Source organism: Crinia signifera, chromosome 9 (genome assembly GCF_055691185.1).
Source record: "Crinia signifera chromosome 9, ASM5569118v1, whole genome shotgun sequence".
Taxonomy (NCBI): Eukaryota; Metazoa; Chordata; class Amphibia; order Anura; family Myobatrachidae; genus Crinia; species Crinia signifera.
Window position 1 is genome coordinate 58812271 of NC_139225.1, and position 67524 is coordinate 58879794.

At 42.8% G+C, this 67524-nt stretch overlaps 1 pseudogene; it reads right to left on the reverse strand.

The window, feature by feature from the left end:
• Nucleotides 1-38377: 38377 nt before the first annotated feature.
• On the reverse strand, nucleotides 38378-38496 carry LOC146039881 (5S ribosomal RNA; annotated as a pseudogene).
• Nucleotides 38497-67524: the final 29028 nt, after the last annotated feature.

Genomic DNA, 67524 nt, shown 5'->3' on the forward strand with positions numbered 1-67524 from the left:
TAGGAATTTTGGGGCCCGGGACTCATTTCCAGTCCGGGCCCCGGGCCCCCTTCTCCTAACTTGACTTACCATGCTCCTGCTCCCCCATCTCCTCTTCCGATGAGCCGCAGCCCAGAGGTCCTGGAGCGCAGGACTCAGAACAACTCAGAATGCCGGCCGCCAATTAAAATGCAGCACTGGCTGGTAAACCAATCAGAGCTCGCGTACCGGTAGCCGCTCTGATTGGCTGCCGGTACGCGAGCTCTGATTGGCTCAAAAGCCAGTGCAGCATTTTAATTTCCCGCCGGGGTCCTGGGTTGAATAAGCCTGTGCTCCGGAACCTGCTTTGTTCAGGGCACTGAGCACAGCGCAGTGGAGGCAGTTGGGGGTTGCGTTGGGCAAAATGAGCTGCCCATGCCCTTCCAGAGGCCGGGGCCTGGGACAGCTGTACCCACAGCACCCCCCTATTGGCGGCCCTGACCGCACAATTTCCATATGCTGAACACTAATTACTGGCCCTGTGTGTTTTGCATATAACTTTATTGAGAATATTTAGTTTGAACTGTGAGTAGTATCAGCAGCATTCAAAGACTAGTTCAGTGGTTCCCAAACTGTGTGCCTAGGCACCCTAGGGTGCCTCAGGACACTTGCAGGGATGCCTTGGGTTGGTGGACCAGGATCAATTCATATTATTTATGGTCAATGTACCAGGCAAAACCAGTGCTGGTGGCTGCCAATCATTATATATGTGGACAAACAGAAGCAAATCCTGTCCCTCACCACATAACTGTGACATACAGTATACAAACAATGCACTTAATATATTTTTTTCTGAGTTTCTCGATAAGAAGCATTTGGCCTAGGGGTACCTTGAAAATATTTTGATGCACTAGGGTGCCGTGATTCAAAAAAGTTTGGGAACCACTGCACTACTATAGTTCATTCCATTCCTTGTGTTTGCATAAGACAAAGAAATAACCGCAATTGCTGAATAGACTTATATCAATGAATCGGTAAGGAAGGAAATATCAAAGATTCATCATGGAAGGTTATGAAGGTAAAGCTACCAATTTAATTGCAATTTAATAAGATATATATTAGAATTAAATGACCACTGCCTTGCCTAAGGGTAGGGTCACACGGAATTTTAGAAGTGTGTCAAAAGGATAATGTTTCACATTTTCACATTATAATGACTCTGAGAGTCTGTGTCATCAGGAAATTGTGTCTTTCCACATAGAGTAGTCTCTGTAAACCTGCCCGAGGGGAATGACACATCCAGAACATTACAATAAATTCAGGTACGTAGGCTTGCAGTAATTTTATGAATTTGTATTACAATCAAATGAACTCATAACATTTATAACAGCCTTACTCAGAAAATATTTCAAGTAATAATAAAAAAAAAAACATTCTAAAATAAAAAAAACATGTGAATAGTCAAAATAAAGCTTCTTAAATAAGGTTCTTTCTTGACAATAGTAAGTGACTCATTGCCAATTTAGAATGGCAGTTGGTGTGGATGCCCTATTTGATTTTTGAACTGTGCTGCAGCCCCCCTCTGGAGCCTCTCCTGGGTAATACCTGGGGAAGATTGGTCAAAACACGTTTATTGGTAAACTGGGGGCCTCCTGGGGCAGTCTTAATACTGCTCTTGATTTCAAAGTAAGGCCTGTGGAATCTATAGTTTCTGTGCACAGTCTCTGCCTCCTTGATTGTCCCTTTCTTTTCATACACAATCACTCTTTTATCCTCACTCCATCTTAGCGGTGCAATTTTTTATTATTATTATTTTTATAATGTGGGTAGATTTCAACATTTCGCTTTAATATTTTTACATTATATGAAAAACATTTTTACAAGACTTTTCTTTATTGAGACAAAGTTAGCCATCCCTTAAGAAATCTCAAATAAATTTCAACTGATTCAGTTTACCAGTCAAGCCATAACTTGACCATGGTCATCTAATTATACTAAAGCCAGTATCCTGAAGTAGGGAGTCCTGACAGGGGTCAGGTAAGTATACTTTCTTTCTCCCTGCCCTCCGTACTCTCTCCCTGTAGCTTAACCCTACCCCCCCCCCCCACACACACACACACACACACAGCCTTATTCTAACCCTCCCTGCTAGTGACTAACCCAAACCCCCATACTCCACCTAAACCCCTGGCCCACCATGTTGCCTAACCCTACCCCTCCCCCCTTCAAATGCCTAACCCTCTTTTCCCCCTCCCTACTCTTACCCTTCCCCTGGAGCCTAACTGTAGGTCCCTCCTAGTGCCTTAATATAACTGCCCCTTTCCCAGCCTGACCAAAACACATCCCGGCAGTTGGGATTATGGTGCCAGCATCCCAATTCATGTCAAGATTCCAGTGCTTGTCTCCCAGCAGTAGTCGGGATGACAGGGTTGGTATAATGAATGCCGGTACCCCCACCACTGGGAAGCTAAACGCTTCCTGTATAAATTGTATTTATAAGGACAAATACTCTGGGAACACATTTACAGAATCAAGTACACTAACATAATTCAGTATTATGTAAAAGGGGTCAAGCTGGACTACACACCCTCATTATATAAAAGAGGTGCTACAGTGCTGAGACTTGTAGTGCCACACAGAAAATTAAAATACAGGTGCACAGTATATGCACTAAGAACACTGGTAATCAGAACAATTCCAATAAACTCTACAATTAAACATGTGAAATTGGGCATGTTGAAGCCTTTAAAAGCCCCAGGGCCGGATGGCTTCTCGGGGGAATTTTATAAGATCCTGGCCCCAAGAATTGGGGAAACATTGAGAAATGTATTTAACACCATCGTGAAGGGTACGCGGGTGCCATTGTATTTTAATTCTGCTATTGTCAAGGTGTTACCTAAGCCGGGGAAAGATAGGGAAGATCCGGGAGCCTACAGACCGATCTCCCTATTAAATATAGATTACAAGTTACTAACTAAAATTATAGCGGAAAGGCTGAAATTCATCTTACCATGGGTAGTAGACCCGGACCAAACGGGATTCATCTGTGGCAGACATTCAGTAGTAAACGTTCGTAAGGTGTTAGCGGTGATTCAACATGTGGGAGGGGAAGGAAGCCCAGGTGGCCAGGCAATTATGTCTATGGATGCGGAGAAGGCTTTTGACCTGGTCACCTGGGATCACTTATTTGAATGCCTATCTAGATACGGATTTCCGGCCCCTTTTGTAGACCTGATTAGGAATTTGTACTGGCACCCGCGGACTCAAGTAGCCTGTAACGGGTATGTCTCTGAACCATTTGAGATACAGAGGGGCACCAGACAGGGATGCCCCCTGTCCCCCCTACTGTTTGCTCTGGCCCTGGAGCCACTGGCGGTTGCACTGCGCGACAGCCAGGGTTACAGGGGAATAGAGGTGGGAGCCACGACAATGAAGATATGTCTTTTTGCCGACGACATGCTTTTGTTTGCCTCAGACCTGAGAAACTCATTGCCAGCCATTTTAGATTTGATCACAGCATTTGGGTCGTTTGCGGGCTATAGGGTTAATGTAGGCAAGTCCGAGATCCTGAGGGTGGGGGGACTAGACTCGATGTGGGGGGGATCCCCGACAGTAGATAGATTTAAGGTCACGAGAGATTCAATTAAATATTTGGGCATTAACATACCAGGGGACCTAACTAAATTATATCAACTAAACTTCACCCCTATTGTGGACAGAGTTGTGGCCATGCTGGAGAACTGGAAGAATTTACCATTATCTATGATGGGCAGGGCAGCAGCATTGCAATCTATAATATTCCCGAAGCTGTCCTATTGCATCCAAATGTTACCAATAAAACTAACAAAAAAAGATATAGCTAAATTAAATACAAGCTTTTTCAAGTTTCTATAGCAGGGAAAGAAACCACGCATGGCTAGACATAAGACATTCATGAAAAGGGCAGAGGGAGGGTTGGGAGTCCCAAATATTTTGGCATTTACTCAGGCGGTATTCTTAAGATATGCTCTAGATTGGCTGCTCAACGGTCAATCTTATACACATAAGACTTTAGAGGAGGAATTGGTAGAGCCGTACTCGTTGGCGGCACTGCTGCATTTACCGCGAAAGGATATCCCTGCGGCGGTTCTGCAAAATATATTATTTGCTGACACCTTCTGGATGTGGGTTCATGTAAATAAAAAACTGGGTAGAAGGCATACTGTTACCAAGTTTATACCATTAATGGGCAACCCAGCATTCCCTGCGGGAATGACCACCGCAGGATACCACAGATGGAAGGAAAAGGGAATACTGACTATAAAAGATGTGTTTGATCCAGGAGGCAGGGTAATGTCATTTCAGGACATTAAAGATAAATACTCAATTCCAAATAGGGATATGTTCTTATATTTTCAGGTTAGGCACTACATCTAATCGCTGCCACCTCCCATGGTAAACCCTGAACTACCAGATGTTTTAAAATCGGTATTTGTACTAAGTTCCACTGGGCCTTTCAGACTCAGATATATATATATACAGACCTTCTCCCGGTACAACCGGAGAAGATCTGGACTGATGCCATTGTGCCCTGGCAACGAGATATACCAGGGGTGACGGAGACTGGGATCTTTTTAAAACCTATGGAAAAAACTTTGAAATTGCTCCGATCAGCCCAGATGCAAGAAGTCCATATTAAGACTTTACATAGGGCATACATATCTCAAGCACAGAGGAGGCATTTTGTCCCCGGGGAAACAGGGAGATGCCTGAAATGCAATGGCTTAGGAGCTGATTTTTACCACAGTATGTGGGATTGTGGCCGCATAAGAAAATTCTGGGACAAAGTGATGGGATTCATAAACGAAATATGCCATTTAAAATTGACCAAAGATCCCCTGGCTATGTTATGTGTAAACTTTGCTAATTGGAACTTACAAGGCCGCAAAACGGCCCTTATTCCTTTTCTAACAATAGTAGTGACAGTGGCTAGGAAGACCATATTAAGGAGCTGGACAGTGTCTTCTCCCCCATTCCTTCACTCGGTCAAAACGTCCCTACTACACCTTCTTCATTTAGATAGGCGAGCCACAATCCCACATGTAGAACAAGGGGTTAAGAAGTTCATGCACAAATGGGGAGTATACATAGACTCACTAGATGGCGAATCCCAACAGCGCATTTACTCTCTGTATGAAGGTACCACTTGGTACCTCACCAGATCGCTAAGCAATACTTAGTTTGCACCCAAGACCTGACTGGAGGGAGGGGGGGGGAAGGGTTAGAGGGAGGTAGAGTTTGTTTTATGGTTTATTATATATGTAATTATAATGCAAGAAAGAAAACAATAACACTTCAATTAATTTAAGGCATAAAGCTTTATTGATATGTTTAGGTTGATTTGACATGGCAATGTATGTGAAAATGGGCCTTATTTTGGTTCACTCTTTCTGACAAAATACTTCTTAGATGGACAAAACCATGTGCACTGCAGGGGGGCAGATTTAACATGTGCAGATTCAATTAGATTTGGGTGAGTAATTTTGTTTCTGTGCAGGGAAAATACTGGCTGCTTTATTTTTACACTTCAATATAAATCTCACTTTGAAGTAAAACCCCACCCAAATCTAACTCTCCCTGCACATTTTGCATATGCTCTCCTGCAGTGCACATGGTTTTGTCCATCTAAGAAGGATTTTGTCAGAAAGAGTGAACCAAAATAAGGCCCAATATGCTGTACACACAAATTTCTTGCTGTTACTTGATTACCTCTTAAAAATAAAGGAAAAATGTTTTGGAAAAAAAAAAAAAAACATGTTAAATTGAGGTTTTTGGCAAAGTTTGGTCCACCTACAACATCAAGGTGATCTCATAATCTGAGTCCCTAGCACTGACATATTATATACATTTATACACACAAACTCAATTTCACTCCATGTTAAATCGAGTTTATTGTAATTGTTCTGATTATTCGTTTTTATATTGGAAAGTAAGCATTGACACAGTCCCATTTGTGGGCCCTTCTGGACACAAGGGCCCTATGCATTGCATGCCTTGCACTCATTATAGTTACACCCATGCCCCTATGACAATACAGAGGTGAAAAATTAGTCAATTACTTTTATTTCTTTAAAATCCACCAGGATGTTTGTAACCTCACCTGTCAGAGTTACAGTACGTCCAATCTTCCCTTATTTCCTGCAATATGATCATCTTGGTGAAAGGCATAGAAATGGGCAAGTATTAAAAACATATCCCTGTCGACTTAAGCCATGTAGACCTTTTTACTGTGTCGACCTAAAATATTCTCGAACATTGACTGAGTTGCATTGTTGCAGGTGCTGAATTAGTAATCCATTATGGTAAGTATTAACCCAGAAGGATCATCTGTTCCCAAAACACACTGCCAGTGTTCCCGAATATATAGTTATTACGATAAGGGAGGAGAATTGATAAGGGAGGAGAAGTGATAAAGTGCCTGGTACTTTATCACCGGCCAATCAGCACCTGACTGTTAAGTTACAGGCTGGGTTTAAAAAAAGACAGTTATGAGCTGATTGGGCGGTGATAAAGTACCAGGCACTTTATCACTTCTCATCCTTTATAACTTCTTATCACTGCTTCATACAGATACCCCTATATCTCTTTTCTTGTGTACAAAACCCTTTGAAAACCCCAGATGATAAATAATTAGCACGTGTCACATAAATATTTAAAAAAAAAACAAAGAAATACTGCAGGTGCTAAGATATCACCTCCTGACACTGCATTGCTTGTGACATTACCGCTAGCACTAACATTTCTACTTTCATTCTAAATTGCCTCAATATTGGATTGTGTGGACATATTTGTTCTACTTTGCCAATACTAGATTTTGTTGGTTTGATTGTAAATTTCCATTGTAATTTTTTATCAGAGCGAATGACCATCTACAGTACACCACCTCTCCTTATATGATTGTGACAATGGCAGTACTACTCCTCCCACTACTGAGAGCCTCTGACAGATGTAATATTAGATTTCTTCATTTTCACCACTTTTAAGGCTTTAGAAATATATGAGTAAATAAAGGAAGCTCTATGTTACAATTTCAGCAAGTGTTCACCAGCACCAACACTGATGTGTTTGACTCATATCTACAAAATATGTACTTTTTGTTTTGAATATTTTTATTCAGGCAAGTTTATTTTTTCTGTGAAGATAACAGGCATGACAATGTAAAGGTACTCAATGACAGAGTATTATGGTTGACTACAATGACCAGTAATTCCAAAAAGTTTTTTCCCCAGTTAGCACTTTATTAAAAAAAAAGCTTTGATGAAATTGCTTGTGTATTTATTGTGTGATTTAAAACAAGTAGTAGCCAACACTAATACCCTTTTCCACTAGCAAAAATAATCCGGGATTTTGTGCCGAGACTCCATCCCGAGTAGTTACCTGGGTTGGACCCGGGATGCTCCCGGGTCCCGTTCACTGATGTAAAAAATGCTGCTGGAAGATTCTCTCATCTCCCAGCACCGCCTCCTGATGATGTCACCTGCCCCGCATTATCCAGGTTGGGAGACTATTGGATAATGCAGGGGTCGCACTCGGGTACAAAATCCCAGGTGCGACCCTTTTTGTCCAGTGGAGAAGGGGTATGAAGCTTTGGAGACGCCCCCACAATATACATCTGCAAGCCTATAGCAAGAAGAGTTTATAAAACAATAATGGGGGAACTGACAATGGCTGCTCATCTAGATATATAGAATAAATAACAGAATCATACAGTTATCATTAGTTAAAATATCATCATATGATTAAAATAGCAATACAACATTCAGATCACACAGCACAGTCTAAACCAATCTAGAGAATTTTTAAATAGTATCTTGTGGCCAGAGATAGACTGAAACCACTATCACCCGCTGTGTACACGCAGGGTGATTCTGCCTAGCGTTCTAGGCAATTTTGATGATGTAGTCAAAATCGCCTGGAAGAATTGCCCCGTGTGTATATACGCCTTAACATTAATAAATGTCTTACAATGTTTATGAGCCTGAAACTATTTAAGGACAAATTGAATAATGTCTGTTATGCTATGCTTGGAATTGCTGTACAATATAAAGCGGGTTCTCACACATCAGAGCTGAGTATTCAGTTCTATGGCCATGTGTTACATAGAGGCTTGTAATCCATTTTACTCAACATGAGATAATCTTTTTATTTCTGGTATGTTATACAAGTAAGAATTAATGACAATGGGGTCTTTGTATAAAGATATTTTCCAGAAAATGATGTAGAAACTAAAGTTTCTGCACAATGTTATAGTAGTTATAATGCAGGAGATTTCATCTGTGTACATTTGTTGACTATATAGCCTTTTGATGATGTGAATAATGCTGATTAGTAAATTAACTAACAAGGGAAATAAAAAAGGCTGGTGGGATGACAGGCACTGGTGGAATGTAGTGTAATCACCAGGAAACAGCAAGAATTTAGCTGCTGTGGGAAATTCCTATGTCATCACAGAATGTGTCACATTGGCAGAGGAAAGGAAAATACGCAAGAAAATAGGAACAGCAATTTGCAATAGCTGGGTACATGACACTGAAGGTCTATTATTAGAACAGTGAGTATGCAAACTACTATTTATGTTTGCAAAGGTACTATCAGTATCATACTGTATATGTAGGGTCAGAGGCTTTCTTCATAAAAATGTAGCAACTGTATAGTTGCCTACCCTCCTGCATTCTGCAGGAGACTCCCTGGGCGAAATGTAATAGGGTGCGATTTTTGGACGAGTTCCAAACTCGCCAGAAATCGCACCTTTAAAAATCGCGTTTTTTGACGCTAAATCGCATATGTAATGAGATGCGAATTAGCGGCAAAAAATGCGATTTGCCGCGATTTCGGGCGATTTTAAGTCCTGAAAATGCGTGCGGTCCCCCCCCCCTAAGCATAACCAGCCCCGGGCTCAAAAAGCCGGTGCTGGTATAATAAAATCAAAGGAACAATCAAGTTGGGGTTCCCTGGATTTTATAAAACCAGCACCAGGCTCAAGGTCTGGCGCTGGTTCCCAAAATACGGGGGACAAAATGACTAGGGGTCCCCCGTATTTTAAGAACCAGCACCAGACCCAACCAGCCAGCAGGTTAATGCCACAGCCGGGGGACACTTATTATATATGGTCCCGCGGCCAAAGCATTAACCCCCTGGCTGGTCAGCATGGGCAGGGGTCCAGGGGAAGTGGGGACCCCCCAAAGAAGGGGTCCCCCCCTCCAGAACTTACCAGCCCATGCTGAAAGTCCGGGGATGTCCCCGATGCCCCTGGGCGGTGGGCATCGGGCTGATGCAAAGTGTAAAAAAAAGATTAAAAACTATTGTCTTATGCTGTAGAACTATGAGTCCCAGCAAGCGGGGCATTAAAGGGCCCGCTGGTACTTGTAGTTCCAAGGATCCGAAGTAGTCCACAGGGGTACCTGAGGAAGGAAATCCTACTCACCTAGTCCCCGGCGACGACCCTGGCATCTTCAGCTCCAGGCGCGCTGCTCCCGGCTGCTGTGGTACCCGCTCATGGACTGGAGAGGCGCAGAGATGTTTCATCTTCCGCGCCTCTCCTCAGAATGATTTCATTGGCCGCCTAGCGGCCAATCAGGAGCCGAGAAAGTCGCCCGGCTGTCCCCCGGCTGTGGCATTAACCTGCTGGCTGGTTGGGTCTGGTGCTGGTTCTTAAAATATGGGGGACCCCTAGTCATTTTGTCCCCCATATTTTGGGAACCAGCGCCGGACCTTGAGCCTGGTGCTGGTTTTATAAAATCCAGGGAACCCCAACTTGATTGTTCCTTTGATTTTATTATACCAGCACCGGCTTTTTGAGCCCGGGGCTGGTTATGCTTAGGGGGGGGACCGCACGCCGTTTTTTCTTTTTAATTTTTGTTTTAACTATTTTTTTTACAACAGAAGCATGCACAGATCTCAATGATCTGTGCATGTTTCTGTAAAAATCGCCAGCAAGAAGCTGGTCTATTTTTTTTGCGCTTTTTGGTAATGTCCCATATGCGACTATAGAACTCGCATCCTATTACATATGCGAGTTCTATAGTTTCCTATGGGAAAACATCTGGATGCGATTTTCAGTGTGACTGAAAATTGCATCTTTTAAATGTGCGAATTCACGGGAAAAAATGAATGAAAACATTTTTTTGGAAACGGTAAAATCACTCTGCCCCTTTCAGACCGCACATACAGTATTCCCGTTTTAAAACGGTAAAAAATCTGCAAAATACCATTTTTTTTAGTGCGGTCTGAAAGGGGCATTAATCTCCCTCTCTCCCTCATGAGTCTAGTGTCACGGTCCGCGTGTGTCGCTTACCAGTCCGGGTGGTACGGCGGGATCTGGTCCAGGTGCGTGGTCTCGGGCGCCTGGGCGGGGCGCCAGGGGGACGCGGGCGGTCACCATTATGTGTGGGTGGCGCTGCCCGCTCTGACTGGTGGTTTGGTGCTGGCGCGGAGTGCCCTGTCCCAGTTACCGGCGCTGCCCCCTCGCTCTGGATGCGGGCACCGGCGGAGCAGCAGCTGCAGTGCTTCCGGCCGCCTGTGGGTATTTCACTGACGCAAGGCATAATACCTCTGCCGCAGCATCTGCACAGCAGGCGCCATCTTGGTGAAGCCAGCCAATGCAATCCAGGCTGAAGTCAGCAGCCTATCAGTGAATCCCAAGGGGGATAAAAGACTCATGTTTAAACCAAGCTGGCGCCAGTTCTTCGCTTGTCAATCCTTAGGGAACACCAGCGACCTGAGCTCTCCTAACTACCTGTGCACTTTCAGCGTCTTGCTCCAAGTGCTATCATTCTGGATCACCTGTGCACTTCCAGCGTCTGGCTCCAAGTGCAATCAGCCTTTGATCATCTGTGCACCTCCAGCATTCTGCTTCAAGGTGCAATCAAGCCTGTTCACCTGTGTACCTTCTGCCTGGGTGCAATCTGCAAATAACCTCGTGTGCACCTTCCGTTTGGGTACAACTTCTGCTATCACCTGTGTACCTTCTGCCTGGGTGCAATCTGCAAACAGCCTCCTGTGCACCTTCCATTTGGGTACAACCCCTGCTATCACCTGTGTACCTTCTGCCTGGGTGCAATCTGCAAGCAACCTCCTGTGCACCTTCCGTTTGGGTACAACCTCTGCTATCACCTGTGTATCTTCAGTCCGGGTTCATTCTGCAAACAACCTCCTGTGCACCTTCCGTTTGGATACAATCTACACCAGTCTCCAGTGTACCTTCTGTCTGGCTGCAGCCTGCCACAGTCTCCTGCGCATCCCCTACCTTGGAGCTACCCACTGCAGTCACCTGTGTATCCTGGTTTTGCTACGACTGGTCCCGTTTCCTGTATATCTCCTGGTCCTTCATCATCTACCTCGTGGCTAACTTCTACATGTCAGTGTTACCCAGCTCCAGGCTCCTCCCAGGTCCCGTATGAGAAAGACTTATATTCGTCCCGCTATCCTGCAAGCTACCCCGGTTCCTGGTCATCTTCGGGTCCACAGAATTCCCAGGTACTGACAGAAAGAACTGGCCAGATGGACCCGGCCTCAAGTCAGGAACTAATTAACCGCCTGCAAGCCCTAGAGGAGGTTCAGCGGCAAGTGGCTCAGGCCCTGCAGGGAATTTCCCAGCGTCAGGACTCTCTTCAAGCATCATTGCCTCAAGCCGCGCTGTCTACTCCTGTGATGGCTCAAACTAGTAACCCTGCTCGACCCTCAAGTACCTCTGCTCTGCATCTGCCAACCCCGGCTAAATTTGATGGTACTCCTCGGGCCTGCAGGGGATTCATCAACCAGTGCGAAGTACATTTCTCCCTCCAGCCCACAAACTTTCCTACAGATTTAACCCGTGTTGCCTACATAGTCTCGCTACTGTCTGGGTCAGCCCTAGATTGGGTATCTCCCCTTTGGGAACGTTCAGATCCTGTGCTCACCAACTATTCGAACTTCATTGCTGACTTTCGGAAAAATTTTTTGATGAACCCAGCAGGGTGACCACGGCTGGCAATGAGATTCTGCGAATACGCCAAGGCACCAGGTCTGTTGCTCAGTATGTTATACATTTTCAGACTTTATCCTCCGAATTATCCTGGAATGAGGAAGCCTTGGTGTCAACCTTCCTGGCAGGACTTTCTGATCGTCTCAAAGACGAATTGGCAACACGTGACCTTCCCAGTACCCTCACTGCCATCATTTCTCTTTGTAATAAATTAGACCTCCGTTTTCCTGGAGGTCCTGGAGAAGCCAGGCTAGGACAAGCAGATATTTCTCCACTCAAGTCCGATTCTCTTTTGTCTTTGCAACTCTTGTTACCTCGAGGTCCAACCAAAGTACAAGTTCTTTTGGACTCTGGAGCAGCAGAAAATTTTATGTCTTTACAATTTGTCAAGCAGCATCGTCTTGGAACTGTTTTGTTGGAGCAAGCCTATCATATTTCTGCTGTGGATGGCAGCTTCCTTCCTCAGGGGTCAGTTACCCACCATACTGTCCCACTCTCAGTTCAAGTCGGCTTACTGCACCGTGAGTTTCTTCAATTCTTAGTCATTCCGAAAGCCAGTCACCCAATTGTTTTAGGATTTCCTTGGATTCAGAGACACTCCCCTCATCTGGATTGGGGAACCATGGAAATCCTATCCTGGGGTCCTGACTGTCACCAATCCTGTCTTCAAAAAATCGTGCCAATCCAGACCATCACTACTGCTGGAGCTCCGTCCTTACCCTCTGCCTATCAAGCATTCGCGGACGTCTTCCGTGAAAAATCGGCAGATAAACTACCTCCTCATCACCGATGGGACTGTCCGATCGACTTGATTCCTGGAAAGACTCCTCCCAGAGGTCGGACATATCCTCTTTCTCTTCCAGAGACTGAAGCAATGGCCTCATATATCAAAGAAAAGCTTGAGAAGGGGTTTATCCGACCATCTTCCTCTCCAGCTGGGGCGGGTTTTTTATTTTGTAAAAAAGAAAGACGGTGGACTTAGACCTTGCATTGATTATAGAGCCTTGAATGACATCACCGTGAAAAAATCGGTACCCTCTTCCCCTAGTCACAGAATTATTTGACAGGCTACAGTCTTTTCTAAACTTGACCTCAGAGGGGCCTATAATTTAATTCGTATCCGTGCTGGTGACGAATGGAAAACTGCATTCAACACAAGGGACACTCATTATGAATATTTAGTAATGCCATTCGGGTTAAGTAACGCTCCTGCTGTTTTTCAAGAATTCATGAATGAGATATTCCGTGATCTTCTGTATTATTCAGTTGTAGTGTATCTGGATGACATCTTAATTTTTTCTCAGAATCTTCAAGAACACCGCCTACACGTCAAAGAGGTGCTCCAGCGTTTACGAAAAAAACAGTTGTACTGCAAATTGTCCAAATGTGAGTTTGAGAAACCCTCAGTCACATTCCTGGGATATATTATCTCTGGTTCTGATCTCTGTATGGATCCGTCTAAAGTGAAAGCAGTCCTTGATTGGTCCTGTCCTACTACTCTCAGATCCATTCAATGTTTTATTGGATTCTCTAATTACTACCGCAGATTTATCAAAGACTTTTCTTGCATTATCAGTCCGATTACCGCCCTCACCCATAAAGGGGTCAATGCGTCCCAATGGTCGCCTGAAGCCATTGCTGCTTTCCACTGGCTTAAACAAGTCTTTACTGAAGCTCCTATCCTTATTCAGCCTGATCCTTCTCGACCATTCATATTGGAGGTAGACGCCTCATCTGTTGGAGTTGGAGCAGTGCTGTCACAGAAAACCTCTGATGATAAAGTTTATCCCTGTGGGTTCTTTTCCAAGAAATTTTTACCTGCTGAAAGAAATTATCCTATTGGAGAACAGAAACTTCTGGCCATCAAACTCGCCCTGGAAGAGTGGCGCTATCTGTTGGAAGGAGCTAAATTCCCAGTTTCCATCATCACAGACCACAAGAACCTTCTTTACTTGCGGAAAGCGCAATGCCTGAACCCCAGACTAGCCTCTGGGCTTTGTTCTTTACAAGATTCAATTTCTCTTTGACCTTTCGGCCTGGATCTCAAAACAGCAAGGCTGATGCCTTATCCCGATCTTTCTCTTCTTCAATTGAGGATCAGTCCCCCGGTCCAGTGCTTCCAGCCACCAGATTTGCCAAGAACAAAGTAGTTTCTGTTCCCTCAGGGAAAACATTCGTGACTACAAAGTTGTGTCCTGCCTTACTACTTTGGGCCCATGCTTCTCGTTTTGTAGGTAATTCCGGAATCAAGAAAACCCTCGAGTTCATTAGAAGATCCTATTGGTGGCCCTCTATGAAAGCCGATGTCACGTCTTTCATTTCTTCCTGTCCTGAGTGTGCTCGCTACAAAACCTCCCGTCAAAAGCCATCCGGCCTCCTTCAGCCCTTGTCCATTCCAGAACAACCCTGGACTCATCTCTCAATGGATTTCGTTACTGATTTGCCTGTGTCACAAGGATTCAACACCATCTGGGTTGTGGTAGACCGTTTCTCCAAAATGGCACACTTTGTTCCTCTCAAGGGGTTACCTGCAGCTCCCAAGTTGGCTCAACTCTTTATTAAAGAGATATTTCGTCTTCATGGCCTGCCTGAGGAAATAATCTCTGATAGAGGAGTACAGTTCGTGGCAAGATTTTGGAGATCTCTTTGCTCAGCATTTCGAATTAAACTCAAGTTCTCCACAGCATATCATCCCTAGACCAACGGGCAAACTGAGAGAGTGAACCAGGATCTAGAGACATTTCTACGTCTCTATCTGTCTTCTTCTCAAGATAACTGGGTTGAACTCCTGCCATGGGCTGAATTCGCACATAATAATTCATATCACTCTGCTACAGATAAGTCTCCATTCCTTGTTGTTAATGGCAAACATCTTCGTGTTCCTGAATTCCAGAGACTCCCAGAATGCAACGTTCCTGCAGTTAAGTCGTCTCTTCAATATTTTTCTAATATTTGGAAAAATGTTCATGCCTCTCTGTGCAAGGCCTCTCAGCACTATAAAAAATTTGCAGATAGTCACCGGAAAACAGTTCCCAAACTGCAAGTTTGCAAGCTCTGGATGCAGGCACCGGCGGAGCAGCAGCTGCAGTGCTTCCGTCCGCCTGTGGGGACTTCACTGACGCAAGGCATACTACCTCTGCCGCAGCGTCTGCACAGCAGGCGCCATCTTGGTGAAGCGTGCCAATGCAATCCAGGCTGAAGTCAGCAGCCTATCAGTGAATCCCAAGGGGGATAAAAGACTCATGTTTAAACCAAGCTGGCGCCAGTTCTTCGCTTGTCAATCCTTAGGGAACACCAGCGACCTGAGCTCTCCTGACTACCTGTGCACTTTCAGCGACTTGCTCCAAGTGCTATCAGTCTGGATCACCTGTGCACTTCCAGCGTCTGGCTCCAAGTGCAATCAGCCTTTGATCATCTGTGCACCTCCAGCATTCTGCTTCAAGGTGAAATCAAGCCTGCTTACCTGTGTACCTTCTGCCTGGGTGCAATCTGCAAACAACCTCCTGTGCACCTTCCGTTTGGGTACAACCCCTGCTATCACCTGTGTACCTTCTGCCTGGGTGCAATCTGCAAACAATCTCCTGTGCACCTTCTGTTTGGGTACAACCCCTGCTATCACCTGTGTACATTCTGCCTGGGTGCAATCTGCAAGCAACCTCCTGTGCACCTTCCGTTTGGGTACAACTTCTGCTATCACCTGTGTATCTTCAGTCCGGGTGCATTCTGCAAACAACCTCCTGTGCACCTTCCGTTTGGGTACAACCTCTGTTATCACCTGTGTATCTTCAGTCCGGGTGCATTCTGCAAACAACCTCCTGTGCACCTTCCGTTTGGATACAATCTACACCAGTCTCCAGTGTACCTTCCGTCTGGCTGCAGCCTGCCACAGTCTCCTGCGCATCCCCTACCTGGGTGCTACCCACTGCAGTCGCCTGTGTATCCTGGTTTTGCTACGACTGGTCCCGTTTCCTGTATATCTCCTGGTCCTTCATCATCTACCCCGTGGCTAACTTCTACATGTCAGTGTTACCCAGCTCCGGGCTCCTCCCAGGTCCCATATGAGAAGGACTTATATTCGTCCCACTATCCTGCAAGCTACCCCGGTTCCTGGTCGTCTCCCGGGTCCACAGAATTCCCAGGTACTGACATCTAGCAATCTCCCTCATTTCACCTAGTCCACATTACACTGTTACATTTTTGGGGAAAAAGGAATGAGAGACAGATACAGTTACATTGAATCATCAGTACCATTTCCCAGAACTTTACCAAGAATAGTAGCTCTTACTAACAGCTTTGGGGCTCATCTACATTTGGATATAAGTAATTTTAAAAGATTCCTCTCAGATGTAGCAGTACACACCCACACTTCTAGATGCATCTTTGACAATCTCTTTTCACAATCTCTCCATATTTGGAACTAGACACGCCCTTTGGGTGGAGCATGACAAGCCCCCTCAATGAGGCCCTGCACAAAATTCTCCTACCAGTTCTAATCTCCCTCAAACTAGTTTTCAAAAGTAGGCAAGTATGAGCAACTGTCTGTAGAGACAAGTATCCATAACTCCCAACATTGAAGAGAGATAAAGAGGCACACTGACGGCGCTGGGTGGAACACGAGAACATCCGAAAAAAGCGTGACGTTCCCGCGAATGTTCCTGTTTTCTATCTGCTGCTAATGATGGATTCCCTAATGAAGTCTAATACCCTGTTCAAATTGCAAAGTAATACCCCTTTTCCACTAGCAGAAATAACCCAGTAATCTCCGCGGGGATGCGCTTCTACCCGGGTTTTTGTGCTAGTGGAAATGCTCCCTGTCAAATAACCAGGTTTGGATTCCCCGGAAATCCTACCCAGGTAATAATCAGGGTAGCACCCGGTTAGCACCCGGAGTCAAGGGTAGTGGAAACGCTCCCTAACTGGGATATTTTGACTCACAATGTTAAAATCTTCACTGATTGGTGCTGCTGGGACACTGGTGAGTGATGTCATCACTCAGAGCCCCGCAGACAGCGCACATGGTATGGAGGACAGCGTTCTGTGCACATGTGCTGCATGTCTGTCCTGCTGACTTTCCCGTGCTGCATCAGAGGCTGCTCCACCTTCCACTCTGCCGCCAGCCCCACAGGCTGCCCCAGTGGAAGCTGCTGTTCATCCCGCAGCACAACATCATTATGGCTGCCAGCAATTGGTCTAATGCTGAAGTGAAGGAGCTGCTGCTCATTAGGGCAGAGGAGGAAATCAAGCGACAGGTGACTGGTACCGTAAAAGATGCGATTGTGTACAGAAATATCGCCCAGATGCTGAAGTCTATTGAATACACCACTCTCACCAGCAAGTGCTTAACAAATTGAAATCACTGAAGAGGCAGTTCACCAAGGTCTCTGACCAGAACAGGAAAAAAAGCGGTGCCGCAGGTGTCGAGTGAGTCCATTACGATCTATGCTGCAGTGCATTTGGCAACACAGCTCTGAGTAGTCCTGTTGCACTGTCATCCTCATTGGTCAGCCAGATGGAGAGTAGCCAGGAGCCACCTGACACACCATCGCAATGTTGCCGTGCTGCCCTACTTCTCTGCTCCTGATATCGGAAGATAGCGACGAAGAGTGCAGTCTACTCGATAGGTCTGTCTTTTCCATGGTGGAGGAGGGGTCCGAGACAACAACAGAGCAGCCGGCTCGAAAACAAACACCAAAACTGCGGTCAAATAGTACATAAAAAAAAAACCATTTTGCAGAGTGCCGCAAGTGTGCAGGTTGGATAGGGCCGCAAGCACATGTCTGCAAACACCTCTGCTATTTTATGTTTATAGTGTTTTTTGTTTGTCCCACTTGCAGTTTACAACGTGCCGCCAAAGCAGAAAAAAACAAAACCGTTCCGAACAAGCAGCGAGAGCTTTCTCTTCCATAGTAATAGAACAACTGCGGGAAATGGACTTCGACATGCAGGCCAAAGAGGATGCTTGTATGGAGAAGTTTTTAGCAAATGAAAGACAGATGCAGCACTCTTTCTTGGATCAATTAAAGGACATGCAGGACAGACAATTGTCCTTCTTGGATAATTAATCGTGGGTATATGCCGCCTCTGCATTATCCACAGTATCAATCACATGCTCCACAGGCCCCAGCATACCCAGCACACTATGAGTATGCATATGGCCAATACAGTAGAGGGCCAACTCCCTCTACCCCTAGTACTTCGTGTGAGCACCAGCCACACCAAGAGCCTCTACAATATAGAGGACCCAGTAGCCACGCCCCCAGCACAGCAACTAGCTACCACCCCACCACGGGTGCTAGCTACACCCCCAACACTTCCACTATCTATGCCTCCAGCTCTGCTACCAGTGCCCCACTAAACACAGAGTATAGTGAGGCAAGCACCACTAGCCGTGACAACACGTCTAGAACACTGCTGCCAAACCTAGACTCCCCTGAATTTATGGTATATTGTAATTTGCCATAAGAAATACCTGTTTTTCTCTTTGGTATCCTTTTTATTATTGCAATAAGAATGCTGAATGCATCTATTGCATTCAGTCGCCTTGTGGGCACAGTTTGTTTAAACCAGGGTTGCCGACCCTCCCGGAATTCCCGGGAGTCTCCCGAAAATCGGGTCCTCCTCCCGGCCCCCCGGAAGGGTGGGCAATCCTCCCGGAATCTGGGGGACCCCCCTGAGCCCCCCGAATCGCGGCATTTAAATGCCGCAATCCGCGGGTCTCAGAGGAGGGGACGGGGCTAAAATGGCACAATCGCGTCATTTTAGCCCCGCCCCCTCCATAGAGATCAGTCATTTTTCCTGTTTCCCGTAATGGGGGCTTAATGACGTCACAGTCAAGCCCCGCCCCCCGATCGGGTAAGGAAAGTCTCCTCTCCGGGCTTCTCCCGGAGAGGAGCATTTATAAGTCGGCAACCCTGGTTTAAACCCTACAACTTGCACTTTTTTCAATTTTATGGACACTTGTTTTTAACATGTTTACGTGCACTTTTTTCATTTTTATGTACACCAAAGGCTCAGGTATAAGGCAAACATTTTACCTAAACATGTCTTTTTTTGTCTTGTGTGAAGACACTTTTGAAAGTTCCAAAGATTACATTTTTGGCAGTAAAATAAAAAAAAAAATTATTTTAAAAGAAATGAGTCTGGTCTCTTCTAATATGGTAATCTTTTTAATGGTGGCCCTTCTTGGTGTAATGGTGGCCCTGTTTTGTGACCTCCCCTGGTAAAGCCCTTTAAAAATTATTTTTGTTACGTAAGCTATAAAAAAAAAAAAACAGGCCTTAAAGTGTAAAAGGGGCTGATCAGGCAATTTACCGTGTAGCACTGTAGTGGAAATGTGTCTCTTACCCATGTCCAAACCGGGTTCGAACCGGGTACAATTTACCAGGTTGCTAGTGGAAAAGGGGTACTAACTACTGGGTCAAGCTTTAGTTATACCGTGTTCACACTGTGAATTTTAACTACATGGCATTTACCCGGAATTTAAATGCCGGGAGCTGTGGCACCAGACCCCGTTCTCACTGCTAAGCAAATTCCTGGGTGAAGCAGTTCTACCCAGTAATTTGCCTTTTAACACAGGTTTTTTGGTAGTGAGAACGGGTCAACTCGTGTCTGTATACCCGGATCTCAAACACGGGTAAAAAGAAGGGTTTTACCCATTTATGGGATCCGGGTATGCAGAGAAGTTCACACTGCAAAAAAAACAGTGTTCAAAGGCAAATTACTGAGTCGACGTGCTAGACTCAGGAATTTGCCTGAAGTGAGAACAGGGTATAATGCCGTGTTCACACTGCGAGTGTGAACTACACAGCTTTTACCCAGTATTTAAATGCCGGGAGCTGCGGCGAGGGACCCCCGTTCTCATTGCTAGGCAAATTCCCGGGTGAAGCAGTTCTACCCGGTAATTTGCCTTTTAACATGTTTCTTTTTGCACTGTGAACTGTCTGCATACCCGGATCTCAAACACTGGTATAAAGTAGGGTTTTACCCGTGTATGCGGACAGTTCACACTACAAAAAGAAACGTGTTAAAAGGAAAATTATCGGGTCGACCTGCTAGACCCGGGAATTTGCCTGCAGTGAGAACGGGGTATAACTGGTAATACATGGGTCTTTTTATAGTGTGAAAGGATAAACTTGACCCAGAAATAAAGCAGGGTTGAGGACCCAAGTTGACCCTTTCACATTAGAGAAGGACCAATGCTGAACAGCAAATTACTGGGTAGAAATGCTTGACAAGGTAATTTTCTTTACAATGTGACTGCACCCAGTAAAATGATGGGTAAAAGCTGGCATTCTCTGACTACAGTATTTAGTCTGAATGAGGCTCTTTAGAAGTGAAATGGCCTGTTTAGCGTTGTTTGCAAAGCACATGTGGGGGATTATTCTGGTACCAAGTGCCAGAGAGCCCGCCCCAATGAATAAAAGGCAAAAAGGGGCATGGCCTCCTCTGCGGGTGCATTCGGCATGGCGTTCGCACAGGGGTGGGTGTGATGGAGGCGAGCAGGAGGCATACGCATTGGAACGTCCAGCATTTCCTGGACAAGACACCCTGTTCTTGGACCGGATGGCGCAAGTCGAAGTCAGCCCAGACTAACTTAGATTTGCGAGCAGGGGAAAATTTTTTTGGAGACGTGATATTATACATTATACCACACACCGTAATGCCCATTACACATTTTAGCAAACTCTTTAATTCCCAATACACATAAAGCCACACGCCGTAATGCCCATTACAGAATATGACAATCCGTTATGGCCATTACACATTAGGACACATACCATAATGCCCAATACATATAAGGCCACACAATTCCTTAAAATTAACAGCCCCCTCCCTGTAGTATCATTTATATTAACAGCTCCCTGTCCTCTAATAAAGAGTTCTGCACCCCCCTTATATTAACTTATACCTTTGGCTGGCACATGCTGCTTCCAACTCCTCTTTGCTCACTGCAGAGGAGGATTAAGGCTCTGGCGGGCCCGGGGTACTTAAGACAGGGGGCCCTAAGGTAATGCGACATTGATTTAGTTATTTGTAGTGTCTAGATCCCCTTCAGTTTTGACAATTTTCCCATCATGCCCTGGGTCCACGTATACCTGGAAGGGTATATCCCATATACATCTTTTTCCCCCTCTTCGTCCCACATACTGCTCCATGTTCTCCCATTACACACTCACTGACTGTCCCCAACATACACATGACATGCCATAACTCCACTCCCACACACCCCGTATCCCACACCTGGGTGATGACCTTTATCTTTGAACTTGAAGCTGCATGATTTCCTTCTGGCATCACATCAGGGGAGCCGGTTCCAGCAGGATAAGGTTAGCTGGCAGCAGCAGGCTTTGATCTCCTTTGTGCAGCCTGCTCCCTGTGCAGGCTGCACAGTCAAACAGCGCCAGCGGCTGTCACTGGGAGCAGCAGGGCCGCGGATCGAATCCACACAACAGAGATCCGATCCAGCTCCCCGCCCCGCTGTGCATAAGACCCCAACATTCTCCCCTCACGGGCCCTGGCCTTCACCCACGCCGCCATTAGTTACGCCCCTGCTCAGTACGGCTCCGTACAGTAGCGTCATGAGGCAGCTGCGTCATGACGCCGTATGCAAATTAGGCGCCGTGCAGACAGAATCGGCCCAGCTGGTCATCGGCCCTTCTGGCATTTGCCAGAAGAGCCAGATGGCCAGTCTGGCACTGGTTCTAATACAGGGTGTGGCCACGCCCCCAATATTTTACCTGAGCCCGGCATACCTCTCGACTGCCCTGAGGACAGGTGCCCGGTGGCTGATGACTCCCTTGTCTCTGCACTGCACTGACACCTTCTGTCTGTGATAAAGCAAATCCGCAGTTTGTGCAAAGAAATGCAGGAAAACGCAGTGCGGAATATGATGAACAGGGCCGTTTCTAGACAAATTAGCTCCCAGGGCAAAGGAATGAAAATGCGCCCCCCCCCCCCCCAAAAAAAAAAAAAAAAGCGAACACGACATAGAATAAATTGCCCTGTGAAGGCCACACAGTGACATAAAAATATAAAGGCCCACACAGTGACCTAGTACGCCTCACAGATCAAGGCCAAACAAAGACAGGCTACTTGAATCATTATACACTATTTATCCGTGATTCCAATTACACATGACGCCGCACACCGTGATGACAATTACACATTGTCGCACACCGTGATGACAATTACACATTACGCTGCACACCGTGATGACAATTACACATTATGTCGCACACCGTGATGACAATTACACATCACACCGCACACCGTGATGACAATTACACATTACGCCGCACACCGTGATGACAATTACACATTACGCCGCACACCGTGATGACAATTACACATTACGCCGCACACCGTGATGACAATTACACTGCACATCGTGATGACAAATACACATTACGTCGCACACCATGATGACAATGACACATTATGTCGCACACCGTGATGACAATTACACATTATGTCGCACACCGTGATGACAATTACACATTATGATGCCCGTTACACCCCACACTGTGATGGCAATTACACAATACTCCCCACACCGTAATGCCTATTACACATTATGCCCCACACGCCGCTGCCGCACAACTCATGCCGTTTACTAATATGCCCCCACAGTGGCATATATGCCCCCACAGTGCCACACATATGCCCATACAGTGCCACATATATATGCCCCCAGTGCCAAATATGCCCTAGTGCCACAGATATGTCCCCAATGCCACACATATGCCCCCACAGTGACACACATATGCCCCCGCAGTGACACACATATGCCCCCGCAGTGACACACATATGCCCATACAGTGCCAGATATGCCGCCACAGTGCCACACATATGCCCATACAGTGCCACATATATATGCCCCCACAGTGCCAGATGTGCCAGATATGCCCCCACAGTGCCACACATATGCCCATACAGTGCCACATATATATGCCCCCACAGTGCCAAATATGCCCATAGTGCCACAGATGTGTCCCCAGTGCCACACATATGCCCCCACAGTGCCACACATATGCCCCCACAGTGCCACATATATATGCCCCCACAGTGCCAAATATGCCCATTGTGCCACAGATGTGTCCCCAGTGCCACACATATGCCCCCACAGTGACACACATATATGCCCCCACAGTGCCAGCAGTACAACTAACTGTCTATCTGGGTCTCCCCCTCCAGTCCCCCGCTGCTGCCCGCTGGTGCTGTTGGTGCTGCTGCTTTCACTGTGTCCCTGAGCCGTCAGCCATTCATATCTCGCGGGCTGGCTCCTGATTGGGTGCCAGCCCGCGAGCTCCTATGATTGGCTGACAGCCTAATGACACAGTGAGCGAGGGGATGGAGAGCGTCGCGCGTTGCGCTCCCCTCGGAAATCACTCACGCTGTGCCTGGCTGCTCTGTTCATTGCGGACAGGGAGAGAAGGAAGAACTCGGAGGCGGAGGCGGCGGCGGGCGGGCGGCATTGGGGTGAGCTCAGCTGCCGGCCGGGCGCCCCTGCTGTTTAAAAGAGGTGGACAAGCCGTGCGGCGCCCCGGGCTGCTGCACGGCTTGTCCGCCTGTAGAAACGGCCCTGATGATGAATAAAGTTAGAACAGGGCTGTGATTCAGGATGTCATTGTAGCTAAATTAGGGATGTTCTCAAACCATCAATGTTTTTGTTCCAATGATAGTGGTTATACCATTTGATGGTACCATTACAATGTTCACTGCCTTCGAATGTTAAACATTTGATGGTATTGCAATGGTCCCACCCCCAGTCCCATTCTCAGCCAGCAACAATGAACCAGTTTTGCACAAACGTAACCATGTTGAAGATGCAGCATTAGTGGGGGCATTATGGGGTAGAAGTATGAAGCAGTGATAATGGAGGAGAAGTAATAAAGTGCCTGGTACTTTATACCGGCCAATCAGCTACTGAGTGTTAAGTTACAGGCTGGGTTTAAAAAAGAACAGTTAGGAGCTGATTGGCTGGTGATAAAGTACCAGGCACTTTATCACTTCTCCTCCCTTATCGCAGCTTCTTCCATTTTTGTGTATGAGACATAAAATTATAAAATTATGTCAACCGCATACCTGGGTGTGGCACAATATGTAATAGGCATTACAGTGTGTGGCATTACATATGTTATGGGCATTATGATGTGTGTCATAATGTGTAAGAGGATACTTAGAGCTGCACTGCCACCTGGTGGTTATCAGTAATAATAGTTAACTTTAAAAAATAAAATAGTTCATTGCCAGAAGGGTTTTATTATGACCATACTTGTAAGAAATATAAATTCTAAAGAAAAAGGAACAAAATGCTTTAAATGTTATGATGACAAGATATTCACAACTATTCTCCAAGAATATACATTATTTGTGGGATATTTGGTTTCTGAAAATAGAAAATCAGTAACTTTGGGTCAGGATACGGTCATTGGGTCTATAGCAACTAGGTCGACATGGGTTTAGGTCGACATGGGTCAAGGTCGACAGTCAAAAGGTCGATATGGGGGGTTTCACTGTTTTTTGAGCCTACATGTGTCACGACAGGTGGTATTTCATGCCCTACAATCCACTAGGGCATGGTGGGAGAATAAAATTGTGTGCTGAGCGTAGCGAGGCACTGTGCCTGAAGCATTGCAAGTGAAGTGAGCGATACGAGGGGGTGCGGTACACTTCATACTGTGTCCTTGTCGACAGTGTCAACAGTGTTGACCTTTTGACTGTCGACCTTGCCCACGTCGACCTAATGCTTGTGTTGACCTAATGTCTTGTGGACCTGCACCCATGTCGACATAGACCCATGTTGATCTTGCTGCCTGTTGACCTAGTGGTGTCAACCCAATGCTTGTCGACCTAGTTGCTGTAGACCAAACGATCCCAACCCCTTTGGATATATATATATAGAGAATATTATGAACATTCACATCAGTCCTTGCCCCAGTGGACCTTACAATCTATATTCCCTACCACATGCACACACAGATATACTAGGGTTAATTTTGTTAGTAACCAATGAGAATATACAAACTCCACACAGTTCGGCCATGGTTGAAATCAAATCCGTGACCTCAGTGCTGTGAGCAGGGAGGGCGGTACTGAGCCACCGAGGAGACCAGAAAGAAAGCTGCAGCAGCATGCGGGACACCCAGCCAGGAATTCAACCAAGCAGGGAGCTGCCAGGTGAGTCCGTACGCCCCCCCCCCCCCTCCCTGCATGGAGCAATGTGCTGCCCCCCCTGCTGCTCAGCCGCAGAGTGCTCCAGGTGACCCCCCCTCTCCTCCACAACTACAGCGCCCGCAATCCTCACTCCCCCCGGGGCTGGGTGTCCCGTACTTGCCAGCTGCTGCTAGTGCAGCAGCAGCTTTCTTCCTGGTCTCCCCTCTGCAGTGCCAGAGCTTGGTGGGTCTGGTGCCCGCTAGACAACCCCCCCAGCGGGCGGGCGGGTGGAGAGGGGGGGCTGGCGATTTGGGGGTCACCTAGGGAGCTAGCAGGGCTTGCACCGGCCCTGGCTGTGAGGCAGTAATGCTAACTATTATACCAATGACATAAACAATTAAAGAAGGGGACACTCATAATACATTACACCCAATCTTTTCCATTGAGTAAAACCAATGACATACAGTATGATACTTTTTAATGTAATTCGTATCACGCTCTGATATAATGTATATCCAATTCATCCATATCATTCTCCCTAATCTTTCAGCTAACGCCTTTAGGATGGGGTGCCGGACGGGCCCTTTAATGCCCCGCATGCTGGGACTTGTGGTTCTCCAAGTCCCAGCTTGCGGGGGAGGCTTGCTGGGACTCATAGTTCCACAGTAAAAGACAATAGTTTTTATTCTATTTTTTTACACTGAAATCAGCCCGGTGACCACCGCACAGGGTCACCGGGGACAGCACCAGGCTTCAGCCTGGTCAGGTAAGTCCTGGAGGGGGGGACCCCTTTATTGGGGGGGTCCCCACTCCCCCAGGGCCCATGGCCAGGCTTACTGGTCGGTAGGGTGATGTTTTGGCCGCAGGACCTAATATAATAAGTGTCCCCTGGCTGTAACATTACCCTGCTGGCTGGTTTGGCCTGAGGCTTGTTCTTAAAATTTGTTAACCTGCCCTGGACCTGGAGCCCGGGGCTGGTTTTAAAAAAATCGGGGAACCCCTATTTGTCGGGTTTCCTGTTTTTTTATTACCAGCCCCGGCTCTTTCAGCCTGGTGCTGGTTACGGCTGTGGGGGGGAACCCATGCTGTCAGCGCAGCCGCCAAGGATGGAAGACTCGCCACGTCCCACGTCCTTGTGGCACACCTAGCAACTAGTGTGTGTACACACCTTAACGGAGCAAAAAAGCTCAGACAGAGCAGTAGATGTCCACTTTATCTCCATGGTCACGAGTGCTGCTTTCTAAATCTCCCTGAAATACTTTTTCAAAAATAGGCAAGTGTGGCATAGCTAGATGTTTGTGTGTGTGTTTGTGTGTGTGTGTGTGCGTATGTGTGGTAATGCTCATGAATTACAAATTATAGCTAGTGCTGTGACTCCCTCTAGTGTCTAATAACGAATACTCTATCTAAACTGTACAATATTCATCAGCTGTATTGTATCCAGATTATATTGTATAATTCAGCTATACATTATAACCAGTTTAACAGAGCTGTGTCTCCCCCTCACATATTATAATATGTACTGTGAGCCTGATTCTGGTTGACACTGTAAACTGCGAAGCTCGCAGCTTAGTGAGTCCCAGAGTGCACACAAAGCAGAGAAACCGTGCCTCACATATCCCGCAGCAGGAGAAATCATTCAATGGTCACTGATCATCGAATGATTTCTCCTGGACTCGCAAATATAAGTGGAGACTGACTTATTATTGCATGGGCCGGGACGAAGACAAAGCGGGCGGCTGATGTCATGTGGCGTCAGTTGCCCACCATCAGCACACAGTGGGGCAGATTTATTAAGCTTGGAGAAGAGATAAACTGGAGATAAAGCGGAGAAAAGGTAAAAGGAGATAAAGAACCAGCCAATCAACTCCCAACTGTCTTTTTCAAACACAGCTGATTGGCTGGTGCTTTATCTCCTTTTACCTTTTCTCCGCTTTATCTCCAGTTTATCTCTTCTCCAAGCTTAATAAATCTGCCCACAGTCCATCTGCATCTCCATGGGACCGCACCGCTCTGTCCCTTCCCCCCAGTGCGAGCGCCATGCCGACTGCGCACGACAGCGAAGGCGACCCCTCAGAAGCCTTGCACATGCACATATGAGAATACATGCATGCGCAGGACTTAAACATCGGAACCCCATGCGAACATGTAGGTTTAATATTACAGTATTATTCATCAGCTGAAAATAGATTGTATCCTAATTGTAGATTATTATTGTGAAATCAGAAATATTCAAACTTGCCATTTGGTTCCTTGCTATCATGTTTGAATATGTTTAATGCTGATATTCTGTGTTTTTAAATTAACTAGTATTAGGTCATTGTGAAAAGAATGTAATGTAGCCAATTACGACCATGATATAGTATATTGTAAAATAAGATATAAGGAAGAGAGTGAGACCTTATAACAAGCATGAACCCAAGGTCACTATACAATTCTCAATGATTTATGTGATATCTCATTAAATTCTAGATATTTTACATAGTGTAACAGTGCCTTATATATATACAGATGTAGCGCCGCTCATTCAGTGCTGGGGCTCGACAGAACACCCCCACTGGCGAGCGGGACCCTACATCTGACTGGGACGAAATGTACTAATGTCAAATGGCTACCAATACGCCTATTCAGAGCCATTTGAGCCCGTACATGGCCATTTTTGTATTTTTAGAATTTACAATGGCCTATATACGGGCATTCATATTCATGGCACATTCGGATTCATATTTCTGAATATTTTTTAATTCGAATGCATACACCATAGAAAGAATATGAGTAGAAATCATCATTCAGTCAAATGGTGATTCCTAATTTACTAACCAGCCGTATGTAATATACAGCCAGTAATTGCCGCAAAAATACATCTGAAAAATACAACTCATTTTCCAGGCATATTTGCCTGGTTTTAAAAATTAAGAGAACAATCCAAATAGGGGTCCCCCACTAACCAATACACTAATGGGGACCATCACACTAACCAAAACACTAATGGGGACATCACACTAACCAAAACACTAATGGTGACCATCGCACACACTATTTCACATAGGGAAAATAACTATAAATAAAAGAAAGCTGAACATACTTTAGCTGCCATAATACATTATTGCTACAATAATCTTAATAATGTACAACAAAAATTATTCACATGTCTAGAGTTCTCACTAGCTTTTCACATTTCAGAAACAATCATTTAAAGCAAAATAAATCACATACTGTATATAATAAAATAGAACAAGGACCAGATATTTGTATCTACTTAAGAAACAGACATACAGATGGTAAATTAGTTTAGTAATACCAATTAGTCAATTAGTTTAGTAATACCACTCAGGTGCATGCAAGGGAGTGTTAGGGACACGGGAGATCTCGCCAACCCTAACTCCGTTGTCACCTATTGGAGTTGGCAGGTGCGTGCTAAGCTAACCTTCACCAATAATAGCCGCATTTGTGGGAGCCCGTTAGTCAGGCTCCCACCCCGATGCCACCTGGTCTTACTAGTGACAATGCAGCCGCCAAGGCCAGAGGAAAACAAGGGGAACGCTATCTAAGAAAACCAGAGGCGAGAACTACCCCTGCCCTATGGAGGAGGGTGTCAGTGGATAACACTCTAAGCTGGAACTCCCTAGGCAAATGCTGTAGCCTAGAGGTGTAACAATACACAATAGCTGATCCAATAACCCAAACTGCCAGGTGTAACAATACACAGGATGGACCAAAATAAGAAATACTGACAGGTGTAACAATACACAGTATGATGACACAGTACTATAAACGCTGACAGGTGTAACAATACACAGAATGCTGACACAATACTATAAATGCTGACCGGTGTAACAATACACAGAATGATGACACAATACTATAAACGCTGACAGGTGTAACAATACAAAGAATGATGGTACAATAATGGAATGAAAAGCAAAGAGAGACAGGGAGTGGAAAAGACTCCCAACTTATCTGAGAACGGAGGGATCTGCGACCAGAAGGGAACAAGGATCCAGGAGGCAGCTAGGACAAGTCCACTGGGGACAGGAATAACGCTGTGCAAGGACCTGGAACCGGAAACACTCACAGAACTCCAAAGCTATAGCCGGCATCTGAGTGTACTGGTGCAGCAGTTTAAATAGCGCGCCAGAGCACTAACCTGACGTAGCGTGCGGCGTCACGTACACCCCTTCCTCCCTGCGGCCGCCAGGCGTCCCCCGTCGCCTAGGCAACCGCTGCGGCAGGGGAGGAACGATCCGTCCTTCTTTTCTACAAAAAAAAACCCTGCGCCCACGGGAGACTTAGATGGACGAATGAACCCTTTTTCAAGACTCTCACTTATGTATGAATCCATGGCCTGGGATTCAGGTGCTGAAAGGGCATATAGACGTCCCTTGGCCAATCTGGCATCGGGGACTAGGTCTATGGCACAATCAAAAGGGCGGTGAGGGGGCAACGTATCAGCTTCTTTTTTGGAGAACACATCGGCAAAGTCTCTGTAGGGTAAAGGTAGGGAAGAAAAAACGGGAAGGACAAGACGAAGAGGAAGAGAGAGACAATGGTCTGAACAGGAGGAGCCCCACCGTGTGATTTCCCCAGTGGTCCAATCAATACTGGGATTGTGCTTTCTAAGCCATGGTAACCCCAGGACGAGTGGTGTGAGTGGACAGTGGAACAAAAAGAAGGAAATCTCTTCAGAATGAAGAGCCCCCACCGAAAGCTGAAGAGAAGGAGTGCAAGCAGTAACACTACCGTTGGAGAGTGACTGCCCATCAAGGCCACAAACCGACAAAGCATTGACCAAGGGAACGGGCTCGAGCCCCAGTGAATGAACCAGACCCCTGTCAATAAAATTGCCGGCTGCGCCGCAATCAACAAAGGCAGTGGTACTGACGGTGCGGTTTTTACAGGTGAGAGAAACCTGAATGAGAATCGAGTCTAGGGGAGAAAAACAGGATAGGCCCAAGTGAATTTCCCCAAAAACACTTAGGCCCTGTCTTTTCCCGCCTTCAACGGGCAGACCACCGCACGATGACCCTGACCCCCACAATACAGACAGAGACCTTTCAGTCTCCTGCGATTTTTTTCTGAGGCTGACAACCGGGTGGCCCCAATCTGCATAGGTTCGTCACCAGAAACCTCCGAGGTCTCCCCCAGTGAGGATGAGGGAAATATCCCGGACTCCCTCTCCCTCTGACGTTCCCGGAACCTCCGATCTACCTTGATGGCTAATTCCATAATTTCATCAAGGGAGGTCGGGGTAGGGTAGTGAACCAATGCATCTTTGAGAGTTTCTGACAGACCAATTCTAAACTGGCTGCGGAGTGCTGGGTCATTCCAACCTGAATCAATGGCCCACCTCCTAAACTGGGTACAATAAGCCTCTGCATTACCCTGACCCTGCCGTAGTGCCCTCAAGTTGGCTTCAGCTGAAGCAGCACGGTCTGGGTCATCATACAGCAACCCCATGGCCGAAAAGAACGAATTCACAGAGGTAAGGGCCTCAGAGCTTGCGGGAAGGCCGAAAGCCCAGGTCTGTGGGTCCCCCTGTAATAGGGAGATAACCATTCCCACCCGCTGGGATTCTAAGCCAGAGGAGGCCGGGCGGAGTTTAAAGTAAAGCTTACATGACTCTCTAAAATTAAAAAACTGGGAACGCTCCCCGGAAAACCGGTCTGGGAGACTCAACTTGGGTTCAGGGTTTCTGGAAGAGGATAAGACCCCTACCCGTTCCTCTTGTGAGTTCACCCGGAGGGTCAATTTCTGGAGCTCTTGTGTCAGGGTATGCATCTGTCCTGCCAAAGCGTGACTAGCAGCCTGCTGGGCTGGATCCATGACAGCAGAACCAAAGCCAGGGAAGTGGAGGTGAAGTATGGGCCGGCTATAATGTTAGGGACACGGGAGATCTCGCCAACCCTAACTCCGTTGTCACCTATTGGAGTTGGCGGGTGCGTGCTAAGCTAACCTTCACCAATAATAGCCGCGTTCGTGGGAGCCCGTTAGTCAGGCTCCCACCCCGATGCCACCTGGTCTTACTATTGACAACGCAGCCACCAAGGCCAGAGGAAAACAAGGGGAAAGCTATCTAAGAAAACCAGAGGCGAGAACTACCCCTGCCCTATGGAGGAGGGTGTCAGTGGATAACACTCTAAGCTGGAACTCCCTAGGCAAATGCTGTAGCCTAGAGGTGTAACAATACACAATAGCTGATCCAATAACCCAAACTGCCAGGTGTAACAATACACAGGATGGACCAAAATAAGAAATACTGACAGGTGTAACAATACACAGTATGATGACACAGTACTATAAACGCTGACAGGTGTAACAATACACAGAATGCTGACACAATACTATAAATGCTGACCGGTGTAACAATACACAGAATGATGACACAATACTATAAACGCTGACAGGTGTAACAATACACAGAATGATGGTACAATAATGGAATGAAAAGCAAAGAGAGACAGGGAGTGGAAAAGACTCCCAACTTATCTGAGAACGGAGGGATCTGCGACCAGAAGGGAACAAGGATCCAGGAGGCAGCTAGGACAAGTCCACTGGGGACAGGAATAACGCTGTGCAAGGACCTGGAACCGGAAACACTCAGAGACACGAACTCCAAAGCTATAGCCGGCATCTGAGTGTACTGGTGCAGCAGTTTAAATAGCGCGCCAGAGCGCTAACCTGACGTAGCGTGCGGCGTCACGTACACCACTTCCTCCCTGCGGCCGCCAGGCATCGCCTATGCAACCGCTGCGGCAGGGGAGGAAGGGGTTGTCTCCTAGTTGCCGGGCGCCCGTCTCCGTCTGCCGGAAGTATATGGCTGATGACGCGACGGCGTCCTGGCAACGCAGCAACCGCCGGGACTACAGAGGAGGCTGCCGGGCGAGCGCAGGTGCTGCCCGTGCAGCTCCTAACAGGGAGATGGTAGATGCTCAATTAGTTTAGTAATACCACTCAGGTGCATGCAAGGGAGGGGTTAATACTGAGTAAACCAAGACATTTTTTCCCCCAGCTCACTGAGTGGTATTAGTAACCAATCTTGAACAATGCATGATAATATAATTCAGAGATATTGGTTACATATATTTGCGCAGGTGTATGATATGCCCCCAAGCCACGTCAAGGCTTCTCTGTATATTGGGGGTCTCTAGCACTATATCTAGGTGCAGGGTGTGGCACCCCAAAAATTATCATAAGCTAGAAAGCCCACTGCGGCACGCCAGTGAAATACTATAGTGTTAGTAAATATTAGTGATAAGAAGCCGAAGCTATATATAAAGAGAGAGAGAAAATAAAAAAATGAAATGTAATTAAAATAGAGAGATAGTGTTAGTAGAATGTAAGGGCTTGTCGCACTAAAGCCACCCAGCTCAACCAGTATAGGGGCACCGCACCCCACACCACCGTTACCCTAAATTGGGTCTACGATTTACCAGTAAGAAGCCACATGATAATGGCTCCTTACTTGATATATCCAAACTAAGAGCTACCTACCTTGGAGCAACCCCAGACTACTCCATGTGGCATATCAGGACCTGCATCTCCTCCTAATGCAAGCTCCTTTCTGCCTCTAACAACAGACATACAGATGGTAGATGCTCAATTAGTTCAGTAATACTAATCAGGTGCATGCAAGGGAGGGGTTAATACTGAGTAAGTAAACCAAGACATTTTTTTTCCCCAGCTCACTGAGTGGTATTAGTAACCAATCTTGAACACTAATGATAGAATTCAGAGATATTGGTTCAATATACCAGTGCAGGTGTAGATATACCTGTTACATATACCTGCGCAGATATTCCCCCAAGCCACATCAAGGCTTCTCTGTATATTGGGGGTCCCTAGCGCTATATTTAGGTGCAAGGTGCGGCACCCCAAAAACTATCAAAAGCTAGAAAGCCCAGTGCGGCACGCCAGTGAAATACTATAGTGTTAGTAAATATTAGTGATAAGAAGCCAAAGCTATATATAAAGAGAGAGAGAGAGAAAATAAAAAAATGAAATGTCATTAAAATAGAGAGATAGTGTTAGTGAAGTGCTAAGTGTTAGTAGAATGTAAGGGCGTGCCGCACTAAAGCCACCCAGCTCAACCAGTCCAGGGGCACCTTAAGAAACAGCCAGCCATCCTGCTTCTCCTCTGCTAGGTTATAGAGACCAGACTTGGCCATAATGCGTGCATCATGTGTTTGCTTAGACCATCCCACAAACTTTGCGAGCTATTTCCCCAAACTTTTTCAGTCCAAGGCACCCTTTGAGCGATTTGTCAGGGCCAGTGTTCTCCAGTGAGAACACTGGGCCTGACCGATTAGTAGTAGTAGTAGTACGTTTATTTATAAGGCGCCGCAAAGTGTCCGCAGCGCCGTACATAGCAAACAAAAAAAACAAATTACAAGGTAACGTACAGGGTGTGTTGAAAGATACAGTATAAATAGGGGTATAGCTGGTAGAACTAAAATCAGCATCAGTTCAGAAGTAGGTGTCAAAATTGTCAAGGAGACTGAAGATGAAGTATAGGAAGGGAAGAACAGGACAGGAGCACAGGTGAGGTAATGAGGTAGGGTGAGTACGTGAGGAAGGAGGGCCCTGCTCATAAGAGTTAACATACTAAAAATAGGTGGGTGGACGAACGAAATACAATAGGATAAGTAGGAACGGAGGGGAACGGAGGCAGGATAGGAGGATCAAAAGAGGTTAGGAGGAGGGATAGGCTAGTCGAAAAAAGTGGGTTTTGAGGGAGCGCTTGAAGGAGGTAAGGGAATCAGATAGCCTGATGGGTGGCGGGAGGTTGTTCCAGTGCAGGGGGGCAGCGCGAGAGAAATCTTGGACACGGGAGTGGGAGGAGGTGATTAGGTGATTAATATCCAGCAAGGTGGATATTAATCATCAGGCGAATGCTATGTCCCCATCCTTGCATCTCTCTGTCCCTACCCCTCTCTGTCTCCCTGTCACTGCTGCATCTCTCCGTACCCCCATCACAGCTACACCTCACTGTTCCCCATAATATTAAAATATAAAGTATAACAAAATAAAATAATCTGCAAACCTGCACATTTTCTATCCTAGACAGCAGGTGGGCGGCAGTCAATGGACACGGCGGACGTAAGTCGATGGTCAGGCGGGCAGCAGGGCAATGGCCAGGGTGGACAGCAGGGAGGTGACCAGGTGGGAATAAGGATCATGGCTGGGCAGGGAGGCTGGATCCTGTCTCCTTCCCTGCAGATTCGATCCGCGTCTGAAGGGGGGCCCTAGGGGTACTGACCCCCTAGAGCCCCCACCTTAAACCGGCTCTGCCATACACCCCAGCCCTATAACTCCCTACTATGCAACACTGTAATGGACCCCCCCCCCTTGCTAGCTTCACAAATTAATTATAGTACCACTTCACCATACTTTTTTTCAGTTTTTATCTGAAAAACTCCCTGAAGAAGACCCAAATAGGGTTGCAACGCGTTGGAAAATGACACCGCACCATCCTACCTACACATCGACCTAGTCTCCTCCCGGCCGGGAGTAGATTGCACGGGGCGTGCAGTGACTGATACTTTGGTGCCAGGATCTCGCAATATCAACACCTGGAAGTCCCGTCCACTGCAAGCTCTGTGGAGTCCAGCAGATTGTGCGGCCAATGCGCCAACACTAGCCACGACGGGACCAAGGACAGCGTGGGACAGAAGGAGGACACTGAGCGCACCAAGCACCACAGGTTAGAGGTGCACTGCGGGTTGGGACGGGACGCCAGCCCCCCCGCACCAGCATCCTGTGATTTCACAAGATCAGATTTCCCCTTGACTGTGCCATTTTCCCCAACTTCCCCTGTGCAGCATCTCCGCACCACTATTACTCATGTAGTGAGAATATACAGACAGCTTTGTATGTTTTGCTTGTTTGCAATTTTTTAAGATTCTTCTTTGCTTTCAGCCCCCCCAATGTGGAATAAGGCTATAACATAACAAAATGTGTAAAAAGTGAAGTGCTTTCCAGAAAGTCACAGTGATTACAGCAAATCACTGTCCTTGCAACAAAACTCCGTAGTGGCACCACTGGCAAAATCTGAGAAATCCAGAATATTAGAATTACAATGCAGGGTAGCAGGAGATTTATGACTGAAATGGGAGCGCCCTGCAGGATGTGGGATGATGGTAGGCAACAATGATAATGGATGGCATTATAAAATAGCTATAAGAGAAAAGAAGGCAGTGGTGTCACTAGGGGCATGCATGTGGTTGCAGCCCGCACCCTTGTGTCACCCTTCAGTGACACCAAACAGAGCTGCACTCACACCTGTGCCCCCATGCCGTGGTCAGCACATCCCCGCTGGAAAATTGCAACATAGGAAGACGAGGATGCAGCACTGGAACAGACCGCCGGTGCACAGCTCAGCCTCTGGGACAAAACCAGAGATTCAGGACCCGGTCGCAGGCTCGGTCCCCGGCATAACCTCCAGAGGCGGCGGCGACCCCCATCATCACCTGGCCGCGGCACCCGGCCGTGACAGAGGAAGAGATCAGGCCCGCAGGCCCCAGCCACTGTCCCACAGCATCAGCAGATACAGGAACCCTCTATTCTGTGGCGGTGCCCCTAACCCCCAGGAAGGTGGTATGATTAGACTATCGGGGGCAGCGGTGTGGAACTCCGCCGCAAATGGCTGCCTAGGATCTGTGCACTCAGCCATATGTAATCTTGCTTCCCCTGTGTGATAACTGTACTGTCTCTGCTATAACTGTGCTGTCTTTGCTCATACTGTTACCTACCTGGCTGCTGCAACGACCAATGGCGCCGCTGATGTCTGCCTAGGTGCTGTGCAGCTTTACGGGTATATGTTCTCTGTGCACCATTATACTTTCCCTGCTTATATTGTCACCTACCTTGCTGCTGAAGTGACCAGTGGTGCCATGGATGGCTGCCTTGGCGCTGTGCAGCTCAGCGGGTATGTATTCCCTGTGTGAAACTGTACTTTCCCTGCTTATATTGTTACCTGTCAAAATAATAACGTTGGTGAAATTCAGGTGAATGCGATAGAACAAATTAAGAAAACTGTGAGAGGTGGTGATAGGTTCGGTAACCTTTGTTGATGAGAAGCCTATTGGATTTTCCGATTGGCTACTCTGACCCCCAAAGGCCTTAATGATTGTGTAGAACTGAATAATATATAAACAACATATAAATGAGAGAATATCATAATATAATGTTTGTTACTGTATATATATATATATATATATATATATATATATATATATATATATATATATATATATATATATATGGGGATCAAGACGAAGCTCTAGGACACTGGCGCATTAGATTACCCTATGTACAATGTGTTCAGTGTAACCTATTAGATTTTAAGGATCTAACTATAAAATCTTTAGGGTGGCTAGCCAATTCTCTGGGTGCCGGCTTGGTGAACCGGAGAAGTTTGGATGAAAAGTATGGGGAGAATCAAGGCGCCTTACAGTAGTCTAGTATTTGTTATAAAAAAAGTATGGACGTATATACAAAAATATACTATAAATATGTATTTATTAAACCAAAATAAAAGAATATATATGTATATAAATAGTAAAAGATTTTTTGTATGCACTTAATTCATACAATATACAGAAACACAGACATTACAGTTATACAATTGGTTGGGATGGGCAGTGGGGATGGGAGAGGGGAATGGAGATGACAAGGAAGTGGGTGGAAAATGACAAGTACGGTATTAAAAAAATACAGACATATAAGAGCAATAAGTATATCCCCTTTGTTAAAAAGTATAGTTAGTACTTAGCTGGATATGGGGTAAGTAAAAAAAAAGCGCAAAAGTCTTTTTCGTGGTTGGAGACCGGGGGGTAGTGCTGCAGTCTCTTGGCTCAGTGGCAGAAAGGATTAGAGGGTGGTCCCGACGCGTTTCGTCCACTTATGGACTTCTTCAAGGGGAGCAGAATATTGAGGTGTGATCAGTAAGGGTATTTATACTATCTGTGATTACATGGGGGTGGGATTAGAAACCGGAAGCGGAAGTGTCCGATTTTTCGTATTTTAAAAAAAGTCCTGAAGAAACGTTTGTAGCAATTACTAATAGATTTGGAGGCTAATTCTCTGTTGATGTTATCCAGTTGGTGTTGTTAGATCTGCAGTAAATACTGCTGCGATCAGTTAGAACATTTTCCGCTGGACCGGAAGTGCGTCATCGCACAGTCCGTCCGTGGAACGCGGAAGTGATTGTAGTTGGAGCGCACATAGTGCTGACTCTGGAACGCGAAAGTTGAGGCTTGTGTCGAGCTGACGATGGACCGGAAGTGCGTCTCCTTGCTGGTTGTTTGTGGAACGCGGATGTTGTTGTGTTGGAGCGCAGACCTTCTATTGGATCGTGGTCTTCTATTGGATTCCGATCTTCATACTTATGGGGGCGGAGTTTTTTCACTGTGAGACGCAAGCGTTGTCATAGCAATCCTCTAGTGGAGGCATATTTAGCTCTTTGTATTGTATGTACTACGGAAAAATAAAGTATAAATATCAATGGAAAAGGACACTTATTAAAAGTTCGTTTGCCGCATGATTGCATTTTTGATTCTTCATATAGGTGGCATTTTTGTGCGTGCGTGCAAACCATGGTGATCCCATGTGTTTTGCTTAATTCTATTCATGTGATTATAAGGTGACAAACAAGAGAGTCCTATACATATTTATATACAACTGTGACATTAATATACAGTTATAACAATAGTCGTGACATGGTTCTCATAATATGGGTATAGGTGTGTGATAGGATTATATAATAATATTTACAAGTGAGAAAAATGATTTTTTATGACAAAACTTTTATTTTAAGTAAGTCATATATTTATGTGTTTTTTTGTGGTTGAGAACCCTAAACTCTATTTCACCATGAAGGTGCAATGAACATATTTGTTCTGTATAAGCATAGTCCATTTCTTTTGGTTGTGTTCTGAGTCTATTGGCTGTGTTTGGAATAGTGATTATTTCATTTTTTCTTTTCTCCTTTTTGGGAATGTACTGTCGGAGCTTTCTGAAGTGTTTTAAATGTCTCTGTTTGTGGCTAGTCAATTCTTTAGTTCTTTGTTAAAGAGGAATGGTTCCGATACCAGGTTTTTGTGTTGTATGTTTCAGGTTTTTCCTGAGTTCATATGGGGGTGGAATTTTCAAACATTCGAGTTGTTGCCTTCGGAAATGGTGTCCTCTATGTCTTCTGGAGGCCCTTCGTTTACAACTGTCATCAGAGGTTCTTTAGACCTGTTGGTGTCCTTCCCTGTACAATATTGCATGCGATACCCAATTTTCCCTGGTGGTCTCCCTCCCAAGTACTTGTTGGGCCCACTGCTTTTTAACTTCCGAGTTCGGATGGAATCGGGTTTGTGCAGAGTGGGATGGTCGCATTTCCTTGTATTGGGGTCACTTTCATACAGGCTAAGACCTCTGTGGCGTTTTTTCTTCAGAGGAATGGGGCTATTTCGTAGCTTTCATTTAGACCATGGGGTGACAGGGTGTTGAGTTCGTAGATCCAAAACATCTCACGTTGGGAAAGTCTCTTTGCTAGGTCCCCTCCCCGTGGTCCGAGGGTGACGTGTTCGATGGTGGTGAATTTCAGGTTTTCTACGGATGAGTTATGGTTATTTAGGAAGTGTCGAGATACGGAATGGGTTGTGAGTTTGTTTTTAATATATCTGATATGCTCCTGTATTCTGAGTTTGAGTGGGCGTTTGGTCTTACCCACGTATTTGAGACCACATGGACATTCGATCATGTAGATAGCTGATGTGGTGTTACAGTTGCAGAAATGTTTCTTTGTATATTTTTTGGTGTTGTTGTAATTATGAAAAGTTTTTCTATCCGGATGAACATGTTTGCAGATGTTGCAGTGGCCACATTTGTATGTACCTGTGCATTTGGTTAATGACATTTGCTGAGTGGGGTTGCTTTCAAGCAGGCTGGGTGCTAATATCTCTTTGAGGTTTCTTGATTTTCTGAATATGACGTGAGGTTTATTGGGAAGTATATCTTCTAGAATGGGGTCCATTCTGAGTATATTCCAGTGTTTGCTGATGGTTTGTCTGATCTTTTTTTCTTCGCAGTTGAATTGTTTGATAAAAGCTAATGAGTGGTTGTTTTCTTCCCCTCTTTTAGGTTTGTATCTTATAATCACATGAATAGAATTAAGCAAAACACATGGGATCACCATCGTTTGCACGCACGCACAAAAATGCCACCTATATGAAGAATCAAAAATGCAATCATGCGGCAAACGAACTTTTAATAAGTGTCCTTTTCCATTGATATTTATACTTTATTTTTCCGTAGTACATACAATACAAAGAGCTACATATGCCTCCACTAGAGGATTGCTATGACAACGCTTGCGTCTCACAGTGAAAAAACTCCGCCCCCATAAGTATGAAGATCGGAATCCAATAGAAGACCACGATCCAATAGAAGGTCTGCGCTCCAACACAACAACATCCGCGTTCCACAAACAACCAGCAAGGAGACGCACTTCCGGTCCATCGTCAGCTCGACACAAGCCTCAACTTTCGCGTTCCAGAGTCAGCGCTATGTGCGCTCCAACTACAATCACTTCCGCGTTCCACGGACGGACTGTGCGATGACGCACTTCCGGTCCAGCGGAAAATGTTCTAACTGATCGCAGCAGTATTTACTGCAGATCTAACAACACCAACTGGATAACATCAACAGAGAATTAGCCTCCGAATCTATTAGTAATTGCTACAAACGTTTCTTCAGGACTTTTTTTAAAATACGAAAAATCGGACACTTCCGCTTCCGGTTTCTAATCCCACCCCCATGTAATCACAGATAGTATAAATACCCTTACTGATCACACCTCAATATTCTGCTCCCCTTGAAGAAGTCCATAAGTGGACGAAACGCGTCGGGACCACCCTCTAATCCTTTCTGCCACTGAGCCAAGAGACTGCAGCACTACCCCCCGGTCTCCAACCACGAAAAAGACTTTTGCGCTTTTTTTTTTTACTTACCCCATATCCAGCTAAGTACTAACCATACTTTTTAACAAAGGGGATATACTTATTGCTCTTATATGTCTGTATTTTTTTAATACCGTACTTGTCATTTTCCACCCACTTCCTTGTCATCTCCATTCCCCTCTCCCATCCCCACTGCCCATCCCAACCAATTGTATAACTGTCATGTCTGTGTTTCTGTATATTGTATGAATTAAGTGCATACAAAAAATCTTTTACTATTTATACACATATATATTCTTTTATTTTGGTTTAATAAATACATATTTATAGTATATTTTTGTATATACGTCCATACTTTTTTTATAACAAATATTATTATTATTATTATTATAATTTTATTTATAAGGCGCCACAAGTGTTTCGCAGCGCCGTACAAAGGATATACTAGACTACAGTAAGGCGCCTTGATTCTCCCCATACTTTTCATATATATATATATACTGTGGTCGAAGTGGAAATTTTGAAGTGGGGGTATGGAAATTTTGAAGTGGGGGTATGGAAAAGTAAAGAGTGAATATAGTGCGCACCTTCGGACACCCCCCTGTCCATCAACATCCCCTGCCAGACTGCCCCGTTGTACAGGGGTATTACAAAAGCACAATATGTGCTGCTGAGTGATCAGAGAGCATCCTGAGGGGGAAAAAAAACTTTTTTTTTTTATCTTCAGATTAAAGTGGGGGTATGTCATACCCCCGTATACCGCCCCACTTCGACCACTGTATATATATGAAAACAAAGACACATGGGGAACATTAAATTGTGTTGATTAAAACAACTTAAGAACCATAATGCTGCTTTCAGACCGCAAAACTGGCTTTGACCCTGTATTTGGAAACGTTTCCAAAAACAGGTCTGCCAGGTAAAACCCCTTTCACACCGCATCTCTTAAACGGTTTATTACTGTTTAAGTGCGGTTTTTTTTACACTGGAAGACCCGTTTTTGGAAACTTTCCAAAAACAGGGTCAAAGCCAGTCTTCAGCGCGCGCCGCCCCCCCTCCCCCGGGGGTTAACACCCCCAAATCTCCCCCACCCCAGGGCTAACAACCCCCCCCCCCCTGTGCAGCCGGTACCTCCGTTGCGTGATCCGGCACTGCAGTTGGTCGGGGAAGCACTTATGAAAAAAAGCGTCTTTCAGAAAATGGCTGCCCCATAGGAAAATCAGTTTTAAAAAACTGTCTTTCATATGGGGGCAGCCATTTTCCGAAAGTCACTTTTCTTATAAGAAAAGTGACTTTCGGAAAATGGCTGCCCCCATACGAAAGACAGTTTTTTAAAACAGGTTTTCCTATGGGGCAGCCATTTTCTGAAAGACGCTTTTTTTCATAAGTGCTTCCCCGACCATACTTCACTGCCGGTATCCACAACGAAGGTACCGGCTGCACGGCGGGTGTCGACACACGCGCCGCGTGGGGGGGGTGTCGACACATGCGCGGGGAGGGCGGTGGGGGGCGGCTCCAGTGCTGCAAATATTTAATGAGTGCTCATTAAATATCCGCTGCTCTGAATTTAGGACCCAGCTCATTGGCTGGGTCCTAAATACCGTTTCAGACCCAATTTTGATCCCAAAATACCGGGTCTGAAACGGGTAGGACCCTGCATTTTAACCGGTTTGAAAAAACGGTATTTTCAAACCGGTTAATTGGATCTGCACCTTTCAGACCGCACAGATTACCGTTTTAAAACGGCAAATAACGGCAATATACCGTTTACAAAGTGCGGTCTGAAAGGGGCATAAGTGACCCCCATGTGCCAATAAACAGCTTTTTGACCCCCTCTCTAGGAATCCCCATCTACATCTGCCCTGGATATTTAAATGTGAACTTGTGTATAGTTGTGTACATACAGGTTTATATACAACCCAAGACCATCTGGTTATATGTATAGTAAATTTCTATTTGATTTACATAATGGATAGAACAGTAATTCCCAATGGTTATACAAAGATCCCCGCATATTGGTTATGGACATCCAAATGTGGATTCTTTTGCTCCCACCCCCATCTTTTACCCCCTTCTTTTACCCCTCTTGGGAAACTCTTTTCCCAAAATGTGGACCTCTTTCCCAACCCTCTTTCCCCTCTCCCCCCCCCCCCCCGTCTCTCTTTTTCATCATTGATTTCGCTGTAATAATAATGTGAATATGAATTAAATACTCCCTAAAGAAATATGTAAAATAAGAATGAATTTAAGATTATAATGGCGACATTTAATCTAACATATTTTTATTTTTATATTTATTTGTATATTTATTTTTATTTGTTTTATTGGACTCATTTTATTTTAATGTGGTTCAATTAAAATCAAATGCATATCAATATGGTATATAGATTTCACATACAATATGAGTATACGTATTGTGTGGTTCTTTGATGTGTTTGTTTAAAAAGTTTAAAATATTAAAATATTATTATTATTTTTAATGTCCGTAATAAATATAAATAAATATAGTGAGGCTTGCTATTATAAAAAGATTAAAGGCTCATGATTGCACAAATAAATCTATGTGACAAATCTATGTGACAAAAGTTTGTAAAAACACGGAGATACCGTGACTGAAACGAACCAATAAGAACTCCCAGTGAAACTGAGGCTTGGGAGATGTAATGGAATACAAACATATGTGCTTTACGCAAGAATAAAACCCAGACCCGACACACGCCACAACAGAAAGGCGTGCGCTTCAAATAGAAGCGAGGCTTGGTCACGGTCACATGTTATACATACAAGCCAATCACAGCGCATGCCGTGACACGCTGCGGTGAAGGCGTGTGCGCTCCAAACACGTGAGAGGCTTGGAGATCGCCGCACGGCGCACGCGCACATCTAGCGGGGCGCGCTATTTAAATGGACACAGTGAGACACATAGTACATATCCTTCTGAGCCAGCCGCCGAGTGAGTGGCGGGGAAACGCGTTAAGTAGACCCTAAGGAGACTGCATAGGTGCCGGTACCACCACAAAGCTATACAGCTATACAACTATTCTGACTGCCCATCCCTGAGCGTGGAAGAACCTTGAAGGGCTGCTTTGCTTGGCAGGGAATCAGCAGCCGGGACACCACCACCTTAATTCCAAAGGACTCAGCTGGGAAGAGTGGCAAGTTATAGCTCAATTGAGCTTTGTTCTGTCTCTGTCATACTAATGACTGTAACCTATACTAACTTTATAAGCATGCATGCTAATTAACAAACCACCTAAACTAATTTTTACTGGTTAAAAATAACAATTATATATACACCTGGCTCAGCGCTATCTCTAAAAACTTCTTCTTGTACTTTTGTTTTAAGGGGTGGGGTATCCCCTTAATAGAGACATCTGCAGATCCAAGGGAGCTATAATATAGACCTGCGCTCTGATACATCTTCTTTTTTTCTTGATTAACACAAAATACTCCAATTAAGAGCAGCATTTCTATAGTTATAGACAATATAAAGAGTGTATTTTAAATGTCGCCATTACTATGCATATCCGAACAGATGGAAAGAAGGAACATATACTTGAAAGGCAATACAGTAAAGAGCCTTATTCCTAAGGATAATGACTGTACAGATATGCATAGGTTGTTTAATAAATTGGAAAACTTATGCATTGCAGAGACAAGGCATTTGTGGGACCAGATCACATTACAAAAATACCTGGATGGGGATCTGATCCCACGAGGCCTCAGGATTTTAAAACCCTCCACTTTTAGTGATGATACCCAATTCACAGGGGAATGGAACTCAATCCTGGACAATTGTTCCAAAGGACTGATGAAGCTTCTAATCAAATATAGAGAGCAAAAAGTAGGAGAGTTTCAGGGAGAAATCGAAAAGGTTTACGGGCTTTTAAAAGCCTTTGAAAAAACACAGGAGTATAAAGATAGGGATATTAAAGTTAACCAGAATATAAAAAACTTTGAACATGAATTAATTTATAAAAAGGAAAATAAATTAACAAGAGAAGTACAGGATTACGAGAGGGGAGAAGTACATAGCTACAATAGGAGAACCGATAAAACATCCGGAAATATAAATCAAGGGAATAATCTCTATAGAAAAGAATCCAGAGAGGCAACGAGGCATAATTATATAAATAAAAAAAAAACAGGTTTGGAGGAAGGAGAGGGAGAGATAATTCCAACCACACACCTAATAGGTCGAGAAATAGATATCAACCGAGAGACAAATATAATGGAAAAAATAGAGAAATTAACTTTATAAATAAAATCAGATTCGAACCATTGCAAGATGCACAATCTCCATACAATCGGTATCTAAACAGAAACAAAAGAATAGAGAGCGCCCCCACTGACACAGAGGATGACTGGACAGACTCACCCAATCAGGATTTTTTAGGGGCTCATCAGATAGGCCCAAAACTAGGCACACTAAAGAGAACAAGAACAGGAGACGAAGAGGTACTAGGGGAGGAAAACAGGTCAACAAAAAGCCAATGCATAAGATAAGTCCGAAAATAAAGGGTATTTTCAACCTCTCATCTAAAAAATTAACAACTGATGAAATTAAACTATAAGAAAGAGGATTGAACTTTGTACCCGCCTCAAAACCTAATTTATTTAAACTTTTTGTTGACCTAAACAGGTATACACGCACTTTAAGTAGAAAACGCTTCTTTGCCACAAAAACATTAAAACAAAAAAAACTAGAAGGGACCCCAGTCCTGCTAGATAAAGATGATCAAGTGGTACTAGATATGTTGGAATCTCTACAGAAGCACAGAACCATGAGACAGGATCCGAGGAAAGTGAGATAAAAATGAATGATCTTAAAAGAACTCCAAAATTCAAATGCCAATCTGAATTGTATCCCCTACAATACAAGGGACCATTTGTTGAGTGTTTCTACAAGACCACTTTGGAACAATTTAAGAAATTGTGTGATAAAGCAGAAAAACAAAATGTGAAAGATAACTTAAAACCAGGTGAACGAAGGGCATTAAAATGTCTATATGCTGACAAAAGTATAATTATCAAATCAGCGGACAAGGGCGGTGGGGTGGTTATATTAGATACCATCGACTATATAGAGGAGTCGTATAGACAACTAAACAACAGCGAATTCTATAGTCCTCTGATGGGAAACCCCACCGCCCCATATCAAAAAGCCCTGCATGACCTGTTGGATGAAGCTGTGGCCAGGGGTGCTATATCCAAGGAGACCTTTCACTTTTTGTATAATTTACACCCAATCACACCCACATTTTATTTTCTGCCGAAAATTCACAAAACTTTACACAAACCATCGGGTAGACCTATTATTTCTTGTGTTGGTTCTCTTACAAACAATCTATCTGCCTTTGTCGATTATTATTTACAGGGTCACGTGCAGAGTCTGAAGTCTTACATAAGAGATACAAAACAATTTTTGAACTTAATCAATACTGTTAAATGGAAAAACAACTATACATTAGTGACCTGTGATGTAGAGGCACTATATTCAAATATTCCTCATGAACGAGGAATTGAAGTTATACAAAAATTTCTTGAAAAAGACAATTCCATCTCAGACTCTCTACGTGAGCTGATCGTCAACTCGATTCACTTTATTCTCAAACACAATTATTTTTTATTTAATTCAAAATATTATTTACAGACACGGGGGATGGTGATGGGGACCAGATTCGCACCGAGTTTCGCCAATCTATACATGGGTGCCTTCGAGGAGGAGCATGTTTGGTGTGAGCGATTCAGTGCGAATCTGGTCCTCTACGCTCAATTTATTGACGATCTGTTTATTATTTGGGATGGGGACTCTTAATCTTAACACTTTTGGTTTGAAATTTACTTGTCACCACCATCCTACACAAATTAACTTCTTGGATATAGCACTCTTGGCTAATTTTGATAAACTCGACACAGAAACCTACATTAAATCAGTAGACCAAAGTAGATATTTAGAATACACAAGTTCACATGCCTCAAAATGGAAAACCAACATTCCCAAAAGTCAAATGGTCCGGATTAGACGAAATTGTTCAAATGATCAAACCTTCCATAAACAAATCAAAGGTCTCAGAAACTCATTTGAAGATCAGGGATATCCCAGCCAATTGTTAAGTGAAGCCTATAGTGAAGTCCAACAAATAGATAGGAAACATCTTCTATTGGAGAATAAAGACAGTAACCAACAGACTAAAAATAGGAGGAACTATAGGGAAGAAAATAAAAATGAAAATAGAAGCATGTCATTTGTTACACAATATAACAGTTATGCCTACGAAATAAAGAAAATTGTAAATAAAAATAGTAAAATACTACTACAAGATGACTTACTAAAAGATGTTATGGAGACCGGTGGGAGAGTTATATTCCGCAAAGCGGAAAACTTAAAATCAAAATTAGTATCAAGTCATTTCTCAATAACAACTAATAACCCACAAATAGAGTCAGAAATAACAACAACAAAAAACTGGTTACCCCCATTACCCGAAGGTTACCACAAATGTGGTAACCACAGATGCCTAACATGTTGTTAAAGGTATATGATTCTAGTCATTCTATAATTCTAGTCCAGGAGATCCAGGCAGACCAGATGCTCCTGGTTCTGATAAGTTCTTCCATGTTTTACTAATGATTTGTTATTTCTCTAGTTACCAATGAAAACCAAATGTTCTGTTGAAAACAACAGGATATGTTATGTAATGATCCTTCCAGAATAGTCTTTGGAAAGGACCCTTCACACACACACTGAAACAAAGTCATAAGACCAGCCACAATAAGTGCCAATAGAATACGCAGTTAGAATACCATACTTGGACTTAGGAAATGATGGTTATGACGTATTACTAGGAGTGTCAGCCCGAATCATCAAGTTATAAAACTAGCCACAGCTGCAACCAAGTCAGCTTGTCGTATGGTGGTCGTGGGTGTCACATAAGGAGAGGAGTTAAGCTGTGATGGGGAAGCCGAGACGTGAAGATGTCTTGTTATGTTGTATTGTATTGAATTACATTCTTGTGTATGATGAAGAATAAATATTTATATCTTTTATAATACTTCTGGTAAATGTCCTTCTGGCATGGGCGATAGCACTATGTGGGGTTAAAACGGACTTAGACATGTCAAACAGCAATGAGAAAAACTCTGGAATTTAGCTCTTTCGAAACCAAAGAAAAATTCAAAATAAAAGGCCATCTAAACTGCAGATCCACATTCGTAGTCTACGTAATAGACTGTGCATGTGGACTGCAGTATGTTGGCAGGACCACCAGAAGCCTCCATACTAGATTCCTGGAACATCGACGAAACATTCTAGGAGGGAGGCGTACACATCCACTATCCAAACATATTTCATCCTGTCAAAATAATAGCGTTGGTCAAATTCAGGTGAAAGCGATAGAACAAATTAAGAAAACTGTGAGAGGTGGTGATAGGTTCGGTAACCTTTGTCGGAGAGAAGCCTATTGGATTTTCCGATTGGCTACTCTGACCCCCAAAGGCCTTAATGTTTGTGTAGAACTGAATAATATATAAACAACAACATTGCGGTGAAGGCGTGTGCGCTCCAAACGGGAGAGAGGCTTGGAGATCGCCGCACGGCGCACATCTAGCGGGGCGCGCTATTTAAATGGACACAGTGAGACACATAGTACATATCCTTCTGAGGAAGCCGCCGAGTGAGAGGCGGGGAAACGCATTAAGGAAACCCTAAGGAGACTGCATAGGTGCCGGTACCACCACGAAGCTATACAGCTATACAACTATTCTGACTGCCCATCCCTGAGCGTGGAAGAACCTTGAAGGGCTGCTTTGCTTGGCAGGGAATCAGCAGCCGGGACACCACCACCTTAATTCCAAAGGACTCAGCTGGGAAGAGTGGCAAGTTATAACTCAATTGAGCTTTGTTCTGTCTCTGTCATACTAATGACTGTAACCTATACTAACCTTATAAGCATGCATGCTAATTAACAAACCACCTGAAGTAGCTGTGAGAGAGCTAAACTCTGGGACACAAGACTAACTGTGTTACTAACCTAAGGTTTCCAGGAGAAACATCATAATAAATAGGTGAGCCTACTAATTTCAAGTAAGGAGCACGGTGCCAACTGCCAATATATACATTTTTAATAAGTTTTTTTTATTTTATATATTTTTCTGTGTAGTACTGGCCGGTACTTATATGTAATTGAATTGTATATTATATGTTTTTATATAAGTAACTAATTTTTACTGGTTAATAAGTAACAATTATATATACACCTGGCTCAGCGCTATCTCTAAAAACTTTTTCTTGTACTTTTGTTTTAAGGGGTGGGGTATCCCCTTAATAGAGACAGCTGCAGATCCAAGGGAGCTATAATATAGACCTGCGCTCTGATACATCTTCTTTTTTTCTTATATTGTTACCTACCTAGCTGCTGCAGCGACCAGTGGCACAGCTGATGGCTGCGTAGGCGCTGTGCTGCATGTCGGGCATGTGTGCCCTTCATGTAATGTCTCAATGTAATGTATGTAATGCCTCCCCCCTTCATCTCTGCTTGATGCTGCACTGTAAATCCACAAAAAATTCCTAATGTGCGCAAGCACACATGGCCAATAAAGTTGATTCTATTCTATTATATTCTATTACCTATGACCCAAAGGGGGGCATTACGTATATGGCACTACGGGGGGGCATTAAATATGTGGCACAATGGGTAGCATTACGTTAATGGCACTATGAAGGGCAGTTCCTAAATGGCACTATGGGGGCAGTACATAAACGGTGCTATGAGGGCAGTATTTAAATGGGACTATTGAGGGCATTACATAAATGGCATTATGGAGGGATATATGTATATGGCACTAAGGGTGGGCATTCCATACTGCACTATGGCTGGGCATTATGTATATTTCACTACGGGGGCATTGCGTAAATGAAACGCTGGGTGGCAATATGTATATTGCATTATTGGGGGCATTATGTATATGGCACTATGGGGCGCATTATATATATGGTACTAAAGGAGGCATTATTTATATGGTACTGAAAGCTTTAGGAATGCGACCTTCCTTTCCAGAGCACGCAGATATCTCAGAGCCTTAGAAATGACTGCAGACGGTCTCTTTCAAACAGGTTTATTCACCGTACCGTACCATAGCTCGTTGGTCACATACTTATACCATGTAACACAAATAATTCCTCCCCTTATGGGAGGGGATATTACCAAATACATACATGTTCACATGCTACACTCCCCTAGTGTGGTGTTACAAAGTCTATAACTGGTTTGACGTAACTTTACTATGCCATCTCCGATGACATGGAAGAGTGTATTTCCTCATATGGGTATCATTAGTAACTTTGACTTATTTACAGAACCTGAAACTCAGAAGGAATATATTTTAACCCATTCAGCTTCCTGTACACAAGATAATTATAATGCTAGTACATATGGGTCTTTATAATACTCTGTACTGACAAGAATTATGCTATGGTATAAGTAATATAATGTTGAGTAAGATAAACTCTATCATTTACTCCCTCCTTTTTATAATAATTAAACATTACAATTGAGATTACATTGTTTACATACAGTAGTAAACAAAGTCAAAAATACAAAAATTATTATAAATATAAGAAAACTCATAGTGGTCGGACATCTTACAATTCAAACTGCCTAACTATGCAAAGTATTAGTCACATCAGATGGTTCTAGTGGGTTATAGCCCTGAGAACAAGGTAGCTTCTCCCTGTCGTCAGAGAGCAATTGGCTGTTCGCTCACATCCATCAGAATAGACTGATTCTCTGCTTTCTGTGTCCTTCCAGATATGAGTTTTTTAACTTGGTTGTAGTTGCTGCGGACTGACACTGTTTTAGACAAATAGAGAAAACACACATCAATACCTTGAAAGCAATATAAGCAAGTATACATAGTCCTATAATTTTTAGGCCAAACATGAGAATTCCCATAACCCATCCACCGATTCCTGAAAACCATGTAGATGGATTTAGAAAAGACAGCCAGCCCCAATCACCTCCTAGAGTGTCAGGTGTATTATGCTTAGTGGCATAGATCTTCATGATTTATCACTTGTGCTGCAGGTACTATGCATCCTAGGGTGAAATTCCCATAGTCGCCATAAACAAACCACTTGTAGGCATATTTCCCACATAAATAATATAGATTCTTTGGGAGAATTGGAGGTATGTTGTCCCACATTCTCCTTAAGTTATCCAATCCTCTTTCTGTCGTTAGACTATCAATTACAAACTCGTTGGAATTGCTTCCTGTCTCATTCATCAAATATGATGGGGACGAATGTCCACTCTCCTCCTCCTGAGGTAGGACCTTGAGAGCAGATCCAACAGTTTGTAGTGTTAAGGGCATTCCCTACCAAATTATGCAATTGCAACAACATGTTTTGGTTTTCTCCAGTAGGGGCCTTTCATCATTCTATGCATGTTTCCTCAGGTGGCTGTCCACAATACTCTCAAATACACCTTGAGATGAGTGGTAAATTCCTACATTCATGGTTAGGGCTTATTACTTCCCTTTTTTTCACATAATGTGGTTTGGGATAGACTATAGAGGTAACTTGTACTGTACTGTTGTTATTAACTTAATCTGGTGCCTCTAGTATTGTACATAACCATATTATTGCAACTATTGTGGTTGCCAAACACATAATACATCCCCATAGACTTTTATCGGGTTTGGGCCCCAATAACATTTCAGCAAACTGCATCTTCAAACTTAACTTTGTAATCGTTTACAATAGGAGGCATGAATCCATGTGTCCCTCCCCTGTAGCTTCACTGATGTTGGTGTAGTCAGTAGGACCTGAAATGAACCATCATATCTGGGCTCAAGCGATTTCCGAACATGTCTCTTAAGATACACCCAATCTCCTGGCTGGAGATGATGCGGATTGTTTTCTGCTGTAGACTCTGTAAAGTGTGTCCCCCATCTGACTCAATGACATCTGGGACACCATATCTACAGACAATTTCTGAGAGGATTTTCTTAGCTGTGTTCCTTGCTGTGGGCTTTGCTACAGCGAAAGCCTCCACCCATTTTGATAGAATGTCCACTATTACAAGTGCATCATACATTCCACACTTAGGCCTCTGAATGTAGTCAATCTGCAGTCTCTGAAAAAGGAGCTGTTGCTTTTGGTATTGCCCCTTGTGGAGTTTTTACTCTTATCCCTGGATTGCTTGTTCCAGAGATCCAGCATGCTTGTGTATGAAGTGTTGCTGCTGATTGGAATCCCGGAGCAATCCATCTCTCTTTAGTAATGGCAGTCATTTGATCTTTCCCAAGGTGGGTCTGTCCATGAGTGACTAGCCACATGGCTGAGTATAGTACTCTGGGTAGACATAACAGTTCATCTTTTTTCCAGAGCTCTGTTTCTTCATCTTTTGCCGCTCCTTTCCTTTGCCACTCTGCTTTTTCCACTGGACCTACTTGGTCTTGGAACTTCTTTAATTGCTGCATATCTGCCATGTGTTGTGGTTCTTCCATTTCCGTCACAACCAAGTAGTGTCTTCCTTCTACTGGCTGGGCTTTTGCTGCTCTCTTAGCTTCTGCATCTGCAAGATTGTTTCCTCTTGTTTCTTTTGTTTGATTCTTTGTCTGTGCTTGAATCTTGATGATGGCAACTTTGTGTGGCTTCATTAATGCTTGAAAAAGTTTTTTAATGAGGTCAGCGTGCTGTATCTGTTTACCTGTAACTGTTTTAAAGTCTCTGTTTTTTTCATATCAACCCATAGTCCATTGTCACTCCCCATCTGTATCTGGAATCTGTATAAATGTTCTCTGTTGTATGCTCTGCGTGCTCCAATGCTTTAGTAAGGGCCACAAGTTCAGCTGCTTGTGCTGATAAGTGTGCTGGTAGGGCTCCAGAAGTTACTACTTCAGTATCGGTAGTGATGGTATATCCAGTGTAGGGCTTGCCATCTTCATAGTATCTGGACCCATCAAAATATAGTTCGTAATGAGCATTGGGTATGGGCATATCTTGGACGTGTGGCAATGTCTGGGTTTCTTGTTCCATCAAAGCAAGACAGTCATGGGAAAATTTTTTAAGTATTAGTATTTTCCTTTTTTTGTCCTCACTTTTTAGCTTCTGTATCGACTTCCATTCTCTGGGCTGTGTTAGATGATACTGTGCTGACAGAAGGCGCTTGTCCCCCTCATTCTCCCTCCTTTTGAACATTGATGTTCATACTCCTTTTGTTCCGGCAACAGAGCTGGTAAGAGTGTGGCAGGATTGAGGGTAGTGCACCTCTTGATTGTCACGTTGGTTGCACACAATAGGGACACTTCGTACTTGGTGAGTCTAGCCGCTGAAAGATGTTTGGTTCTTGCTTGTCGTAGGATTTCTGTAACAGCATGTGGTACTTGTATAGTTAGTTCATAATTACGAACAATGTCTATGCACTTGTACTTCAATACAGCAGCCGCTGCTACAGCTTTAATACATGTAGGTGATCCTTGGCTGATATTGTCAAGCCTGCTGGAATAGTAAGCAAGAGGTCTTTGTCTTGTTTCGTGGATCTGTGTTAACACTCCCAAAGCATGTCCTCTTTCCTCATGACAATATAAGGTGAAAAGTTTTAGAATAGTCTGGCAGGCCTAAGGCAGGTGAAGAAGCACTGGCCAACTTTAGTTGCTGAATTGCTTGAGCCATGTCTTCATCTGTTGGATGTGGACCCTCTGTTTTGATGGCCTTGCATAATGTTTGCATGTAAACTGATGCAAGAGGTATCCAGTCTCTGAAATAGCCCACCAGGCCCAGGAATGACCTGACTTGTTTCACAGTCTTTGGTACTTTGGTTTGCAGTATTAGCTGCTTTTTGTCTTCTGTCAGGTGTTTGATGCCTTGAGAGATACAATGTCCAAGATAGATGACTTTTTGCTTACAGAGCTGTAGTTTTTCTTTTGAAGCTCTGCAGTCTTGTTCTTCCACGAACTTGAGTAGAGACACTGTTTCCTGTTGGCATTTGGCTTGAGTTGTAGTAGTTAACAAGAGGTCATCGACATCCTGGATAAGCTGAGTTTCTTCTGAGAAAAAAAGGGTCTCCAAGCCTGGAGAACCAGTGACATGGCTTCAGAGTAGTTACTGGGACTATTAGCAGCCCCCTGGGGTAATCGTGTCCAGCAGTATTGTTTGCCATCATGTGTAAAAGCTAACAGTTCTTGAGAGTCTTTAGTGATGGGCACATCATTTGCCAGATCGATCACCGTAAACCAGGCCCCTGATGGTGGGATCTGATTCAGCAAGGTGTGTGGATTAGGCACAATGGGACAATTAATTAACAGTCTCTTGTTGACCTCTCTAAGGTCATGAATCATTCATGAAACAAAGACGTCGACCATGGAGATCTACTTTGAACAAGGATGCCGGACTGTAGATAAGCTTGTAGTTGCTTGGTGATGGCGACTCTTTGATCAGGATTCAGTGGATATTGCTTTACGGATACTGGCACTGCTCCTGGCTTTGGTTGCAGTTGGACAGGTTGTATGTTCAGCTTGCCAGTGTCCATCTTCCCCTATAGACCACAGCTTGTCTGGTACTTGGGATGTGATCCAATCTGGAAGGATAACTTCAGCAAAATCTGTAATAGATGACGGGGAGAGAAACTGCCTATACCCACAAATGACACAAAACAGACTATAAATTCCACTAATGAGCACACATGCTACACCTGTGCAGCCTAACAGAACACTCAAGCTATAGATCCATAGGAGTAGCTGTGCCCACAAATACAAGAACAAGTGAATAAGGCAAAACCCCAAAAGCTAATGCAAAACCTGGAAAGCTAATCCAGAGAGACCATACAAACTAAACACAGGACAGAAAATTTCTAACGAAATGCCTAAAACAGGAATGATCCACTCTGTGGCTTGTGACAATGTTCCAGTAAAGTATCATTGTTCATATTCGGCTATGAAAGATAACATAGTCACATATGAACAACAATAGGAACCGTGTTTATTTTAGCACTGCATTTTTAACGTAAAACTAAATTTCCAAATAATTTCATAGTAAAGAAGTATAACGTTCCCTTCAAATACTAAGTTCTTATTAAATGCACACATATGTGTTTGAGTATGTGTGTATATATCCACATATTTTCTTACTTTAAGGAAAAATTCAAGTAGTAATACCCAATGAAAATTAAGAAATATATGATATGCAAAAAAATACACTTCATTGTACTGAAAAGTTTGCTATGATTCTATAAAAAGAGAACAGAAAATAGCAGTCAGCTCGTATCTTTAACTAAGGAGACAAAAAACAAATGTTACTGTCACATAATTGTTTAAAAAAAAAAAAAAATTAAACATACAACTTAAATACTGATCAAATTTCTAAAAGAAAAATAAAAAAACAATTTTAAAGTCAGCGCTATAATCCTAAAAGAATGATTCTTGTAGCTAGCTTACTGCAATAGCAGATGTTGTGACGTCACATGCATTGAACATAAAGAGACATTCACTGTTACACACACTGTGTTAAGCATAGAGCAGCTACGTGATCTTTCGTGACCTTTAGCTGTCATGCAGTCAGTTAAAATCCTTAACATGCTCAAATGTTAAATACTGAATGTTTAAATACACTTTAGTATTAAAATTCACCAAATGCAAAGATCATAATTGCATACATATGAATTAGACATGCACATTAAACATTACAAATGATTACACACATGTAATGACACAAATTTGATGATTTTAGTTCATTACTTTGAACACAAAACTGTACATTTGATTCTGCGCATTGGTAATATGAGGAAAATTAAGATATTAATTTACAGTATTTTCCTGGCCAGGATACATTTTCCAAAATTACCAATTTGCAGACTTTCAAACATAAAGTTTTTTTTATTTTTTCAGATCAGTTGTTTGATCTGGGCACATATTTATTTATTCCTATGATTTTTAAATAAAAACAAAACTTTAATTTCTTTTTATAGTTACTTTGGATGTCATTATTTTTATCTGGATTTTTATACTGTCTGTCTTTGTTTAAGATACTTATTTTTATTCTTAATTGCTTGCGTGTCCTAGCCTCAGATAACCCATCTTTGGGTGGACTTTCAAATGGCACCTCTTTTTCCCGTATTTTTTATCTTGTAATTCCTGTAACACTGTAAGCCATATATTAACTGTATCTATATAACCTTTTTTCCTGTAGCCAATGTGCGTTCGTCACTTGGAATTGCTTCCATGCGACAGGATCTAAACTTCTATCCTTATGAAAATTAGCCCTTCTTAAAATCGAAACGATCGATTTGATCGATTTCTTACCTTTCCCTTCTGCTACAACCTCTAGGGGGGGGAGCGCTCCATTAACCTTCCACTATTCACTCCCATTGGATTAATTACTTCCTGTGGGTGTGGCCATTATCCACGTGCGTAAAGCAGTGTGTAACGTTGTGCAGAAAGGTAAAACAACTGTGCTTCTATTGGCTAAAGTTTAATATAGATGCGGCTTTTAGTTTCTTGCTTTCAATCTAAGTCAAAATATCATAACCACCTATCAGGACAATAATATGATACCACTTTTTTTAACCTAGGCAGGCACCCTGTTCTGAGCACTTAAAAAATTTATTACTGCAAGCAATTCTGTTATATGCACCTTAAGCTTGTTGCTGTTTAAATGAAAATTAGACAGACAATCCGCCACTCACACCCCAACATATACGTAAACACTTCTAGTTTTATAAGGGCTGTATCCTAATTGGTTCAAAATGGCTTCCAGGGGCATTCTTTGTAATAAGGCAGGTCCAGTCTATCACAGCATATTCCAAATGAAAGTCTTAGAAGCTTTTTGAACTTTATTCCCACCTTATAACTTATTTGTGTTTACAAGACAAACAACAAAAAACGCTTTTAGAGCACTTTGTCCGGCGTTAACCAGAAGTAATACCGGACTCAGATCGCTCCACTTACAAGCCTCGTTAAGATGGCCAATTCATACAACATGAAACATGTGCATACAAAATTCTGACAAAACAAACAAAAACTCCAAAAAAAAATAAAAAAAAAATAAAAAAAATAAATAAATGAAAAAAAATAAAAAATAATAATAAATAAATAAAAAAAAAAAAACACAACTTATGCAGTCATATCCAAAGCTGTGCGATATCCAAATGCTCTATATATGGTTTTTTTTATATGAGGTTTGCAAGAGAAACGCAAGTGTATATTTATGCTCTGCCTTCTAAAACAGGGATTCTGAGAGAGTAAAATATATACATATATTTATATATATATTTTTTTAAAGAGATTCCACTCACCTCAGATCCCTCTGTAAATAGCAGACACAAATGTACGCATTCTTTCTTGCTTCTTGTCATCCAGGACGGGCCACCACTGAAAGCTTTAGGAATGCGACCTTCCTTTCCAGAGCACGCAGATATCTCAGAGCCTTAGAAATGACTGCAGACGGTCTCTTTCAAACAGGTTTATTCACCGTACCGTACCATAGCTCGTTGGTCACATACTTATACCATGTAACACAAATAATTCCTCCCCTTATGGGAGGGGATATTACCAAATACATACATGTTCACATGCTACACTCCCCTAGTGTGGTGTTACAAAGTCTATAACTGGTTTGACGTAACTTTACTATGCCATCTCCGATGACATGGAAGAGTGTATTTCCTCATATGGGTATCATTAGTAACTTTGACTTATTTACAGAACCTGAAACTCAGAAGGAATATATTTTAACCCATTCAGCTTCCTGTACACAAGATAATTATAATGCTAGTACATATGGGTCTTTATAATACTCTGTACTGACAAGAATTATGCTATGGTATAAGTAATATAATGTTGAGTAAGATAAACTCTATCAGTACTATGGGGGAATTTTATATATATATATATATATATATATATATATATATATATATATATATATATATATATAATTTTATATATATATATATATATATATATATATGTATATGGCAATATGTGTGTAAATGGCACTACAGGGGGCAGTATGTGTAAGCATCACCAAAATGCCATGGGGGAAGCAGATGGAAACAAAATTATAGTTACACCATATAATATATAATTACAATTTACAATGAAACTAGATTGTCGCATATACTGTGTGTATACATATATATATATATATATGAAAAAGAAGTAATACCCTTTCAATGCGCTAGGATTAGTCTGTCGGGGCAGCAACTCTATTAGTCCCCCCTGTTAGTGGGGGAAGTGGAAGAAATGGAAAAAAAGAAGAAACAGAGTGCGCCCCTAATGTAAATTCCACCACCAGAAAACAACTAGAGTATCAATGATAATTCTAGCACAAAAATCACAGTTTTTGATTTAATACAATATTTATTAAAAACTTGTAGTTTTCATCCGTGCAGTATAATTCATACAGAAACATGGAACATGGAAATACACCCAACGCGTTTCGTCGATATGACTTCCTCAGGGGTAAAATTTCTATGGTGGTAGAGAAAACTTCAATTAACTATATAACAAAATTAAAAAATTAATATTTTATTAAAAATCATTGATGATCAGGTACATACCCGTATGTTGGTGGGTAGTGAGAATAATCACTCCCGGTATGTAAACCTTCTATAAAAAATGGATCCTATGCGGATAATTAATAATGCTCAGCTGCATCTATAATATAAATAATGGATAATCAATTAAAATAAAAATTAACAAAAGGGAGGAGAGCAAGAGGAGATGGAGGAATATAAAAGTAATAGTGGCAATTTTTAGTGCATACCAAATTCCAACTTTATTTTGGATAGTAGAAAGAATGTAGAGATCCTTTCTAGAGGGTTGAATCCTGTAGAGGATCTTAGTGTTTAAGATTTAAAGCACCACTGCATCTATAATGTGAAATGGTAAAAAAGTAGTTTGTAATGCCACACGAAATAAGGTAAAAATATGGAATGGGAATAGAAAGGAAAATAGTTTCGGAACAGACTTATCACCTACCCAAATTCAGTCAGATAACGTTTAAGGGTCCTAGGAGATGAAAAATGAGGACTCCTATAGAATCAAATGGGTAAGGGCCAGTCAGTCATATTGAATATTTGTAATATACGAATAAACTTTTATACATATAAATTCTACCCTAACTCTCTACTGCGGGCAGTATTAACAAGAATCACAGTAGTTCATAAGAAAGTCCACATAACATTCAGAATTTCAATAAAGACATTCCCTATCTATGCAGTATCACATGGTATATATATAGCTATCAGTAAGACAGACAGGAGACATTCCAATATGATTTGATACAGTTTGATACAATTTCTCAAGATGTATATGACCATCAATGAGATATATGAGGGATAATGTTACCTCAGACAATCCAAAAGACAATGTAACAATCTAGCCTTAGTGGATTCAGCTAGATAATATGAAACAATTATACAGTTCAAAAGTGCACATAGTCATTTGAGCATGTGATAGATGTTAGCATATTACAGTGCCTATCAGGCATTACCAAATACATAATCTATATCACAAGCCACATATAAATTTAGAGCAAATCTCAACCATTAACATACCTCTGGGCAAGAGACACAGCGCTCCAATAATGAACCAGCTGCAGGTAACGAGTGAAAAGTCTGGCCCAGTATATATAGGGATAGTGCGATACGTCACTTCCGGTTTAGGGAAGATGCGGAATAAACAAGATTAAATGCTTTAACAATCATACTTCGCTTTGGGCTTATCCCTAATAGACAGCTAGATGTTAGTGGTCGCTGTCACAATGAAACACCGCCAGTGCGTGTGTGTAAAATAAGGGAACTAAGGATAATGTGTCGCGTGCGTTCCACGTGACGTCATTTGTGTGCGCCCGATATGCGGTCCACGCTGCGTCTTTCAATCCAGATATAGGATAATGATCATGCGTTCCACGCTATGTCATATCCGGATATCGATGTGCGGCTCAAGGTGCGGTCACTGAAACAGCGCTACTAGGATGGAATGCGTTCCAAACTGTAGTTTCCGCGTTCCATACAAGCACTGCCTCTATGATAGTTAGATAATGTGATGGTCTTTCTAGCTAATAGACCTCATGTAGTTAAATATAGGTACTAGCATAGTAGTGGGATTGCACCAATTAGCTATATTATTATATATTAGTGGTGCGTGACAAATAGTGGCTTCATATTTATATTTCCTGGTATTAATGACCATTAATCTAGAATATAGAAACAATGTGGGCGTTTTCAAAAAACCGCCTCCAATATCGATAAGTCAACAATATATGATTATGTGAGACTGTAAATCATATATAACTTTGTAGAGACGCATTGATCCCCAATCAAATATGGATACTGTCAAAAAACATCTTAATGGAGTAAAGTAATAAATAATAATAATAGCCTAATATGTGAATAGAGTTCGAGGTGTTACCATGGTATGAGATTTTGCTCTATTACAATGAATACTCCTATATCATATTTGATGATAGTGCCATATGTTATGGCCATTATAACGTGAAAAAAATTCATTATTTACATAAAGATGAACCACCTTAGTGATATTACCGTGTTTATCTAGAATCATGTGGGTAAAGGTTGTGCACTTGGTGAGAGCAGGGGTATTAGTATAAAATCACAAAATTAGATCGGTAAATGCAGATAAGATGTCATAAGTACCGACCCATACTTTATAAATATTATGTAGATTACACAAAAACTTTTAAGTGCATATATTAAGGAGTAAGTAGAGACCCCTAGTTCAAGTGGATAGTGACATGTTCAAATTTTATAGAACCTTAAATTTTATAGAACCGTAAATGGTAAACATTAAGACATTCTCTATTCATAGAAGGAGAGAGGAATATACAACAATTAAGTGACCCTTATACAGTGGGGTGTGAAACTCATAAATTGCCGTGATTAAATAGAATTATTATCATAAAAAGCTTTGCGTTTTTAATTTTTGAGAATCATCCCAAGAAGGACACAATATCTATACTTTCATTAAGACCTTGTGGCATGAGTGAATTGAGGGAGTAGATCCAAAAGGTTTCCCTCCTAGACAAGGTGAGATCTCTGTCTCCTCCCCTAGGGTCTTGGAAGATCTGTTCAAGAACTGTGAACACGAAATTATGAGTATCCACTGATGAATTGTGGAATTCAAGGAAATGTCTAGAAAGACTATGATTTAGTATTTTGTGTTTTATGTTGCGTACATGCTCCTGAATCCTAATCTTCAGTTGGCGTTTAGTCTTGCCTATATAGGTTTTATTGCAGTTACACGTTATCCTGTATATCACATAGGTGGAATTGCATGTAGTGGCAGAATTCGCTGTATGTTCCTTTTGATTGATGGTGCATTTAAAGGCTTTTTTATCCACATGTTTACAGCAGATGCATTTATTACAAGGATTGCATCTATTGGCTTTCTCCAGAAATTTATTCTTCTCGTTAGTTTTAGGGGTGATTTTCAATTTGCTAGGAGCCACCAGACTCTTCAGATTGGTTGCTCTTTTGAAGACAATATTAGGTCTAGGAGGGAGATGTGGTCCAAGAATTGAAGTTTTCTCTACCACCATAGAAATTTTACCCCTGAGGAAGTCATATCGACAAAACGCGTTGGGTGTATTTCCATGTTCCATGTTTCTGTATGAATTATACTGCACGGATGAAAACTACAAGTTTTTAATAAATATTGTATTAAATCAAAAACTGTGATTTTTGTGCTAGAATTATCATTGATACTCTAGTTGTTTTCTGGTGGTGGAATTTACATTAGGGGCGCACTCTGTTTCTTCTTTTTTTCCATTTCTTCCACTTCCCCCACTAACAGGGGGGACTAATAGAGTTGCTGCCCCGACAGACTAATCCTAGCGCATTGAAAGGGTATTACTTCTTTTTCTTCTCTATCGTCTGTTAGCTACCCCGAGATTTGCTGCTTATAAAGGCACAATGCCTTTGTTTAATGACAGATCTAAGAGATCGGCAAGAGCCAAAAATATCTTTCTTGAGGACGAGCAAGTGTTTGTATCAGAGGATGAAGATTATTTCAATCATTTGAATAATGTTGAAAAATTAGCCGTAAAAGAACTAAAGAGTTGGTATGACATTACCACTCTGGAGAAATATCTAGAAGTAAAACGAATACCAAGAGGTCTCAGAATTAATAAGACACCTACATTTGGGAATGGAAATGAGAATTTTATTTCCTCATGGAATGCAATACTTGAGGAATGTTCAAACAGACTAATGGCATTACTAATAAACGAAAGGAAGAAAGAAATGTCGAGGATCGAAATTGAAATCAACAAAATTGAGAAAATGGTTGAAAAATACAATGACAGCGAGGAGTTCAAAAGAGATCTATGCGACCTCCAACAAAAATTAGATAAAACAGAAAATGAAATCATTCAAAGAAAGCAAAAGAAGTTCATTCGCGACAAAAATGACTATGTCAATGGCCAAATTTATAACTGGTCTAGTAATAATAGGATGGAACAAGACCCGCATAGAGGTCCCAACAACAGATTCACTCAACCATACAGACCTTATAAAAAACCACAATATCAACGTCGGGATTCTGAAAGATATCAGGATCGCAGATGGCAACAATCAGTCTACAACAATGAAAGGGTCGATCGCTCTCCGGCCAGGTTCCAAAGGGACCACTACCCTAGACAAAGATACAACTCATACCGTAATAGAGGACCTCCTGAACATGAAAAGAACCGCTATCAAAGAGACCGAAGACCTTCATATAGAGAGAGAACAAGAAGATATAGAACTCCTTCACAAGAAAAAATCAATCCTAATCAACATCATTTTTTAGGAGAGAGGAAGACCTCTTATCTCCAAAAAGAGGATATACTATACGACAGACTGGATTCCCCTAAAGGCACAAAACGAGGGTTCAACAGCGGCGAAGAGGGTGCAGAGGCGGCAGAAGTAAGCCCAAAAAGGAAATTCCCGAATCTACAAGGGAATCCAAAACCGGGGTTGTTAACCTCTCTCAGAAGGACCTTTCCCTCACAGAGATCTCATTACTAAACAAAGGACTGAAGTTTGCTCCGGATAGTCATACAGACAAATTCAACTTATTCATTGATTTGAATAAATACTTGAGAAATCTGACATTACAAAGACATTTCTTAAAAAACCCGCCAATTGAATCCAAAAAAGATAAAATTCCACCACGAGTGTCTAATCACTCTAAATTTTACCCAATTGAATCCAAAGGGAGTAATTTAGACATATTTTACAACCTTGTGAACGACGACTTTAAGAAAATCAAGTCTTCTAACACTAAATATCGAGGGAATCTAAACCCACAGGAAAAAAAGGCTCTTCAGAATCTGAAGAAAAATGAAAACCTCATCATAAGGAATGTGGATAAAGGAGGAGCAGTGGTGGTGCAATCTAGAGAAGTATATTTAGAAGAAGCCACTAAACTTCTCTATGACGGCTGTACCTACACTGAACTTCCAGAAAACCCTACTGAACCATTCCGTGATGACCTTTATAAATTATTGTATAATGCGAAAATCAAAAATTTAATCACCAATGAAGAGTTCGAGTATTTGTATGTTAAACATCCCTTAACTCCCATTTTCTATCATATTCCGAAAATCCACAAGGACAGTCAAAAACCTCCTGGACGTCCCATTGTGGCTGGCATTCAGTCCTTAAGTAGTAATTTATCCCATTTTATAGACCTACTTCTGCAGCCTTATGTGTTGAGGAACAAATCGCATCTGAAAGATTCCACTTCACTTTTGAGAAAGTTGAGTGACTTCAAATGGGAAGATAATCTCCTTTGGCTCACCATTGACGTCCAAGCACTATATTCGTCTATACCGCATGAAAAAGGAATCGAAGCAGTGTCCACAATTATGTCAGGGTATACGGACCATACCCCAGAAGAAATAAATTTTGTGCTGGAAAGTATGAGGTACATTCTTACCCATAACTACTTCGAGTTTAATGGAAAATACCATCTCCAAACCACGGGCACGGCAATGGGGACGAAATTTGCCCCATCGTTCGCAAACCTACTGATGGGCGTTTGGGAGGAGCAGTATGTGTATGGGTCTAGGTTTAAAAATCACATCAGATTTTACCAAAGATACATAGACGACCTGATCCTAATCTGGTGTGGAGATCAAACAAGCATAGATTCGTTTATGGAGCATTTACAACTTAATGATTTCAACCTGAAGTTCACACATCAATCAAGTACAACTAAGATTGAATATCTGGATCTCGAACTGACCGGAGTAGTTGGAGAGTACATTAATACAAAAACCTTTTTTTAAAAAGTCGACACTAATAGTTTCATTCCATTCAGTAGTTGTCACCACCCCAGGTGGAAAAATGATGTCCCCTATGCGCAGTTCAACCGCATCAGACGGAATTGCAGTAAAATTGAAGACTACAATGACCAGTCCCAGATGTTATCCGAACGGTTCTTGGAGAAGGGATATGACCCTTTAAAAACTGAAGATGCCCGTCAATGTGCAGCCAATAAGAATAGAGATGAAATTCTCAAAGCAACTAGCACTCAAAGTACCGTCACCACCCAGTATAAAAGACCTTTCATCACTCAATTCTCAAGAGAAAGTAATACCATCAAAAGAATTTTAACCAAACACTGGGACATTTTGCTTAAAGATCAGATTCTTGGACCACATCTCCCTCCTAGACCTAATATTGTCTTCAAAAGAGCAACCAATCTGAAGAGTCTGGTGGCTCCTAGCAAATTGAAAATCACCCCTAAAACTAACGAGAAGAATAAATTTCTGGAGAAAGCCAATAGATGCAATCCTTGTAATAAATGCATCTGCTGTAAACATGTGGATAAAAAAGCCTTTAAATGCACCATCAATCAAAAGGAACATACAGCGAATTCTGCCACTACATGCAATTCCACCTATGTGATATACAGGATAACGTGTAACTGCAATAAAACCTATATAGGCAAGACTAAACGCCAACTGAAGATTAGGATTCAGGAGCATGTACGCAACATAAAACACAAAATACTAAATCATAGTCTTTCTAGACATTTCCTTGAATTCCACAATTCATCAGTGGATACTCATAATTTCGTGTTCACAGTTCTTGAACAGATCTTCCAAGACCCTAGGGGAGGAGACAGGGATCTCACCTTGTCTAGGAGGGAAACCTTTTGGATCTACTCCCTCAATTCACTCATGCCACAAGGTCTTAATGAAAGTATAGATATTGTGTCCTTCTTGGGATGATTCTCAAAAATTAAAAACGCAAAGCTTTTTATGATAATAATTCTATTTAATCACGGCAACTTATGAGTTTCACACCCCACTGTATAAGGGTCACTTAATTGTTGTATATTCCTCTCTCCTTCTATGAATAGAGAATGTCTTAATGTTTACCATTTACGGTTCTATAAAATTTAAGGTTCTATAAAATTTGAACATGTCACTATCCACTTGAACTAGGGGTCTCTACTTACTCCTTAATATATGCACTTAAAAGTTTTTGTGTAATCTACATAATAATTATAAAGTATGGGTCGGTACTTATGACATCTTATCTGCATTTACCGATCTAATTTTGTGATTTTATACTAATACCCCTGCTCTCACCAAGTGCACAACCTTTACCCACATGATTCTAGATAAACACGGTAATATCACTAAGGTGGTTCATCTTTATGTAAATAATGAATTTTTTTTCACGTTATAATGGCCATAACATATGGCACTATCATCAAATATGATATAGGAGTATTCATTGTAATAGAGCAAAATCTCATACCATGGTAACACCTCGAACTCTATTCACATATTAGGCTATTATTATTATTTATTACTTTACTCCATTTAGATGTTTTTTGACAGTATCCATATTTGATTGGGGATCAATGCGTCTCTACAAAGTTATATATGATTTACAGTCTCACATAATCATATATTGTTGACTTATCGATATTGGAGGCGGTTTTTTGAAAACGCCCACATTGTTTCTATATTCTAGATTAATGGTCATTAATACCAGGAACTATAAATATGAAGCCACTATTTGTCACGCACCACTAATATATAATAATATAGCTAATTGGTGCAATCCCACTACTATGCTAGTACCTATATTTAACTACATGAGGTCTATTAGCTAGAAAGACCATCACATTATCTAACTATCATAGAGGCAGTGCTTGTATGGAACGCGGAAACTACAGTTTGGAACGCATTCCATCCTAGTAGCGCTGTTTCAGTGACCGCACCTTGAGCCGCACATCGATATCCGGATATGACATAGCGTGGAACGCATGATCATTATCCTATATCTGGATTGAAAGACGCAGCGTGGACCGCATATCGGGCGCACACAAATGACGTCACGTGGAACGCACGCGACACATTATCCTTAGTTCCCTTATTTTACACACACGCACTGGCGGTGTTTCATTGTGACAGCGACCACTAACATCTAGCTGTCTATTAGGGATAAGCCCAAAGCGAAGTATGATTGTTAAAGCATTTAATCTTGTTTATTCCGCATCTTCCCTAAACCGGAAGTGACGTATCGCACTATCCCTATATATACTGGGCCAGACTTTTCACTCGTTACCTGCAGCTGGTTCATTATTGGAGCGCTGTGTCTCTTGCCCAGAGGTATGTTAATGGTTGAGATTTGCTCTAAATTTATATGTGGCTTGTGATATAGATTATGTATTTGGTAATGCCTGATAGGCACTGTAATATGCTAACATCTATCACATGCTCAAATGACTATGTGCACTTTTGAACTGTATAATTGTTTCATATTATCTAGCTGAATCCACTAAGGCTAGATTGTTACATTGTCTTTTGGATTGTCTGAGGTAACATTATCCCTCATATATCTCATTGATGGTCATATACATCTTGAGAAATTGTATCAAACTGTATCAAATCATATTGGAATGTCTCCTGTCTGTCTTACTGATAGCTATATATATACCATGTGATACTGCATAGATAGGGAATGTCTTTATTGAAATTCTGAATGTTATGTGGACTTTCTTATGAACTACTGTGATTCTTGTTAATACTGCCCGCAGTAAAGAGTTAGGGTAGAATTTATATGTATAAAAGTTTATTCGTATATTACAAATATTCAATATGACTGACTGGCCCTTACCCATTTGATTCTATAGGAGTCCTCATTTTTCATCTCCTAGGACCCTTAAACGTTATCTGACTGAATTTGGGTAGGTGATAAGTCTGTTCCGAAACTATTTTCCTTTCTATTCCCATTCCATATTTTTACCTTATTTCGTGTGGCATTACAAACTACTTTTTTACCATTTCACATTATAGATGCAGTGGTGCTTTAAATCTTAAACACTAAGATCCTCTACAGGATTCAACCCTCTAGAAAGGATCTCTACATTCTTTCTACTATCCAAAATAAAGTTGGAATTTGGTATGCACTAAAAATTGCCACTATTACTTTTATATTCCTCCATCTCCTCTTGCTCTCCTCCCTTTTGTTAATTTTTATTTTAATTGATTATCCATTATTTATATTATAGATGCAGCTGAGCATTATTAATTATCCGCATAGGATCCATTTTTTATAGAAGGTTTACATACCGGGAGTGATTATTCTCACTACCCACCAACATACGGGTATGTACCTGATCATCAATGATTTTTAATAAAATATTAATTTTTTAATTTTGTTATATAGTTAATTGAAGTTTTCTCTACCACCATAGAAATTTTACCCCTGAGGAAGTCATATCGACGAAACGCGTTGGATGTATTTCCATGTTCCATGTTTCTGTATGAATTATACTGCACGGATGAAAACTACAAGTTTTTAATAAATATTGTATTAAATCAAAAACTGTGATTTTTGTGCTAGAATTATCATTGATACTCTAGTTGTTTTCTGGTGGTGGAATTTACATTAGGGGCGCACTCTGTTTCTTCTTTTTTTTTTTCATATATATATATATATATATATATATTTCTCTCTCTCTCTCTCTCTCTCTCTCTCTGGGCCAAGCAGCACTGTACACCTGCCACGCATTGCACTGATACAAATAGCATATGTACTAACATACAGTGGCTTAGCTTATGTAAGGCAGCCCCCACCACTGCTTGGGGGAGCAGGGGCTGCGTGGGTGCCCGCTCCCGCACAGAGAGGCCACACAGAGAAGCTGGGTAGCTGAGCAGAAGGGAGCAGAGAAAAGAGTGTCCCACCCAGACCCAGTACACAGTATGCTACACTGACAGCAGACAGTCTTTTTCTCCCGAGCCCCGCTGGAAGTTGTAGCGCTATGTGCCGGCGGGGCGGGAAGCACTGCTGACTTTGAAAAGACTGAGAATTCTCTCAGCCAATCAGCTTCCGTCCCGGCCAGTCTTTTCAAATTCAGTAGTGCTTCCTGCCCCGCCGGCACATTGCACTACAGTACAAGCTGTCTGTCGCTGCCTAGGTGGGGGTGACTGTCGGT